Below are 69,906 nucleotides of genomic sequence, written 5' to 3'. Positions count from 1 at the left end.
ATACATGGAAGGACACTGTGGGTGCTTCCTTGCAGTTGCAATTTTCAAGTGGGATTCAATAACATACCATCAAATTCTGTATGTGCAGTTAAAAATGCTTTGGAGGACTGCCTCTTATAGTCAGAGGAAGGCAGTAGGAAGAGCTAATAAAGGGATAGGATCATTTTTCTTTGCAAGTGCTGATTTAAATTTTGGCGCCAACGGGCACCATTTTGTCCATTTACCTTTTCAACAGGGTCCAGGGCAGGGAACACAGGCAGCTCCTCCCCAGTCTCCGAGCAGTGAGATTTCCAGGGTCCCTGTGCTCATCCAGGGTTTGGTTTCCTTTGGGAATAATAATAATAATAATAAATTTTATTTGTTAGTCGCCTATCTGTCCGAATCAACGGACACTCTAGGCGACTTACAACCACATAATAAAATACAATACAATCAAAAGACACAAGGGTAATCTAAAACATCAATTAATACAATATTAAAACTCATCCACCCTGAGGATTCTGTAGGCCTGCCTGAATAGCCAGGTCTTTAAGGCTCGGCGAAAGCCCATCAGGAAGGAGGTATGTCGGAGATCGAAGGGAAGAGAATTCCAGATAGTGGGGGCCACAACAGAGAATGCCCTCTCTCTGGTCCGCACCAGCCTAGCTGTTTTGACCGAGAGAAGGTCCTGTGTGGCTGATCTTGTCAGGCGGCATAATTGGTGATGCTGGAGCCATTCCTTCAGATAAACTGGGCCGAAACCATATAGGGCTTTAAAGGTCAGGACCAACACCTTGAATTGGGCCCAGTACACAACTGGTAACCAGTGCAGATCTCTTAACACCGGGGTAATATGATCCCGGCGGCAACAGTGTGTGATCAAACATGCCACCGCATTCTGTACCAGCTGCAATTTCTGGACTGTTTTCAAGGGTAACCCCACATAGAGCGCATTACAGTAGTCTAAGCGAGAGGAGACCAGGGCATGTATCACTCGTGGGAGAAGATGTACAGGAAGGTAGGGTCGCAGCCTCCGTATCAGATGCAATTGATACCAAGCTGCCCGGCTCACTGCCGAAACCTGAGCCTCCATGGACAGCTCGGAGTCAAGAATGACCCCTAGGCTGCGGACCTGGTCCTTCAGGGGTAATCTCACCCCATTAAGCACCAAGTCGATATCTCCCAACCTTCTCTTGTCACCCACGAGCAACACCTCGGTCTTATCAGGGTTCAGCTTCAGTCTGTTCTCGCCCATCCATCCACTTATGGACTCCAGGCACTTGGACATGGTGTTCACAGCCAACTCTGGTGAGGATTTAAATGAGAGATAGAGCTGAGTGTCATCCGCATATTGGTGACACTGCAGCCCAAAACTCCTGATGATGGCACCCAGCGGCTTCACATAGATGTTAAATAGCATGGGGGAGAGGATAGAACCCTGTGGCACTCCACAATTAAGAGGCCAAGGGTCTGAAACTTCATCCCCCAATGCCACCCGTTGGTACCTGCCTGAGAGATAGGAACGGAACCACTGTAAAACAGTGCCCCCTATTCCCAAACTCTTCAGGCGATTTTACAGGATACCGTGCTCAACGGTATCGAAAGCCGCTGAGAGATCCAGGAGGACGAGGAAGGTGTGTTCTCCACTGCACAAAAGGTTTTGGATGGCCTAAAAAAACAGGTCAGAGGCGACTACCAAGAAGGGGCAATTCGAGGAGACTAGCATGATGACCTTAAAGGCAAAACCCAGTCCAGGGGCATTAAGAGAAAAGAAGGAAGGCAGGAAAAGGACAGCAGGAAAGGTAAATGGCCTACCCAGGTCCAGAGAGGAAAGAAGGAGTGGCCCATGTGAGAGACCCACGAAAGCGGTCCAACCAGTTTCAGAAGGGGAGGGACCGACACTCAGGTATCAGATGAATTAACTCTGCTCTACCCTCAGGATCTGGGACTCCAGGCTCCCGAGGACCCAATTTGCCCTGAGTTAGCCTATACTACACTATCTCGGGGAACCCAGGAGTCTGAGCCCTCTGTGATGTTCCTATATTAATGTATATATGGTAAGTGTTGGTTGTTTAGAAGATACATGGTAAGTGGAGTGAAAGAGGAGGGGGAGTGAATGGGCAGTAGAATGCTAGATGATTGGCTGAGTGTTTAAAATGGCTGAACGTATAAAAGGAAGAGAGACAGTGGAATCTGGGAGGTGGTGGTGGTGGATGAGGTGAACTTAGTGGGTTGCTTGGTGGGGTTTAGAGAGTTGTTTGCCAGGAGAGAGTGGAGAAGGAGGGGGGTGGAGTTCGGATTAGTATTGAGTAAAACCATATGCTTATGTGCCTTAAGAAGAAATCTTGTTAATCTTGTTAGCTTTGTTGTCTGTAATAAATACTTAATTTGGTTTACCAAAGGCCTGATCCTTGGCTGGGGTTTCACAGACCAGAAGGGAGGGTAAGGTAATGACCAAGGCTGAAGGGAAACTGTAACAAATGGTGGCAGCGGTGAAGAGAATAACAATACCAGTATTCAGAGTCTCTGGGAATACTAGTATTAGGACGTGACTAGTGGTTGCCTAGCAGGGGGATCTGTTGAGATCTGTGCTAGAGCGGGGACAGAAACAATAAAAAAGGACAGTCCGGACTGGTGGAGTCCCTGGTGGTGCCTAGTGACAGGCAGTAGCCACGCGCAGGTAGGAACCTGACAGGGAGAGCCAGGGAAGGGCGTCACACCCTCCCCCCTAATTTGGGAGTCCAGGATGCTCGGTTTCCCTCCTCTCTTTTCTCTCCCTATTTGGAATAATGCTCCCTACTCCCAGGTAATCCAGGGTCCTTGTATCTCCTTTTCTAGTTTACTGGAAGGCCCGCAATTCCCTTTGCGGAGAACCCAGGAGCCCTGCCTCGTCCTTTCATTTCCCCCTCTCCTTTCGCAATAAACAGAGTGAATCATAAAGAGAACCTCATCCTTTAAGAGGTTTTCCTCATGCATACTCACACACATACCTCAAGCGTGGTGTGCTCTGTTCAGTTATTTTGGCATAATAAAAACTTCCTCCTCACTTTTGTGTGGTCAGCCAACCAAAGCCCAGGAAAAAGTTGGAGGGGGAGTGACGGAGATATTCCTGTTAACAGTCCTTGATGTTCAACTAGAATGCACTTAGATTTTTTGAGCCTGCTTTTATAAATAACTCCATCAAGGCTGCAATCCTAAGCACACTTAGCAAGGGCCAAAACCCACTGAACTTAATGGGACTTACTTCTGAGTAAACATGCTTAGGATCACTGATCCTGTGTTTTATGCAATGCCAGTGCCTGCTAACAACCTGGAGAAGTCTTCATTTCCCTTATAATGTTACTGATGGTAGGAGTAATTCCTACCCCCACCCTTGAAATTATATACCATTGCCAAGATGTTAACACAAATTCATTATTAGCAGCCTGATCCTAAGCATGTTTACTCAGAGGTGAGCCCAAGTGCAATAGGAGTTACTGTACTAGTAAGTAACAGCACCAACAATAATTGCCCTAGGACCACTGCAGACCTTGTTTTGTGGGTTTATTCTGCAGCATGTAACTGGTGCAATAATAGTGCATTAGCGGCAGATTTATACTGGACTGTCAGCACATCATCCCACTTTATTAGTTGTTCTGCAAGGCTTCCCCAATGTTATTGCATTATTGCTTTTGGGAGGGGTACTCTTGCACTATATAGTGCAACCATAGTGGGGGGAAATAAACCTGGAACATTTGTGTTATGAAAAGTTACAGGATTTCTGCAGGAAGTTATGGGACATACACTGAGGTGTTATGTACATCCTGTCACTTTTGCAAGTACAAATAGTACTGAAAGTAGGACTGTGTATAACTGCCCCAATAACATGAGCACAAATAATCATGAATGCACAATGAAAAGGTTGTCTGAAGGGGATAGAATACTCCATAACCATCCTATTGTATTGAAATCAGGGAGATGAAAGTGAGCATGAAAATAGGAGACAAGGGAACCTCCATTTCTGACAAAGCTGAAGTTGATGACCTGTCACCAGTTCCAAATTTGCATGAAACTTTGAAACATAGTTGAATCAGAAAATGTTTAAAAAGAACTTAAGTTTATCTGTCTCTGACCTGAACCCCAAAATAATATTTGATCTACCCCATATCATTTATCTGAATGACCAAGGGTGCTGTCTCTTTTGAGATCCACAATAATTTTCTCCAGGCAAAACTATTGTCTTTGCACAGTGTTCATAAGTGTGTGATGATGACCCCAGATGACAAAAACAAATAAGGAACTCAGGGAGTACACATCACAATAAGCTTTGTGCTACCCCAAATTATAACATTTGCATCTCCAGGAGACTGTCCTCTATTAAAAGGCATCAAGCGATGTTTTGAACTGCCATGCAAATAACCAGTAACCATTAGTAACCAGCTTCACCTTTGTCTATTTCTGCCGTATGGCTAACCCAAGAGATGTAGGCCTATGGAGCCAGAAGCTACACAGTGCCCTTTAAATGTTTTTCATATATTGCCTGTAAATAGTGGCCAAATATACCCTCTGACCATGAGGGGGTGAAACCTACCTCCTCTGCAATTATGCAGAAATTCAAAGAAGGGCAAAAGCTACAAAAAGCTTGATTCATGTTACCCATTCAGCAGGAAAGCTGCTTTCTGGGCTCATACCATTCTGGTAGTGTTTGAACAACAAAATCATGAGAGACCCTTAGATCGTGTGCAACTCATCCACATTGACACTGCAGGTCCTCAGAGAGATGCAGCACTGATGTGGGAACTCTTCTCATGATCTGTCTCATAGGATTCTTTCATTCCTACATTACCAGAGCTCCATAGGGAAGCAGCCACAATACTATTCTGTTAATATGTGAATCAGACCCTTTGTAACATCAGATGACACAGTTAAGTGCCCCCTACCATCTACATATGGCTGAGATGTCTCCTTTTCCATGGAACGCAATGGATTTTCACTGTTTCAAGATGCTGCAGTGTCTTTTTTGAAAATATAAAAAGGGGGGGATTTTAAAGACATACACTTTGATCTTGACACCTATTTGGAAAAGCTTTGTGGTGGGGCCTCTGAAAGAAGTAAAATTAGTTGCATTTTTAACAAATTTTATTCTCTACTTCTCCCTCCAATTAAAATTAGTTCCTTTTCTATTGTGCCTGTTGAAAGTATGGCGTGTAACCTAAAAGTTTGCAAACTCTTCTCCCAGGGAAACATTTTTAAAAAATCAAAGGCCCGTTCTTTCAAAGAAAAGTGTACTGGAGTGTCTTATGCAATGGGTAATTTGGGGGTGAGATTCAAGTCCCACTTCTGCCAGAGACTTATAATCTTGGCCTCAGTATCCCCATCTTTAAAATGGAAATGCTAATATCAGATGGTTTATAGCAACACTATTTATCCCAAACAAGAAAGAACGAAAACAAAATGTTGCAATGCATCTTCACTTTTTAGCAAGAGTGGTCCTGTTCAGGGTTCCAGGAAGCTAGCCATGTTCTCCACTAGAATACTCAGACCACTCCCTCCCGCACCCCACAATTCCATTTTTCTTTTCTAAGTGACATTCAACATGCTATGTCTACTAAGCGCGATTGGTCCTTCCACTGGACTTTTGTTTGTTTTGGTGGAGGTGGTTTCTAGTTTTAATTGTTTTAATTGTATTACTGCAAAACTTGGGATTTCCCTAGCAATGCTGATACCTCCCTCTCCTTTCTGAAGATTTATGGTTTATAATTTGTTGTGTAACAAGTTCATAGTCTAATAATAGAGGGCAAGACATCCATAACCTAGTTTGTAAACAAGAAGCCTATTAGATTTTTACCTTGAATACAGTAAGTCCTAATGGACTCAATGATAAATTTGATTTGTCATTTTACAATTAGTGGTATGTTTCCAGTTCCGATTGCATACACTAAGCATTTGCAGCGAATATAAATTAAGATCAGTTAGGGGCTGTTTTTATTCATTCCTGGGACAGATAACAAAGGAGGTAAAGAGCTGTTCTGATAGCCAGGTTTGGCTAAAAATCAAATTGGTGCTTGTATAGAGTCACATATAGTAACATATGTACTGCCTTGAAATCGATTCCGACTTGTGGTGACCCTGTGAATAAGATTTTTATGAGGATGAGAGGCAGTGACTGGCCCAAGGTCACCCAGTGAGCTTCATGGCTATGTGGGGATTCGAACCCTCGTCTCCCAGGTCGTAGTCCAACACCTTAACCACTATACCACACTGTCTCTCATAGTAACATATAGTAAGGTATAATATATGTTTTCAGAGGTCTCCTTCACACAGGAAGAATTCTGTTATCTCCATACAAGTGGGAGGATTATAACTTGGCAGAATCCCTCATTGGAGTGCAACATGAAAAGAACTTTTCCTAAGGAATTAAGGCTTTCTCATATAAACTTGATAAAGACTTTTTGGTCGAAATGAACTATTGCCAGTATTCTGTTGTAATTTGTTGTTTATTGCTTGTATGGTACACTGCAACCATGAGAACTTACTATAATTTTTAATAAGTTCTAGGCTTGTTGTTGAATTATTGTGTATGGGGACCCTCACTGTATAATTTTGTATCCTTGAATGAAACAAACTACAGTCCCCAGTTTGGATGTAACACTAAAGTAGAGATTGTGGTTTATTACTCTTATTTGTTCTATTGGGGGAGGTTATCATACTTTGGACACATAATGAGAGACATTCACTAGAAAAGACAATAATGCTGGAAAAAACAGAAGGGAGTAGAAAAAGAGGAAGACCAAACAAGAGATGGATTGATTCCATAAAGGAAGCCACACACCTGAACTTACAAGATCTGAACAGGGTGGTTCATGAAAGATGCTCTTGGAGGTCACTGATTCATAGGGTCGCCATAAGTCACAATTGACTTGAAGGCACATAACACACAAACCAGCACCATCTGGAAGGCCACAGGCTAGCCCTTCCTGCTCTACTCCAATGCTTCGGGGGGGGTTACACTGGCAGAACAGCAGCCGTATCTTACACATGCTCAGCTTGGGAGGGGGAAACACCACAGAAAATCCTAAATGGCACAAAAAGAACACACACACACCAAACTTCCATGGACAATCCACCAAGGCCCACCAATCATGCAGTGCCAGTGATGATGCCCATGTGCCAACCACACATGAAGGGAGCCATTGACTCTGGTCACTGAGGATGTGTCCCAAGGCACAAAAAGCCACAGTGCCCCCACTCCAGGAGCTCTAGTAGCGTAGGCAGCAATAACCTTGTTACTGCCAGTTTCCAGGCACTGGCTTGAATTGCCTTATGATGTCATAATGTGCAGGCATACAAGCAGCTGGGGGAGGGATGCCTGTCATCTGATGGGGGCCACTTGCAGAGAAGAGAGGCCTCCATGGGCACAGAGCCCCAGAGGCACAAAGGACATGGGGGGGCCCTTCCCCATCTGGAATCATGAGCCAGTATTTTGTGACCCAAGGGATGCCTTGTGCCATGTTAATCAGCAAGGCCCTATAACTCACTCCACTGAGTCTCCACTCAGTCCCACAGCCATGAACACATACCCTGCAGGTAGGACCTAGGGTGCCCAGCTTCTTGAGATGGGAGGGGGACCCTGTCCATTGGGAATGGAACATCAGGAGGAAGATAATTGAGTTCCACGGAATTCTGCCTTGATTTCAAGGGAAAGGCTTGTGAGATGGATGGTTTTGCTCATGTTCAAGAGCTAACAGATGGCCGTGTTTGAGGACAGGAAGGAATTTCCCCTCAGATCATGTTGGCTCATTTATCTGAGAGGAGCAAGCAGGCATAGTGTTGCCTGTCACCTACACACATGGCTTGGCTCACTTGCTTGACTTGTCCAGACCCATTGCTCGCTTGGCAGGCGCTGTGGTCTGCAGCCAAATGCTTTTATGTTGCTGTACACCACCCAATATGTTTTGCAAGAGGGTGGTGTATAAATAAATAATGTAAATCTATTGGGAAGAACTGGCGGCCAGTTGATTTTGAGGTTGAATTATATAGACTTTGGGCAGAGCTTGGAAAAGTTACTTTTTTAAACTACAATTCCCATCAGCCACAGCCAGCATGGCCACTGGATTGGGCTGATGGGAGTTGTAGTTCAAAAAAATAACTTTTCCAAGCTCTGCCTTTGGGTCCCTGTCATCTCTCAACTCTATGATTTTAAGTTAGAGGCCTTTAGTGAACTTTAACATATGTGGGAGGGGGTATAATGAGGCTTTATTTTTGCACCATCACTGTGTGTGATGCTTTACTGTGGGTGTGGGGACCCTTTGGCCCTCCAAATGTTGCTGAACTACAGCTCCCATCATCCCTGGACATTGGCCATGCTTGATGGCATTGATGGGAGCTATAGTTCAGCAACATCAGGAGGGCCCAAAGTTCCCCACACTGTCTTTATGAAGAAGTTCCTGCCCCAAGAGGCTTACAACCTATAATTTGCAATGGAGGCTGATAGGTCCATGACAGTGGGGCGGTGGAATCTGTTCCGGGGTTCACTCTGAACTTTCAAGGAGCTGTCCAGGGTGCTGAATCTAAATTTGGGGTCAGGCTTCAGCACCTTGGACAGTGCTCAAAAGTTCAGACGAAAACCCAGAGCAGATTCCACTGACATGGAACCACAAGCCGCTGCTGATAATTTGACACAGGGAGTGAACTGCAAAAGGGAAGGGTCCCTGAGTCCTGCTGCAAGACAAAAGCCAGGTCCTGCAGACTGAAGGTTTTGACCCTGGACTTCCCCTGTCATTTTTCATATTAATCCTCTTTGTTAATTTTTATTTTCCGGTCTCCCAGGGACTAAGCAGAAGGGCTTGCAGAATCTCACCAAAGGTATCCATGAACAGCCTTTCCCTGGCTGGGCCCCAACAACTGGCAATCTGCAGGAGGTGCTGCGGCAGCCTGAATACCATCTATTGGGAGATGCACCAATCTTCGAGGGCACCTTTGTGCAGGTGAACTGAATGCTGCCCTTGGTTGGGCAGTGTGGCTTACAGCACAGAGATTTCTGCAGCAGTGTTCCCTGTTGGAGCCTGCCCTCCCCCCACGAACATACAAGGATGTGCACCATATTGGCCAGCATAGATTAAAGGCAGATCCACACCACACCAATACCATACATTTAAAGCACATCCAACACACATTATTATTGCTGTTGTTGGTGGTGGTGTTGTTAATTAGATTTATATCTCGCCCATCCGCCCAGCAGAAGCCCATTGAAACCATGTGACTTCTTCCCTCAAAGAATCCTGGGAACTGTGGTTTCTCCCGACCGAGCTACAAATTCCCAGAAAACTTTACAAACTGCAGTTTCCATTATGCTTTGCGGCGGCAGGCAAACCATTTCGCAATTATTGCTAAGAGCCATCCTGTTCCCATGTGCCTGCTGGCTCAGTCTGCCCGCATGCCAGTTTGGGCCATTGTGTTTCCTTGTGTTTCTCTGCATGGAAGTGCTCATAAAGAGGCATGGGAGGGGGCAGATGGTTGCATCGACAACCTACTGCAGCAAATTGCCCCAGAAGGCCCTGCTTCCGACTTCTAGTTGAAAGGCTCAGGTAGTGGGTGATGGGAAAGGCTTCTATCCAACGGTGGCTGGAGCCCATTGGGACTGTTGGGGCAGAAAGGCAGGGAGCCCCAATGGGAGGTGGAACCAGAGCCAAAGACAGTCAGAACCAACTCATTCTAGTTGTCTCTATCCTCCTCTTCCCGGCTGAGTTCAATGAGGGGCAACACTCAGGAGACTAAGGGGGAGGAAGCTCAAAGGCAGTGCCACCCCCTGGATTGCTTGCAAGTAAGAAGGCAGGGCAAGTGAGGGCTGACTGAAGGCAGACTAAGAGTCATCGATCATAGGGAGCTGCCTTAGTCTGAGTCTAAGTAAGTTGGCATATATTGCCACAAATAGCCTGATGCAAAAATAGTCTCAAAAGGCTGTTGGTTGAAAGCGTAAAGAAATGTAAGGTTTATTACCACTGGGGAATAAAATCATTCTGACAACAGACATACATGTGGCCATTGCAGAGCCAGGAGGAAGCAAAGCCTGAGGAAAAACAAACAAGGAATCAGTAAGGGGAAAATAGGTGGCCTTTCTGTCTATCGCCCCCTACTGGCTCAGGTTACTTGTTGTTGCAAGGGTTGGTGCTTTACTGCCAACAATACTGAGGAGGTTCAGTATTGCCTACTCTGACATGCAGAAGCTTTCCAGGGTTTTAGGCAGGGGCCTCTCCCAGCCCTGTCTGGAGATGCTGGGGATTGAACCTAGGCCAGTCTGCGTGCAAACCAAATGCTCTGCCACTGAGCTATGGCCATGCTGCTGTTGGTTGGGCAGTGGCCTATATGCCTTAAAGGAGCCACTTCTGTTGCTTCCACCAAAGCCCATATAGACAGCTGTTGCCAGGCAGAACAGACAGTGTTGGACTAAACCGACCTGTGGCCTATCCTGATATTAAGGCAGCTTCATGTGATTATATATGAGAGGGGGAAGAAACAAAGGCTTTGATGGTAGGCTGAAGAGACTCTAGGCCTGAAGAGGCGTAGGAGCCACAGTGCAAGGAACAGCAAGGAAGGTCTACTGTCAGCCAGACCCTAAATTGCCCAAATGATTTCAGATGCTGTAGCTTGTTTGGGGCTCCTATTGCCACAGCTTTTGTTCCATTCTTAGCAGACTCCCCTCCCCTCCCCTCTCCTCTCACGCAGGTAACCAAGAGGGGTGAATACGTTGGCATCCACGACCACCCCAATCTAATCACCATGGGTGTTTTAGCCAGCAGCCCATCTCTACTACTTCCTGACCTGATGATCATGGCCCAAGTAAAGAAAGGTGTCAAAACCACAAAGGCAACGGTGAAAGACCTGGAGATCACTCGATGAGATTGGTGCAGTCCCCCATTCTGCCATCCCTCACTTTCCCGGGAAAACCCCACCACCTGGGAGGTTCCTAGGCTGAGTCCTTCCTTCCGTCACAGGTTGATCCCTCTACACCTGGTGGAGATTTTTGTGCATAACTTGAATGAGCGACAGCTGAAAGTAAAGTTGGCAACAGGGCGAAAATATTATCTGCAACTCTGTGCCCCCAAAGGGGATGAGAACTTCCTCTTTGACCGCTGGATGCGCCTTGCTTACCTGTTGCATGTGGCCAGTGCCAGTGGCAGGATCAGTGATCCAGTCAGCTTCACCTCTAAGGAATCGGGGCTTCACACGATATGGAAGAGTGCTAGCTGGCGTGCTACATCTGAGAAGGTGAGTCTCATGAAGCAAAGCTACCCAAAAGCCTTCCTTCTTTGTCCTTTACCATATCCTCCTGCCATCATCACGCTGCTCAGTCTTACCATAGCCCCTCCCCCACCTCTGGCATCCCAGCTTGTCAACAAGCCTGCCCCAGACAAAGTGTGGAAGGATCTTCCATTTCACTTCTCCCAATTTCTCATTTTCCCAATTTTTGCCGTTTAAAAAATTCGCATGAAAATTCATCAGCAGTTTGGTGTGATTTCCCCCCTAATTTCCCCCCTCCTTCTCTTTGTATGCAGTTTTGACTTATGAACACATTTTTGCAAGCAATTTCTCCTAATATAATGCATTTTTGTATGTTATGTTCACTAATATATTCACTGTTATGCACACTTTCCCGTCAGATGCATTTTGATAAACACTGTCTGGTTGGACAACTGCATTGCCAAATTGGAATGAGTGCAAATGGCAATGGAGGGCTGTCTTTCAGTTCTTGTACTGTTTCAGAAATTGCCAATTTGATTGATTTGCCTTTCAGTGTGAACAGAATCAAACTTCTCCCCCATCCCTACCCCAGACACATCCCCCGCCCTCTCGTCCCTCCCGGCCATCCTTACTAGACCATCCTTACACATCTGCATGACGTGCTGTGTTTCTCCAGCAGCCTTGGCTCCCAGGCACCATGGGTGCACAGTCCACAGAAAAGCTGAAGGAGCAGCTACGTCAGGCCAGCTTGGCCAGGAGCATGTCAAGATCCACGAACGTACATGCTGTGCTTTGGGTTGAACAATCCTAAGTGTTGTCTTGTTTAAAAATAACGCAAAATAATTAATTTACTGTTGTTGGTTTTGGCAAAACATCATACAGATATGAAGAGAAACAGAAAAGAGCAGTAACCCCTGAGAGATTAGTCTATTGAGGTAGTACTAGCCGGGGTCTACCCTGTTATGTAGCAACAACGCATCTCTTTTCCCTTCACCTTGCATCTCAGTGCAGCTGCACTGGAATGCAGAAGCAGCTGAATTTTCATTCATTCTCTTTGCACTGGCTAGCTATATTGGCTGTTTAGGGGGAGGGGGAGGAAGAGCTTGGGGGTTGCCTAGCAACCGCTCAGGTTCCCCCCCCCATGGTTGGCCCAAAGCCAAGTGCTTTCCCCATATAGCCCAACAGTCCCTATTTACCAGGGATTGTCCTTTTTTCTTGGTTTCTTGGTCCTTGGTAAATCATTGTGCCTATTGGGGGGGCATTTTTAGTGCAAATGGCTAATCATTCTTCAGGGTTCAGCTCCTTCCTTGGGGTTAAATGTCTAGGTGTATATATGTTTACGTACTGTGTCTCTGGTACACATGAATATCTGGGCTCCTGCTGGGAGGAAGGGCAGGATATAAATCAAATAATAAAGAAATAAAATAAGCCATGGCCTCCCCCAAGACACCATGCAGGGCTCAGTCTCCCATTTCATACACTGCAGCCGCTGTATTTGGAGCTGTTGGTAATGCATTGTTAGACTACTAAGTTTGGCTCTGTAACTAAAAGAACAAACACCATTTGGCTTTCAAGTTGGTGGAGATTGGGATGGGGGGGGGGAATTCAATCCATTTTGCATTTCAAGGTGAAGCTATCAAATTTGCACTTTCCGAAACAATATGAGAACCCAAATACAGCCCTCCTTCGAACTTTACACTTATCCAAATTTTGCCATGGAGTTCTCCAACCAAATAGTGTTTACATAAATTAGGGGGAAGTACATGTAGGCGGCCAGGCTACTCCAGCATAAATTAATTCACACATACAGAGGTGGAGACTGAATCTTGAACAATGTGTAATTGGAAGGGGAGGCCTTGTCAGCGACCTTTGCGATGGAAATGGGGTGTTACAAATATATCCATGTTTCCACCTGTGAAATGAGAAATTGATTCCGCTCTGGCCAAACTGTGGCAGTTGTGTGGTCAAATTCTCATCCACGCCTTTCCATTTCAGGGGAAGTGACCTTGCTTCACAACACAGCATCCTCGAATCAGGTAAGGATGGAGGCACTGAAGGCAAGGCCATGCTCAGGTTAAACTTCAGCCCTGCTCCCTCATATGTCTGAGGTGGGCACAAGAACAGCCCTCCAGCCAAACATCTCAGCACGGTGCCCCCAGTCTTGAGATGCCAGGATGACGCATCTTGGAGCCTTTTATACAGCGGAGTGTCTGGAGTAGCTGAGTGGGACAGCAGGGGTGCATCCCCCCTAGAACCAGGTGCCTGTCTCTACAGACCACTGACAGGACCCTTTGCGGCCTCCACAGCTTTCACTCCCTTCCTCCTTTCCTCTTTATTTCAAAAGGTTTTGCTTCTCAAGGATCAGTTGGAATCTCACCCAAAAAGGTAAGGAGACTGATCTTTTCCTTCTCCAGCTCTGTAGATCTTGTTATCTCCCAGAGAACCCAGTGGCTGGACTTGGGATACCTTATGACACACAGGGCATTTTCCCAAGGTGCTAGTCCCTGTCAGCAATTTTCTTGACTTGCAATTTGGTTGACCTGTGTGGTCGGAAATGTGAGAAAGGGGGAGGGAAGGGATGCAGATTGAAGGCAGAATCGCAAGGGGGGTGGGTGGAACTGGTGATTCTAGAATGCCCATTTGTGAGGGGAGAAAGACATTTGACCCAGAAGGCAGAGAATAGGAGTGGAGGGACTTGCACAGGAAAGGTCTCAGGTACCATTCTTAAAATCAGAGATGTGGGCTTGTGAGCCTTCTTTATCTAGCATATTTCATTGCTGATAATGCGCTGATAATGTGAAGAGGAAAAACCATCTCAGCTGTGCTGCGCTCCTCCTTGTAGGCGCTTTGCTTCAATGTTTTTTAGTGGGTGGGCTCTCTTATGCCCCATCTCCTGCTTCCTCTGTCTCTCTGCCACCTGCAAAAGCTGCCCCAGCTGCTGCCTATTTTGTCTTTCACTTACTCCCCAGTCTGCCTTTCACTCAGGCTTGACAATGGAGAAGGGGAGGGGGTCTAATCAGTTTCATTTTTTCTTGTCAATTGCATACCAAGGCACTCTCCCAGCTTCAGCCTTGATTGGAGGGAGTAAACATCTAAAACTAGAGGGCAGGGCTGCAAGGAAACAGCAACACTAATCCTTCCCAGAGGAATGCCTACTTGTGTGAATGGAAAACAGCAGATTGGAAGCAACCATTGAGCAAAAATGTAGACCTTGAAAATCTATTACGACTGTAAAAGCAGCATCTTTAGTACGAAGTTAGGCTCCCGTGTGAATAAGCCCTAAATGATAAACCAAGAGATGGGGGAAGAGGTGGGGGTCCATGTTCTGTATTGCAGTAGTAAAATTCTTTGATTCCCTGTCCCCATTGTCTAGTGGAGTCTCCCACCAAAGCAGTGGGCAGAGCTCTGGGACCACCAGTCATCAGAATCCTAGCCCTTCTGTGTTCCTGTATGAGTTCAGAGCTCTAGTTCATTGAGAAGTGGGTGGGCCAAGCTTTCTTTGGAAGCAATGCTATGGTAATTGCATTTATCTTTCATTGATTTCTGGGAATCCATTCCCCATATATGCCAGGATATTTTACCCTTCTTCCTTTATAGGAATACACTTGCAGAGAACAGTCTCAGTCTTCTGCTCCCAAGTCACCAGGATCCCAGGTTGGCCTTTCCGGATTCCGCAGACCTTCCAAATCACAGAAGCAATCCATGCTTAAGCAGGTTTCTCCTCACTCCTTCCCACAGTCTCGAGCTTCAGTGGGAGCAGGACCTTCTCAGCCATTTGCCGTGTCTGAGGCAGCACGTCCCTCCACTCCTAGAACATCATTAGAATGTGAACCTGAACCTGTGAAACTACAAAGGAGCAAAACATCCAGATCTTTGGTACAAACCCTAGCCACTACACTCTCACAAGAGGACAGCTCAGAGACTCACAAGGAGAAGGAGTCTCCTGCCAAATCTCTGGACAGAAGTCCTGGCCCATCAAAGCCAGTCAAGCCTTCATCACAACAAGGAAGAAAAGGCCCAGCTTCCCAGAGCCCTTCCACAAAGCAGAGTCGGCCTGCATCCGGAGGTGTTTCAACAAAAGCACCAGCAGCCAGTCCGGCCCCCAAATCCCGTGCCTTAGAGGCGGCGGGTCCGTCAGATGCATATGATGTTTCAGAGGCTGCTGGACCTTCTGAAGTGGGTGCCAAGTCAATGGCAGCTGGCCCATCCAGACCAACCAGTCAGCCAGCTCAAATGACTTCTGAGAAACCTGCAGCCGCAGTTGCTCCTTCTGAGCCAGGGAGTTGGGGCCAGGAAAGTGCCGCACATTCACAGACAACAAATGTGAAATCCCAGGAGCCTAGCAAGGCACAGAGTAGCAGGCCCCAGACATCTTCAAGCCGCTCCCCAAAGAAGGGGCGCTCCACTTCTTGGAGCCCATCACGGAAGGAAAAGAAGTCTGGGCTACAAGTCCACAGGACAACAGCATCAGTAGCAGTGGGGCCTTCTCAACAAGGCTGGAAGACTGTGGGTGTGGGGCCCTCCATGGTGGTTGGCCTGATTACAAGCAGGCCCCAGAGTGGAGCACTGGGAACAGATAAAGAAAGTAAAGATCTAGCCAAGCAGATCCAGCCAAGCAGTGCTGCAGGGAAACAGGAACCCCCCAGGTATGCTGGCTGGGAGAACCAAGTGGCAGATGTTCAGGGTGAGAAGTACAGTCTCAGCAATCTGGGTTGGGCAAGATAAGAGAACCAACTGCCTGGTGCGCTTCCTTTGAAGCCCAGCTGAACAAAGGCAAGCAGATCTGTTAGTATCTCTGGGATAAAATGCTCAAACGAGTGAAGAAGACAAGAATGTCATATTCTGTGGGGTGTGAAGTGATCGACTATAACCTTGTCAACCAATAGCTCCAAATGAGATGGTGGGAGCCTAATTTATACATTACCACAGTTTTGTGTAAATTGTTTATCTACAGTCCAGCTCCACACCACTTTGCTTGGATAGAATGAGTGTGAGGAACCTTTGGCCCTCCAGATGTTGCTGAACTACCATGGGCATTGGCCATGCTAGGTTGAGCTGATGGGAGTTGTAGCTCAGCAACATCTGGAGGGCCAAAGATTCCCCACATCTGGGATAGAAGAACTCATGCGGGGAAATGAAGCAATTCCATCCCATGCCAGCACCACCCTTTCACGGAAGCTTGTATGGAAATGAACCACATAATTTCCCCCATCCATGTCGTTCCTCCATCCGGACACAAGGGCTGTGTGGGAGAAGCAGCTCTCATGTTGCTGGGCTGGAGAGTTAGCAGTTTCTGGGCTGAGGAACACCAACTAAAATTCTCTCACTTGGCTACTGGCTCAGGAGGAATAGGGCTCCTCCCATAGCTGTGATTTTGGACCTGTGCAACTCAGGTCCATCCCTAGGTATTATGGGAAATATACAGTTCTGCAAGTTTTAGCTGCAAAGTATGCATATTGCTCTCCTGAACTGCCTAGAGTTAGTGGGCATGTTGTGCTTAGTCCTCCTGCATGTTCTTATTTTTTAAAAATGTTGCTCCCAAAGCACTAACCCCAGAGTCAGGTTAAGAAATCTTGAGTATGAAATCTCAAAAGGTGGAAAATGTAATGCATTTGGGCTTTTTAACTGTTCACCTGAGCCCTTTTCAAATGTTATTTTGTTGTTATATGCCTTCAAGTCGATTACGACTTATGGTGACCCTATGAATCAGTGACCTCCAGTGGCATCTGCTATAAACCACCCTGTTCAGATCAAACGTTATACAATGCTAAATTAACGACAGGGGTGCGGGAGACGAGCTTTGTAACCTATGCATGTTCATTAGAATCTGTGAGAGAACCTCACATATGCAGCTGTCCATGTAGGAGGCCCTCTCTTCCTATGATCACAAATCCTGCGCATGCGAGGGTTCTCTAACAAAGACACATTGTGGCAGCCTACTGCCATAATGTCCCCCATGTTCATGCATTCCTGTTATGTATAACTGCTGACTCCATTAGTTAAGCATGCCATCATATTTTTTTCTAACTGCTGCATCCATGAGACCTAGAAACATACTTCTTCCATTTAAAACATTTGATTCCTGGGATTCCAGGCAGGGTCAGGAAGTGGTCTCGGGTACTATTATGAACCTTGGAATAACAATAAAAATCATTAGCTGTGTTTTTATTCTGAACTCCTTTAACAAATTAGACTAACTGAACTTGTATCTAAACAGGAGCCAGATGTCCAAGAACAAACTGAAAAAGGCTCTGAGTTCAGGTAGGAAGAAATGCCAATTAGATGGCCTATATGAATGCTTGATTCCCATATCCCCCACCACCATGCCCCTGGCTGGAAGCCATGTCGCTGGCTAATTGCTCCATTTGCTTTGCAGCTCGACAAAGAAGCAGCCTTACTTTTGTAACCATCTATAGTGTCCTGTCCTCATCTATGGAGAAACTGAAACTGTCAAAAAGCAGGGAAGATTCTAAGGTACTGGGGCAGAGCAAGGGTGCGGTTTGAATAAAACATTTTGTGAGTCAGAGATGCTCTTCTGGTGCATCTGATTGTCATATGCTTCCCTGTTCCTAAAATAAGATGGCAGGTGTGAGGTCAATAGGGTGATCTTCTCTACTCACTATTCACAACTACAGCTGGTTCATAATTGCATGTACATCATTATTTATTTATTTATTTATTCAATTTATTAGTCACCCATCTGGCTGGTTGTCCAGCCACTCTGGGCGACGTACAAGATAAAAAACAATACATTAAAACGTTAAAATTTAAAACCATAACAGTAAAAACCTAACTCACCCCAAAAGCCTGCCTGAAGAGCCAGGTCTTCAAGGCCCAGCGGAAGCTCATCATAGAAGGGGCATGGCGGAGATCATTTGGGAGAGAGTTCCACAGGGTGGGGGCCACTATTGAAAAAGCCCTCTCTCTAGTCCTCACCAGTCTAGCTGTTTTCACTGGTGGGATCGAGAGAAGGTCTTCTGAGGCTGATCTTGTTGAGCGGCATCCCTGACGATGCTGGAGGCGCTCCTTCAGATAGACTGGGCTAAAACCGTGTAGGGTTTTAAAGGTCAAAACCAACACCTTGAATTGGGCCCGGTAAACAACTGGTAGCCAGTGCAACTCCTTCAGCACTGGAGTGATGTGATCTTGTCGGCAGCTGCCTTTAATTAGACGAGCCGCCGCATTCTGTACCAGTTGCAGCTTCCGGACCATTTTCAAGGGTAACCCCACGTAGACCGCATTACAGTAGTCTAGGCGAGAGGTGACCAGGGCATGTACCACCGGTGGGAGCAGATGGTTGGGAAGGTAGGGGCGCAGCCTCCGTATCAGATGGAGTTGATACAGCGCCGCCCGGCTCACAGCCGAGACTTGAGCCTCCATGGACAGCTGGGAGTCAAGAATGACCCCCAGGCTGTGGCCCTGGTCTTTCAGGGGCAATCGTACCCCATTGAGCACCAGGTCCACATCCCCCAGCCTTCCCTTGTCTCCCACAAACAGTACCTCGGTTTTGTCAGGGTTCAGCTTCAGCTTATTCCTTCCCATCCAGCCACTCACCGACTCCAGGCACTTGGACAGGGTTTCTACAGCCAACCTCGGTGAAGATTTAAATGAGAGACAGAGCTGCGTGTCATCCACATACTGATGACATTGCAGCCCAAATCTCCTGATGATTGCCCCCAGCGGCTTTATATAGATGTTGAACAGCATTGGGGAGAGGATGGAACCCTGTGGCAACCCACAAGTGAGAGGCCAAGGAGCCGAGACCTCATCCTCCAATACCACTCTTTGGTACCTACCAGAGAGGAAGGAATGGAACCACTGCAATACAGTGCCCCCCATGCCTAACCTCTCCAGGCGGTCCAAGAGGATAACGTGGTCAACGGTATCGAAAGCTGCTGAGAGAACAAGGAGGACAAGGAAGGTGCATTCGCCCCTATCCCACACCCTCCTCATATCATCTACTAAGGCGACCAAGGCTGTTTCAGTCCCATGTCCAGGCCTGAAGCCCGATTGAAATGGATCCAGATAATCTGCTTCCTCCAAGTGCGCTTGCAACTGCTTTGCCACCACCCGCTCAACCGCCTTGCCTAAGAATGGCAAATTTGAGACTGGGCGAAAGTTGTTCAGATCTTGGGGATCCAAGAAGGGCTTCTTTAAGATTGGTTTTATTACTGCCTCCTTGAGCGCTGCTGGCATTACTCCCTCTTCGAGAGATGTATTTACCACCATCTTGATCCCCTCACCCAGTCTATCTTTGCAGCTCATAATGAGCTACGATGGGCAAGGATCGAGTAAGCAAGTGGTTGGCTTTAAGGTTGAAAGCACCTTGTCCACTTCATCAGATGGAAGAAGCTGGAACCGATCCCACACCACCAGAGCACCACTGGTCACCTCTGGCTCGCTCACTGTGTCCACAGCGCACGGAATAGCACTCTTAATACGATTGATTTTCTCCGCAAAGTGTTTAGCAAACTCGTCACAGGAGGCCTTAGCATGTTCCATTGGTTCCGGAGCAACTGGACCGACCAGGCTCCAGACCACTTGGAACAGTCTCCTGGGACAGCACTCTGCAGATGCAATAGAGGCACCATAAAAATCTTTTTTTGCTGCCCTTATTGCCACATGATAGGCTGCCGCAGCCACTCTAACATGTGTCCGATCATCGTCAGAGCGAGATTTCCGCCACTGGCGCTCTAGCCATCTCACCTCCCGCCTCAGAATTCGCAATCGTGGGGTGAACCACGGTGCCATCTGAGCTCTATTTAGGGGGAGAGGGCATTTCGGAGCCACCCAGTCTAATGCCCCGGCGATTGCGGCATTCCACCTCTCCACCAGGGTCTCAGCCGAGTGGCTGTGTGCGTGCTCCAGAGAGTCCCCAAGTGCATTCAGGAATCCATCAGGATCCATCAGACGCCTGGGGCGGACCATCTTAATAGGTCCTCCACACCCACGGAGGGTTTGTGGCACCGAAAAGTCCATCCTCACCAAGTAGTGGTCTGACCATGACAAGGGGGTGATGGATGTACCCCCAATTTTCAGATCACTCCCCTCCTCTCCCGAGACAAACACAAGGTCGAGTGCATGACTGGCTACATGGGTGGGCCCCATTGTAATAAGGTGCAGCTCCCAGGAAGCCATGGTTTCCATGAAGTCCCGAGGCGCCCCAGTAAGGATGGCCTCTGAATGTACATTAAAGTTCCCCAATACCAGCAGGTTTGGGGCAGAGCTTGGAAAAGTTACTTTTTTGAACTACAACTCCCATCAGCCCCAGCCAGCATGGCCACTGGATTGGGCTGATGGGAGTTGTAGTTCAAAAAAGTAACTTTTCCAAGCTCTGGTTTGGGGACTGTACACACACAGCCGAGACCACCTCCAGCACCTCGGTCAGGGAGTCCGTCATGCAGCGGGGTGGACGGTACATGAGCAGAATCCCTAGACTGCCCTAATAATTACTTGATTATTAGATCTTGAAATGTGTTGGCTTCCATCAAAGAACCCACATTTTAGCATGTGTTTTTAAATTGCTTTTTTAAAAAATCTGTTTTTAAATTTGTATTTGTTTTTAATGTTTTTAATTGTTGTAAACCGCCCAGAGAGCTTCGGCTATGGGGCAATATACAAATGAAATAAATAAATGGGAACAGTAGTTTAAGGGAACTGACCTCACAGACCTACAATTCCCATTACCCTTAAATAATTATCTATATCTACAATTGCCACCACCCATAACAAACTACAGTTCCCAGGATTCTCCATTAAAGTGTTATAAGAGTGCTTTAAATGTATTATGTTGATGTGACATCAGTGCTTGATGGATTACATCAGAATGTGTGTTTGAGATGACAGTGGGCAATGTAGACATTCTGTCATTGGTGTTCGATCTATGATAGCCCCTACACATGTGCAATCCTTTACTTGATGGTTCATATACGAACCAGCTCATAGTGCAGAATTCTTCCATGCCTCAAGGATGCCTTCTTTCTTCTAGAAGTTTCTTTCTGCATTTCTGCACCATGGTAGCTCCAATGGAGACTTGCCCTAAGGTGATGCTTTTCAGGCCCCCTCCCAAAACCACATTCCAATTCCTTACTCAGTCTATTACTCCGTTTATAGACACATATCTGTTCATGCAAATGTACACCTATTCTTACACCTAACAACATGCAAATACAGAAACCCCAGCAAGGTTTGAGAATTAATTCAGTTCCAAGCCTCAGCTAGGGTATATGTGAAGAAATAAGATAAGAGAGCCTCTGAGCATATGTGGAATCCTTTTTGCCACTAACCTCACCAGTTTGGGATTCATTAGCCAGCATGATTTGTGGGTCAAAGGGCAGGTTTGAGTCCTAGGATTTCTTTACCCTTTCTTTCCAAATTTAAACCCTGCCCAGTGGTGTCAAGGATTGTCACTGCATAATACAAATTAAGACCTTGTGCTTGAATTTTGGACAGCCCTATCAGAAGGGAGAGGCAGTCTCATAGGGGTGCTCAAAAGGGAGGGAAGGACTAATTTATGTTGTGAAGATTGCCCAATCCATTCTTACCAATGCTCTTTCTCAGGGGCAAAGGGTCTTTCTGTGTCTTATTCTCGTACACCCTTGAACACAACACCCTCAAGAATATACTTTCAAACATTTAGCAAGTGTACTAGAATAAGACACATTAAAACCCTTTGCTCCTGAAGAAGAACTTTGGTCAAAAAGGATTGGGCAGTCATCACCACAAAACAAATTACTACTTTTAAAGCACCAAGTTGAGGCTTACCTCATCTTATGCTCTAGTGCAGTATTTCTCAAATAGTGGGCCTCGACCCACCAGTGGGCCTAGGGCCACTTTCAGGTGGGCTTCAGTGCCACAGCCTGACTAGTGCCTCTTCACTTGCCTGCCCTGCACCCTAGACATGCCACATAGCCTTTTGGTTGGACCAATGCCAGAAATGTAAAGGTAGCTGGGAGACAGAGAAGTTGTGGGGAACAGAAGGGAAGGAAGGCCTCTCTCCGCAGAAGGAAAAAGACATGAGTGGAACATGAACAGGCAGGAGGGATGAAAGAAACTGGCAGTTGGGTGTGTGTGGATAAGGTACATGTTAAGTGGAAGAAGAAATTACAGGAGATGGGTAAAAATACTTTGAGAGGCATGGGGGGATGGGATGGCATGGAGAAAATATTAAAAATATAAAAGAAAAAGCCCTTTAAAGCCACTGAACTGCAAATTCTGAGTGAAACAGGGAGGCTGTCACAGTAGCTTGAGCAAATACCTGTATTTAGGAAAGCATTGCTATGGAACTCCCTGCCACAAGGAAAACACTGTGGCAAAGAATTTAGCCATTTTTCAAGATGGTTTAGAGATCAATAGAAAATGATATCAGTAATTGCCAGCTGATTATACCAAACTTCATCTGCCACAAGTCTCTGACTGGTTCTGCCCCTGCACCACCATTTTGTGACTGGTGGGCTTCAGTAATTTTCAGTCACCTCAAGTGGGCCCTGGGGGTGGAATGTTTGAGAACCTCTGCTCCATTTTTTTAATGCTGTCCCCCCCACCAAGTTTTCTCCTGCCTCTCCTATAGCCGCCCATCTCTTTTTCCCCACTCTCTTCTCTCTCTTTGCTCTTCCACAGCAGGTGGCTGTGAAGCCTTCCAAACGTGTAACAATCTCAGGCGTGATTGGCCCATCAGGGAAAAGTGTCCCGGAGGAGAAGAAGGAGGAAGAAGAGGCAGGGAATCCTGAGCTCCACACAGTTGACAATCTGAGGATGGATGCAGGCTCCAGTGCAGCAGCTATGATGGGGACAGATACAGACCGCCCACCCCCACAGTCCCACGCTTCAATGGGAGAAGGAGCCCCTGAGGCAAAGAGTCCTGCAGTTGGGGTGGCAACTCAGAAGCAGCTGAATTCTCAAGGCCAGGCAGCCAGATCATTGCCAGGGAGCCTGGTGTGGCAAGCGTGACTTCCCAGAAGTCTGACCAGATCAAGGATGTGGGACAGCCCAGCACTCCCCGCCTGGAGGATCAGGGTTGCCAGGTCTCCGGTTTCCTGCCGGAGTCTCAGGGAAAAAGGGGCCGTCTCCGGCCTCCGGCTATACGTTTAAAAAGGTGGATCTCCGGCTTTTCAGTGGCCCCCTCAGCCACGCATGCGTGATTAACACACACATACGTTGGGCTGTGGCTGGCCGCCTTCCCGCCCTTTCTCAGTCAGCCGGGGACTGCAGACACAGGAGGACAAAGCGGCTGCCAGCAGGTGCCTCAAGAAGACTCGAGCTGCCGCCATCATTGCATGGAAGCTGCCTTGGCACTGGGTCGACAAGCCGAAAGGAGTTCAACGAGGCTAAGTGCGGGAGAAGGAGAAGGGCACGCACATATACACAAGAGCCTTCCCCATCCCGAAAGCAGGCAGGGGCTCCCGGCCACTTCCCTCCCGGAAAACGGCTGACAGGTCCAAGGCGGTCCTTCTCCTCCTCCTCTCACCTGCGACCGGCTTCAAGCGCCGGCTGCCTTTCGCGCAGAGTTCCGGGTTGCCGAGCGCCAACCTCGGCCTCGCCAGCCCACGCGGCAGAAGGCACATGCCCGCCCACCCTGCCTTCTTTGGGCTGAGGAGAAGGCGGAGGCCCGGTGTGCCCGGGAGGGGAAGAGCGGGCGGTGGGGTGGAGGCTTAGGTTTGGGAGAGGCGCCTCGGCCGTCGCCAGCCTCGGGGGGGAGGACGGAGCCTGCCCCTCACCGTTTCCTGAAGGGACCCCCCCAGCAGCAGCCCCTGCCTGCTGCCGAGCGGCCTGCCAGCCTCAGCAGGAGTGGAGGCCGGCCAGCCGGCTCCTTCTTAGCCCCAGAGCCGGTTCCCCACAGCATGAGGGGTGAAGCAGCCGGCCGTCCTTTCCGGAGCTGGCAGGCCGCTCGGCAGTGGGCAGGGGCTGCTGCTGGGGGGGGTCCCTTCAGGAAACGGTGAGGGGCAGGCTCCGTCCTCCCCCCCCGAGGCTGGCGACGGCTGAAGTGCCTCTCCCAAACCTAAGCCTCCACCCCGCCGCCCGCTCTTCCTCTCCCGGGCGCGCCGGGCCTCCGCCTTCTCCTCGGCCCAAAGAAGGCAGGGCGGGCGGGCATGTGCCTTCTGCCACATGGGCTGGCGAGGCTGAGGTTGGCGTTCGGCGACCTGGAACTCTGCGTGAAAGGCAGCCGGCGCTTGAAGCCGGTCGCAGGTGAGAGGAGGAGGAGAAGGACCGCCTTGGGCCTGTCAGCCGTTTTCCAGGAGGGAAGTGGCTGGGAGCCCCTGCCTGCTTTCGGGATGGGGAAGGCTCTTGTGTATATGTGCGTGCCCTTCTCCTTCTCCCGCACTTAGCCTCGTTGAACTCCTTTCGGCTTGTCGACCCAGTGCCAAGGCAGCTTCCATGCAACTCCCGGGGCCGTTTTCACACGAGAGGTTTCAAATGCCCCCTTTGCATTTCCCGCGTCTGCAGAGCCTGCTTAAAACTATTCCTCGTTCTGGCCTGCAGAAACACTTGTTCCCGCTCCAGGCTAGCATAGCATCCTTTTTCGTGAAAAGCCTTTTCATGGGTAATGGATGGTTTCCGGGGCACTTTTGAGTTGCCCTGTCCCGTTACTTTCGCCTAGTGTATCACATTCCCAAGATCACACATCTCTTTTTTTGTTTGTGTTAATGACTTTGTAGCTGCCGTCACTATGACAGTCTCTTGTCGTTGCCCATATATACTTGTGCTTGAAATGGAGAGTGTTTACTTTCAGCGACCCACCACATCAAGAAAACCAGACTCTTGTGCCCCCCCCAATAAGCAGTATCAAGTTGGTTGAAATGAACTGCACTTTCAATTTTTCATTATCTGAGTCTGATGACTCTGGTTGCAGGGTTAGCATGTGTTAACTAATTTGAGTATTGCTTCCTCAAATTGCACTGTCATTTATTTACTGGTTTTTATTTCTTCTTCTCTGCCTAATATGGAGTAGAAAATATTCTACAGCAGTCAACCTTAATCTGGTGATCGCCAGATGTTTTGGACTACAGCGCAGTTATTTATGTTCTCAGGCATGGGATTTAAGGTTTCATAATGATTAGATCATAAATAGGTGAAAGGCTTTGCATTAGTTCAGACAGCCTGTTATATAGCCTTGTTAATAAAAGAGATTTCCAGAAATAGGCTTTTGAGTGTGGTGTATCTTAACAGTCGTGCAAACTGAAATTAGTAATTTAGGCAAACTAAAGTTAGTAATTTATTACAGATTTATCGCAATGTGTTGGGTACTGTGCAGAAAGAGAAGTGATACATTATTAAAACCATTGCCCAGTTTTCTTGATCTAAGTCTCTTGAGCATACACTATGGGTCAGTTTACCTTCTACACCAAAGGACTTCTGTGGGATTTAAAATTAAGTTAAGCAAAATTCCCTGGACTATCAGCAGTAGTTTGAAACTAATCACAAAAGCCCGATTTCTACATCTAAAAGACATTGATTTCAAATAGCTTCTCGTACATCATTTTACTTTATTGCTTAACATATTTTAGATTAGGGAGTCTCAAGATTTGAGCCTCCGTAAATCAAATTAATGACTGTTCAAGTCTTTCAGAATGTAAGGTTAGAAAATAATTCAGTTGGAGCAATAAAATGATAATGTAATTGGGTCTCTGAAATAAGCTTCCTTCCCTAGCAGCTGCCTCCTTAAGGAGGCCCAAATTAACTTTTAAGGATTAGACAAACTTCTCTTACTCTGCTTGCTTGAACATTTAGCAGTGTGTCTGGTTTCTGACTGTTTCCTCTGGGTGTAATGACAAGACAGGTAAACATATAGTAAAGGGAGTGACTGTGTGTGTGTGTGTTTCCCTGTTGGCTACTGTACAGCAAGTGGAGCAGCATATTAAATAGTATGGTTTGCTTGCTTTAGAAAGCCTAATGGACACTTGGTTTTTCTCAGATAAATGGGGTCACGTTCAAAATACATTTAAGGGCAAAGAGCATAGAACCACTTAATTCTAATAGGGCTGGCAAAAGCTATGTTAGGGACTCATCACATTGTCTTTTAAGGCGAAGAACTACGGGGTGACCTTGGGCCAGTCACTGCCTCTCAGGCTCAGAGGAAGGCAATAGTAAACCACCTCTGTCTGAATACTGCTTACCATGAAGACCCTATCTGGGATCAACTTGAAGGCAGTCCATTTCCATTTTGCATCACCCTAAGCTTGTGAGAAAGAATGACCTTGTCACTTCAGATGGACCTAGGAACACCCTGTTAGGTAAGATTTCTATTTTAATCTCCAGAGAATTTTTTTTTGAATGGTATGCTCCAAGCAACTGGTTGATACAATGTATCATGTTTAATGACGTCACTAGGGCCCGCCCCGTGACGTCACTAGGGCCCGCCCCGTGACGTCACTAGGGCCCGCCCCGTGACGTCACTAGGGCCCGCCCCATTTTCTCAGGTTTTTGGATGGTTCCGACCTGGCAACCCTAGTTCTCCCCTATCTAACGCCCTCCTCATATCATCCACCAGAGCGACCAAGGCTGTTTCAGTTCCATGCCCAGTCCTGAAGCCCGATTGGAATGGATCTAGATAGAAGAAGGTCAGCGGAGACTGTGGTGTCTTTATGAAATATGGTTTATTTACACACATTCCAACCTGAGCTTAGGATGGAGGGGTTCAATGCATCAGCAGTCCAATATTCAATTTTTCAATAAGTGTTACAGGAGGCACCCAAAAAGCCATGGTGCGGAGGGCCAGTCTCTCTGCCTGCCTCCTGTCCGCAGCCTTTCTCTAGACACACACTCAAACAACCTTCTCCTAGCCACCAGAAAGGGGGGGGGAGGCTCTCCTTAAGTGTTTCAATGACAAAAGGATCTTCCGGGCCCATTTCACCAGTTGCTGGGCAACTAAATAGGCCCATTAACAACCTGGCCACTCTATTTGGTTAACAAATGAAATTCATCTGGCCAGCAGAGAGAGTTTCTTTGCCCCCAGGTGCAAGTCTCCAAATCAGAGGCTGGAAAGGGGGCCAACAGGAATCATCCTACCCAACCCCCATGCTCATAACACTACACCCTTCTCTGAAAAAGGCCTTTCCCAGACCTGCAAACAAACAATAGAATAACAGCGTCTCCTACAAAGAAATAACAGGTACAGGTTAGTCAGACATTGAAATATACATCATTAAAACCTGAACTGCTCTAATTCTGACACTTGACTGGATTGGGTCACATGGCTATCACAAAAGCAGACATCCCTGGAAGACAATCACCATGCAAGGGGAGTGTGTTTACCACTGAGAAGAGTCCTCTCAATGGCTGACTGACCTCATTTCACTACAATGAGATGCAATCAGCAAGAAACCCCCCCCCCAAAAAAAGTTGCAGAGGGACCCCCAAGCATGCCCGGGCCACCACCACTTTGCAGGAACTGGTCAAACTCCATCACTTTTGACGATTTTCCGTTCCCCTGACAGCATTTTCTTCTTCCATGGCACTGCAAACCCCAACCCCCCCAAAGTCACAGAGGGACCCCCAAACATGCCCAGGCAACCAGCATGGAGGGGTGCAGCTAAAAAACCCCTCTTGTTGTTTGCGGTTGGGTTTTTTTTCCTGAATTCCCCTTTTTCTACTTGATGAGCTTTCCCCCTGACAGCATGTTTCTTCTTCCATGGCACTGAAACCAACCCCCATAAGTTGCAGAGGGACCCCCAAGCATGCCCAGGCGACCAGCAGGGAGGGGTGCAGCTAAAGGCCCCCTCTTCTTCTTTGCGGTTGGTTTTTTTTCCTGTTTGCTGTTTGGTTTTTTCAAAGTAGGACACCTGAGCAGCCACGGAATGAGGGTGGAGGGAGAAGCCTGCAATGCTGCAATGGGTTTTTTGCCTGGATGAAACTAAGAGCAGAAAAGAGGAGAATAGCAACCCCCAGTGTCCGCAGACTTTACCTGCAGGAGACAGGGAAACACCACCCCTTCAGTTAACATTTTAATATGGGGGCGCAGCAAGAAAAAAACTGAATGCAGTTAACGCTAGCACATGTGAACACCAAAAAAAAAAAACTGCAGTGAGGACGGACGTATATGAACCGTCCAACTCAATCACGCTGCAAAAAGAAGCATTTATAATGTGGATCCTGGGCCCCATATAAACAGGGCCTCTGTTGCAATAACAATTGTAGCTCTGATTGGACCCTGAGTGCAGGCAGAAAATTGCTTCTCTGGCAAAGCTAATTATAGCCCCCTCTGAAAAGCTCTCTCTGCATGTAAAATCACAGCTATCAACCTGAGCCATATAGAGAACTGACTGCATTTACTGCCTGCTTGCATTGCAATGGTTAACTGAGCTGGTGAGATTGTGCTTGCCTCAACAAAATCACTGCAGTGAGAAAGGGAAAACAATGAATGGGTGGAGATGAACAGCCCATCAGAGAAGAGCTAGTGCAGTCCAGGCTGCTGCAATGACAGTCTGAAGGTTGCAGCAGCCTCTGGAATCTGCATTTAAACTGAACACCAATATTGTGTCTGTCGTTGCAAGAGGAGTCCTTTTTGCACAAAAGGTTTCGCTCATCGGTACTTTTGAGAGATGGCCAATAACCAGGCCAGCTTACAAGATGATCAGAGCAGGCACTGCAAGTTCTTATCCTATATGTTCTACCAAGCTGTCAGAGATCACAAGCCTGTGTGGATGCTAGAAGACATGAGGACTATGGAGTATTTATACTGGGAGGAAAACACCAGCCTGAGGACGTATTCACCTTCAGAAGCCCTGCTGTATGCTGTGGTGCACAATCACCTGCCTTATGCCCAGTATCTGCTGTCTCATTTTCCAGAGGAGGTTCTCAAAGTCCCTGGAGAGCATTTCTGCTATTGCCCTTCCTCTGCTCCTCACTTGGCCATGGCTGTAACCTACGACAGAAGAGACATTTTGGGACTGATCATCAGCATCTCACATAAACTGCCCAGCCTGAACTCCTACATCAACAGGACTGGCTGCTTTCATCTAGAAGATGGCAAGACCCCTCTGCATCTTGCCTGTGAGCTCCTGAGGTCAGAGACAGTCCTCATCCTCTTAGGGAACGGGGCCTCTCCCAGGATAGAGGACAGCAAAGGACTTACACCACTGGATGTCATCCTGGAGCAGATGTGGGACTCCAAAGTCAATGCGGCATCCAAAAAGCTCTGCCTTGATTACCTCTTGCTCTTCATGCCTAGCCCCCAGTTCAAGATGCAGAACATTCTGCGGGAGCATCCGGAGCACTGGACAGTTCTACTAGGGGAGGACAAGTTCAACAGCCTGGTGGGGAACACACCTGCATCTTTATATCTTCAAGCTATGCAAACCATCCTTCAGACTCTCCCACCCTCCCATTTCCCTAAAAGCATCCAGGAACTACCTATACCTCAGGCACTAAAGCCCCTGCCTTGCTTGGGCAAACAGCATCCAACAAAAAATATGGTAAATGTTTTTCCATGATTTTTTATTTGTCATATTCAAATCATGTAAAATGTTCAGGTGGGATTTTCAAAGGTGCTTCAGGCTGCAAACCAAACCCCAGCGTACTTTTGCTCGGGATAAATAGGACTACTGTTAAGTCAGTTATATAAAGGTTGCTGCCTTATGGGAACTTGCTACCCAGTTACCATTGAATTTGTGCCAGAATCTGGGCAGATGTTTGCATCTGATGCCACTGAAAATCTCAACCTTAATATACGTTATTAAATGCAATCACTGTAATTATATAGAATTGCCATCACAACACTTTCAAATGAAAAAAACCTATTCCATTTTGGTTTGTGCATTTGAAAGATTAAATTGAACCAAACTATTTCAAACGTACATTTTGCTTCCTGAAATCAGTGTAGCAGAATCCCTGATTTATTATTTGTACTTTATATAAACTATCCAGGTGTCTTTTTTTTTAAAAGGGCACTGTATCCCCAGGGCATTATATGGACCAGGATTCCATTCCTGCACATTGTTTGGCTCCTTAACTCCTGTTAACATAATTGAGGTTTAAACCTCATAACTGTATGCAGGAGTGCAACCTACCAGATCACTGTGCTGTTGTGGGAGCATAGGGTGGATGAAGCAGGGACTCTAAGTTTCCTCAAGTGCTGCATAATGAATCAGCAACTATGATCATAAATGCCATGGTGTTCAGTCCTATTGCAGTGGTGAGGAGTCCCTCAGGCTGCAGGATTCTTTTGTGTCATCTTAATAAAAAGGCTGAGCCTTTTTTTAGAAAACCTGGCTAGATAGGTAGTAGGACTGAAGGGATTCAAGGACACCCACACTTTTTTTCTTTTTCAAGCTGTGTGGCAGGGGGAAGACCCATTACCCTTCCATCAGGAGGTGAAATGGCACATCACAATGTGCCAGAGATACTCTCTTTCCCCCCCTTCCAATTCCTCCCCGCTCAAGGTGTCCCTCTAGTGTCAGGAATGATCATGTCTTCTAAGAAAGATGCTGCTTGGTTTGCATCCTTGTGCTAGAGACCTACACAGTCCGGCAGCTACTTGCATTTTGCCACTGCAAGAAGGGATGCAATATTAGACAACAAACCCCTGCTCCCTCCAGCAGGCTGCAAGACATGATCTGAAGTCCTTGCAGTTGCTGAGAAAAAAACTACTTCATTCACACTGAGACAGTCTTCACCAACCTGTTGGCTGGGGCTGATGGGAGTTGTAGTCCAAAACATCTGGAGGGCATTAGGTTAGAAAAACAGAATCAACAAGCTGTTGGTGAGAAAGGGTGGCGAAAGCTGGCTTAGGAGAAAGAGACCCTGCCTACTGTAGAGGATGAGGCGTTGCGAGTGAACACATGAGAGCTGCCTTCTCAACGAAAGAGTTTAACAAACTGGCTTATTTGCCTGTGGAGAAGCTACTGCTCCCTCTGTGTGCCCATCCCAACTTACTCCCAAGGCCAGAGATGTAGCCCACCTAAACAATGCCCCACCAGCATCTCTAAATGCACAGTTATCTCTGCAGCCAGAAACTACAGATCCATGTTGCATGGTTTTTACCTCTGCTACAAAAGACCTCATTCCCTCCGTGCCCATGTTATATATCAGGTGCACTTGCTTCCTCCTCTGATTTTGACCACACGCAGTTTTCTAGCCAGCACACTGGTAGCCAGGGCCAGCTCAAGATGTTCTGCTTCCTGAGGTGAAGGACAAGATAGGATATAGGAAGCTTCAAACGTATATAATTCACCAGCTTCATTTCTTCATACATTTCTCCTTTCTTTTCCTGTCCTGGTCTGTCTAGCTCAGTTTTGTCTATTCCCAGGGATTGAACCTGGGACCTGCTGCATGGAAAGCAGAAGCTCTATCACTGAACTACAGCCTTGTCTTATGGTGCCCCCCCCATTCCATATAGAAAAGCCAAATAAAGTGGCAGGTGAATTTTACCTCAACACTGGTGATGCTACAGCATCTTCTGCTGCACTTGAAGGCAGCAAGCTACCTTGGAGGGGGGGGCATGCTGTGTGGCAAACACACCTGGTTCCTGCTCCCCACTGCTGCCTGAGGCATCAGTCTCATTCTGCTTTATGATGGGGCCAGTCCTGTGTGATAGCCCAGCCTCACCATGTTTACTGGGAAGCAACTCCCACTGAAATTGAGGGGAGCTACTTCCCAATGAACTTGGGACCCATTGTTACTGTACATTTAAAGCAGTATCATACCACTTTAAAAGGTTATGGCTTTCTGGCAGCTGTAGTTTGTTAAGGGTGCTCAGTGTTGTTAAGAAGCCCCTATTCACATCAGAGCTACAGTTACAGAGTGGTTTAACAATCAATCCCTCTTAACAGGGAACTCTGAGAATTGTAGCTCTGTGAGGGGAATAGGGGTCTCTTAACAACGCTGAGCACCCTCAACAAACTACAATTCCCAGGGTTCTTTGGGAGAAGGTACATCTGTGTAAAGTGGCATGATACCATTTTAAACAGTTAGAAACACATTCTGAAACGGTGGAGAGCTGCTGCCAGAGTAGCCAATTCTCAGCTAGACAAACCAAGTGGTGTGACTCAGTATAAGACAGTTTCCTTGGATCATATGTTCTTCAAAAATAGGGCCAAAATATATTTCTTAAGACAACTTGGCTTAATGATAACTGTTGCTCTGTTTCAAGCTGTCTCACTGTCTTCATGACCCTCCCTTTAGCATCCTGAGGTTCACAGGATTTCCTTCCCCCCCCCAATCTATGAAAGGAAGAGTTGAGGAAAAGCCTCCCTATCAACCCAGAGCAACATCTCTATGCCGTAGCAGCACAGGGACATAAGCATAGGCACCTACTTGTTAATCAGCTACTAAATGTTAATTAGTAGATACAATCAGGGCCTATGCATAACATGCCAAAATTATGACCTATGCATCAACCCTAACTGGAGCCTTCAATCCCTGTTCTGTTTGCTCAGTAGCAACCCAATGGAACAGGGAGGAAAACACAATGACTCAAAACCACAAACTCAGAATTATAACTGAAATGAATACATCAGTTTATTGATGTAAAACATTTAATGGTATTATGGGATTCATAGAAAATAAAACGAAGATAATACTTTAACAATGTTGTTATGTGCCTTCAAGTCGATTACAACTTATGGGGACCCTATGAATCAGTGACCTCAAATAGCATCTGTCATGAACCACCCTGTTCAGATCTTGTAAATTCAGGTCTGTGGCTTCCTTTATGGAATCAGTCCATCGCTTGTTTGGCCTTCCTCTTTTTCTACTCCCTTCTGTTTTCCCCAGCATTATTGTCTTTTCTAGTGAATCATGTCTTCTCATGATGTGTCCAAAGTATGATAACCTCAGTTTCATCATTTTAGCTTCTAGTGATAGTTCTGGTTTAATTTGTTGTAACACCCGGTTATTTGTCTTTTTTGCAGTCTATGGGATGCGCAAAGCTCTCCTCCAACACCACATTTCTAAGGAGTTGATTTTTCTCTTACATGCCTTTTTCACTGTCCAACTTTCACATCCATACATAGAGATTGGGAATGCCATGGTCTGAATGATCCTGACTTTGGTGTTCAGTGATACATCTTTACATTTGAGGACCTTTTCTGTTCTCTCATAGCTGCCCTCCCCAGTCCTAGCCTTCTTCTGATTTCTTGACTATTGTCTCCCATGGTGATTCAAAAGCTCTATTGTTTGATACAATGTCTTACAAACTCGAACCAACAAACGTGCTCCACTGGGGATATGTCTTCTTCCTTCACCTCTGAAACGACCTCCATTTCATCCATGGCACCCCAGGCCCAGGTTACAACTTTGAAAGCAGGTCCATCCTCAGGAACAGTCTTTAATGACAGCCGGGGTATACTCAACCATATTGAAGAGATACATTGACCTCACCATCTAGGTTACCCCAGTCAGATGAGGTAACTCAGCCTACCTGTAAGCGCTCTACCTCATTGAAGACGGATTCTCCATTACATATACTATCCTGGAATATAGCAGGGTGGTCATCCAAACAAAATATTCCAGACTTTATTAACTTTTTAAATCGTCAAGATGTAATTTGCTTACAGGAAACCTGGAATACCACAGAGTTGAACATAGATGGCTTCAACGCTATAACCTTACCAGCTGTCCACCAAATAGAAAAAACTAAGGGACGCCCTAAAGGAGGCCTGGCTATCCTTATTTCTACAGCATTAAATGTCCGTTGTAACAAAATTCCAGCATGTAATAACTTTGCCATGGCTGTTCACCTGACTTTTGTTAAAATGTCTCTTCTATTAATCAATGTATATATCCCCCCTGCTACTTCTAGGTCACTTACTGATCAATTGTGGGAAGATTTTGATTATTATACCACGGAGTTGGAGTCCCGATTCCCTGGAGCCTTGGTAATTATCCTGGGAGATTTTAATGCTAGGATAGGCCAGAACAATGAGACCCTTCTAGCTTCTAAGTTGTGGAGGGGGGAAATTAACACACATCTAGTTCCTGAGCTAGTGAGAACCTCCAAGGATTATAGCGTCAATTATCAAGGAATTTGTTTATCCCGTATGGTTGGCAGCCATAATCTTACCATTTTAAATGGATTAAAGCCCCTTGACGCTTGTGCGGAGTACACATACATATCAAATAGAGGAAGTAGCGTGATCGACTACGCGATCACGCCCCCCCATCTTTTGAATTCGATTATGAATTTTTCGGTCGGCATGAGATTGGACAGCGATCACCTACCCATTTCTTTTTCATTGCATTTAAAGGTGAACTGTAGGTTAGCGGCAGAATATAATCCGGCCATCAATCAAATGTATTTTAAATACAAACAACCCATGTGGACCTCATTAGTTGCCTCTAAAGTAGCGGAATTTATAGCATCTCCCTTGGCTAAGAACATACAGGAGTCTTTTGGAAATTCTCCCGACCTCACTCAATCTCTAATTGCATTGGACTCTTTGGTTGAGTCATTTCAACCTTTGTTAATACCGAATAATGTGCCCACTCGATCAAACGTGTGGGATGACTCGCATAAATGGTTCGACCAAGAATGCCTTAACACAAAGAGACAATTGAGAAACATATATCTATGTTATCGCCATCAAAATGCTAGAGTCTTGCCTGAGATATAGTATATAACCAAAAGGAAGTACAAAGCTCTTATAGTGTCCAAAAAATGACAAGCAATACAATTGGGATGGGAGTCCCTAAGACAGGCAGCCAAAGATAGCAACTCCAAAAGGTTTTGGTCTCTAATGAATGGCTCCATTAGACCTTCCAATTTTGCCCCTTGTAACATCCTTCCAAACGTCTGGGAACAATATTTCATGAATTGCCAAAAGGATTCTTATCGCTCGTCTCCAAAGATTCCGTTTGTTGTTGACTATGAATCCTCTCCCCTTTGGCCGCCAGTTACACAATCAGAAATACTTGATTTAATTAAAAACCTAAAACCAGCCAAAGCTCCAGGTGGTGATAATCTTCCCCCTGAGCTTCTAAAAACACACTCAGAATGGTGGGCGCCTATTTTGGCCAATCTTTTCACTCTGATTAATAATAAGGGACATTTTCCTCAGGCATGGAAGGAAGCCATTGTTGTGCCTATTTATAAGAAAGGTCCCAGGATGGAGCCGGCTAGTTATAGACCAATTAGCTTACTATCGGTGATTGGGAAATTATATGCTAACTATCTAAAGAACAAGCTATCCAACTGGATGGAGGAGGAAAATGTACTGGGAGAGGAACAGGCAGGCTTTAGGAGTGGTAGATCGGTCATGGACCACTGCCTGTTATTAAGCCATCTTGCCGAAAAATATAGAAATCAGGTAGGGAGTGGTCTTTACGTTGCTTTTATTGACCTGAAGGCGGCGTTTGACTCTATCCCACGGGATATACTGTGAGCCAAATTGGCTAAAACAACTATCGATAAGAGATTGTTGTTCTTGATTTATAAGCTGCACCTGAACACTTCCCTTCGTGTTCGCTGTAGCCAAAAAGGAGATCTCTCCAACTCAATTATCACGTCAAGAGGGGTGAGACAAGGCTGTGTGCTGGCCCCACTCCTTTTTAATCTCTTTCTAAATGATTTGGCCCCTAAATGTTTTTCACCTGACCTCCACTCGCCTAAAATTAAAGGAACCAGTTGTCCTATTTTGCTTTACGCTGACGACGCGGCCTTGCTCGCTTTTTCTAAAGTTGGCCTCAAACGCTTGATTAGAATTTTTATGGAGTATTGCTCAGAGAACGCATTAACAATTAATTTTTCAAAAACTAAAATTCTAGCGTTTACAAAATCTTCCTTAACTCCCATGTGGAAAATTAACGGCCACTCCACTGAGCAAGTTAGTGCTTACAAATATCTAGGTATGTTATTCTATTCCTCCCTTTCTTGGATGCCTCACATCCGCGCGGCAGTTGCGACGGCCCGAACATCGATGAAGTGCTTAGTACGCTTTTTTTATAACAAAGGGGGGCAATATATCCCGGCAGCTATAAAGGTATTCAGAGCCAAAATTCTAGCCCAACTATTGTATGGTGTCCAGATCTGGATACATGCGTTCAATCCCATGGTGGAGACAGTGCTGTCCATCTTCTTACGAAGAATCTTTGGAGTTCAAAGATGCGTTCCAAATGCTGTGTTAAGATTGGAAGTGGGATCGTGCTCGGTAGAATGCCAAGCATGGTCCCTAGCTTTTAATTTTTGGACTAAAATTGCTTATATATGCCCGTCAGGTTATCTGTCATGTCTTGGAGAAGACGGGCTCCTATCCAGCTGGATGAAATGCTTTTTAGACAAGCTGCCCTACTTAGGCCTTTCATTAGAATTTCTTTCCTCCCAAGACCTTGGTAGGGCTAGGCAGATTATTAAGGATAGACTCCATGACATTGATAGACAATCAACAATCCAGGCCGCATCTAAAGTATGTTCCCCCCTTCATCATAAACTGGACTTCAACTTTCTAAAGTACGCGCCATATCTAGATGTCTTAACGAATCCCAAATACCGATTAGCATTCTCTAAGGCCCGCTTCAACTGTCTGGAGTCTGCGCTCCTGGAGGATAGATTTAAGGGCATGCCTCTGTCTGTGTAAGGAAGGCTTAATAGAATCTCTGCCCCATATGCTCTTTGCTTGTCCTCTATATGCTGAGGAAAGGGATCTATATATCGTACCTTATATGCAAAATCATCCCAATAGATCTCCTGAACATTGGATGTCATGGCTTCTATCTGGCAATAATAGCTCTCATTTGATTTCAGTTGCTAAGTACTTTTATGCAGCCCAACGTAAAAGACAGTTATTGACTATTAACCCTTCTATGTAATTGCTTAATATTACTAGTACTAGTTTAGTGATAATTTTAACAATATGTTTGCAACTGGTTGTAATTTTTATTTTTCTTGACGGGTCGTTGACCGTAATAAAGTATCGTATCGACTATTGTCTCCATTTTGGTTAATGACTGTGCCGAGGTATTGATAATCCTTGACAAGTTCAATGTCCTCGTTGTCAACTTTAAAGTTACATAAATCTTTTGTTGTCATTACTTTAGTCTTCTTGATGTTCAGTGGCAGTCTTGCTTTTGTGCTTTCCTCTTTAACTTTCATCAGCATTCGTTTCAAATCATTACTGGTTTCTGCTAGTAGTATGGTATTGTCTGCATATCTTAAATTATTAATATTTCTCCCTCCAATTTTCACACCTCCATCTTGGTCCAATCCCACTTTCCATATGATATGTTCTGCGTATAGATTAAACAAATAGGGTGATAAAATACACCCCTGTCTCATGCTATTTCCGATGGGGAACCAGTTGGTTTCTCCATATTCTGTCCTTACAGTAGCCTCTTGTCCAGAGTATAGGTTGTGCATCAGGACAATCAGATGCTGTGACAACCCCATTTCTTTTAAAGCATTCCATAGTTTTTCATGATCTACACAATCAAAGGCTTTGCTGTAATCTATAAAGCACAGGGTGATTTTCTTCTGAAATTCCTTGGTCCTTTCCATTATCCAATGTATGTTTGCGATATGATCTCTGCTGCCTCTTCCCTTTCTAAATCCAGCTTGGACGTCTGGCATTTCTCGCTCCATATATGGTAAGAGCCTTTGTTATAGAATCTTGAGCATTACTTTACTTGCATGGGATATTAAGGCAGTAGTTCGATAATTACTGCAATCCCTGGGATCCCCTTTTTTTTGGAAATGGGATGTATATTGAATGCTGCCAGTCTGTGGGCCATTGTTTAGTTTTCCGTATTTCTTGACAAATTTTTGTCACATTTGGACAGATTCAGTCTCGGTAACGTATAGCAACTCTATTGGTATGCCATCTGTTCCTGGTGATTCGTTTCTTCCAAGTATTTTACAGCAACAAAGTAATTTGGTAAATTTGCTTTGGTAAAGCAATGTGATATATATTTGCATAAGCTAATTTATTAAAACAATAAAAATGTGAACTAACAGAATAAATCATAAATTATTTGATATAATATACACGCATACACAAACTCTTACACTTGAATCGGGCAATGCTAAGACATTGATCAAATTACAAATAAATAAAATCCACATGTTGTTTTGAAACAATTGATTTCCTAAACATGTTGCAGTAATGTAACAAATTACATTTCAGTGAAGTGTGACAGAATAAAATGTACTGGAGGACATTTTAGCATGAGATACTGGCAGTTCTCTTGCTTTACATTATATGCATCATATCCTTGCTAATATTTCTAAGAGTGCAAGATTCTCTTTATTCTTTTATTTCCTATTGGAGAATAAGATGTCATGTTAACTGGGATTTTTACAGTTTGTAGAAACCACAGCAGAAAAGACTTGCAAGGAATTTCCTGAGGCAGCTCACTTTGCATTGTCGGTCCCTTTCTTCCTGCAGATGAAGAGCTAAGCAGAAGGGAGATTGATTAGGATAACAAATGATGCTTGCTAAACCAATCTTGTAGAAATATCAGCCATAGCTTCGCATCAGCCTCCAAAGTCAAAGGGAAGGAACTGCTCCCCTATCCATGTGACTGATTTATAGAAGAATGGAGGGGGGAGTTGCTGGAATTAGACCTCACCTTGTGACAGTGAGACATCAGCTGTTGGAATCTGTAGGGAAAGGGCTGGCCTTGGTGTTCACTTCATTCCTATTGCAGCTGCAACTTCTAATTTGGATGTCAGCAGGGAAAAGATAGGAACAAAGATGGCACTAGTTAACAGCCACTATTTAGTAATAATTCCACAAGGGAGATATTTGCATACAGTTTTACATCTTATAAGATCTCCCGAAATGAACCAAACTTTACACAATCGAATCCAAATTCAGAAGGATTTATAGAGATGTTAAATTGAATTGAATTGAATCGAAACTTTATTTTTACCCCGCCCTTTTTCCAAACTGGAACTCAGGGCGGCTTACAAATAAAACTACATGTAGTTAAAAACATAGAAAAACATACAATTAAAATACAGTTAAACTATGCACAACCTTAAAACCGCAAAAGGCACTTAAAAATCTAAAAACAATTTAAAATAATACAGATAATAATATAAAACAATAAAACAAGCCTTGTAAAGCCCAATCCTAAACACCTTCTATCCCAAAAGCCTATCAGAATAAAAAAGTATTTACTTGCTGATGGAAGGACGGCAAGGAGGGGGCCATTCGTGCCTCCCTAGGAAGGGAGTTCCAGAACCTAGGAGCAGCCACCGAGAAGGCCCTATCTCGCGTCCCCAACAATCGCACTTGCGAGGGTGTTGGGACTGAGAGAAGGGCCTCTCCTGAAGATCTCAGGGCCTGGGCAGGCTCGTATAGGGAGATACGGTCTGACAGATAGCCTGGACCTGGGCAGTATAGGGCTTTATAGGTCAAAACCAGCACTTTGAATTGTGACCGGAAACAAACTGGCAGCCAGTTGAGCTGTTGTAACAAGGGAGTTGTATGGTCCCTGTAACCAGCCCCTGTTAATACTCTGGCTGCAGCTCTTGGAACCAGTTTAAGTTTCTGAACAGTCTTCAAAGGCAGCCCAACTTAGAGTGTGTTACAGTAGTCTAAACGGAATGTATCTAAGGCATGCATCACCATAGTCAAATCAGGCATTTCCAGGAACGGGTGCAGGATGTCCAGGATGAAGAAGGGTAGGGCATAATTTGTGGTGAGCAGGCCACTGATGGCCAGGGATGAAAGGAGAAGGTATATGCTTTTGAGGCCAAGAAGAGACCTGATGAGGAGTGGTTACAATGCAGAGTACAGACAATTGTTTGCCATCCGGCACTAATAAGCAGCCTCTGAAGTCTGTGATCAAAACTGGACAAGGGAATAATTTCTGGCAACATTTGCAGGGATTTGCTTCCTAGAGTTGCCAGAGCAAAACATCAAATCTTTAGGGTTGAGATATGCAGAAAAGGAAGCATTCATTATTAGTGGCAAGATGGTGATGATATAAAATGAGAGACAATCCATTCAAGAGTCTCCACTGCCCCCCCCAGTCTATATGGGGCATCTGTTGATCCTGTATAGTTCCTGAAATCCCCAAAGAAATTCTGACTAGCCCATAGCTGAGAAAATCTCCCAGCTTCCTATTTTAATGGTATTCAGAATTTGTGCAGTTCCCCATGCATAGTGGAGGCAATAATTTACTTTAAGGGCTACCTGCTTGGCCAATTTCCCTGGGGAATTGCCAAGTGATGGGGGGGTGTTTTGTGCATTTAATAGCAGCTTGTTAGGTTGTTGTAGTAACAGCTGCATTCTGCATCCTCCACAATGCCCTGGACCTAGTATCATTCTGTGGAGGGGTGGGGGTGGTCGGCCACCATGAAAACATGGTGCAGAATGTTGGGACAAAATTCTGCAAAATAGCCTCCTTTTTCTAGAGAGTGAGCAGAAAAAGAAAACTCTTAGGAATTTTTTGCAGGAAAAAAGTTTTCTGAGAAATTTTGGCTCAGCATAGCATTGTATTTCAGATTTTGCCAAGTTGATGGTGGCGGCATAGCACTGAAATATTTGTGCAAGGCTTTTCCAAGTAGCTATTAGCCACGATGACTAAGTTCTACCCCCACTGTCAGAGGCAGTATGCTGCTGAATTCCAGTTGCTGGAAATGGCAGGATGCGAGAGCGCCATTGCACTCAGGTCCTGCATGTGGGTTTCCCATAGGTATCTGATTAGCTACTGTGAGAACAGGATGCTGGAAAAGATGGGCCATTGGCCTGATCCAGCAGAGCTCTTCTTACATTCTTATGTCAGACCACTGGACTGTCCTGAGCTGGCTCAATATTTTGGCATCTTTGCTGTATATCATGTTTAATGAGTGGCTTGCTCATTAGCATTACATCTGCTTCATTAGCAATCATAGGCCTGATTCCTGTGAACGTGACATAATGTATGACACAGTTATATATATAGCTGCTGGCATAGCTTTCCACCTAAAAACAAGGTGGGGAATAGGTTGCCTGCTCAGATGTCTACATTGCACTTGAAGTGGAAAGAATATAATGATGTTTGGGCATCACTGGCACACCAGACTATGTATAAACTGAGCCATGGAGTCACAGTGGAGGATTCTTTCCTGCCCTGGGAATGATGTATTTCTTTAACTAATGCCTTGCTCATCTTCTTTGCCAGAAATTAGTAATTCTACAGCCAAGTCTACCTCAGGTCTACTGGCATTTAATTGTGCTTATGTTTCACTTAAAGCAGGAATGAAGAACCTGTGATTGTCCATATGTTATTGGACTTCAATCATCCCCAGCCAGCACAGCCAATATTATTGGGAGTTGTCATCCAGCAACATCTGGAGGGCCACAGGTTAGCCACCCTTGGCGAAAAGCTTGCTCATCATTGACAACTTTCAATAATATGCCTTCCATCCTCCTTTCCCAATATGATGTTCTCCAGATATTTTGGGCTACAACTTCCAGCATCTGTGACAATTAGCCAAACTGCCTGAGGCTGTTGTAATCCAAAACATCTGGAGGGCACCACATTGAAGAAGGCAACCCTCCAGTCTTTTAGTCCATTTATTTGGGCTTGCCCAGTAGGGGGAGAAATCCTTGTATTTGCATGATGACATATATATTTTTGTAACCAAATGGAATGTATGTAGAAACCAGCTGTCCTGTGGCAAATTGGCCTCTTGAAATACTGCCATATTATTTAAGGGGGGGGGGGAGAGAGAGAACAAGAATTCATATGTGAATGTGAAATTAGCTCAGCAGAATTTTAATTTTTTATGTCATGTCCATCAAACAACATTGCAAAAGACTGGACTGCTGAAACACATATCCTAGAGTCCTCCAGGAAGAATTTGGGAATAACGCACATATGTTTTTCATTTGAGGCACAGAGTTCTCAGATTTTCTGCCAGTGCTACACTATTGTTGCAGTGACATCACATTTTCACTCAAAATCCAGTATTTTGTACCTAGGAAAATAGGATTGTTCTCTCAGAGAGCTTGTTCATCATAGCTTTTGTATAAATATTGTTGGACCATCCATGATTGTGTATTACTCACAAGCACTTACTGAAGAATTTTGTGACATCATTTGTGCCTGCACTGGTATAATGTAGTAGCTGAGAGAATGAACAGTAATGTAAGAGGTTGCTGATTCAAATCTTATCTCAGCCATTAACTGACCATGTGGTTTTTAGGCAAACCACTATTTTCCAGGCCTCAGTCCCCCCGCCCCATCTGTAGTACAGGGATAATGAACTACCTTACAAGGCTGTTGTAATGATTAATTTTTACTGGCATTGAAATGTTCAGAACATGCACAGAAGAATCCATTGCTCCAAGGAAGCCTGAGAAATAGAGTTCCCAACCTTAGCTCAATGGATTAAATTGTTTTTAAATTCTGAGCTAAATCACATTAAAAGTGAAAATTCAAATTTTGCTTTGAAATTGCTAATTCAGACAAGACTAGGGAAACTGGATACCCCCCCAAATATTTGCAATTCTTTGTTTCAGCTATACATTCTACCCCTCCATATTCAGTATTTGTTTAAAATGGCACATGCTGACATTTACTGAGTAAAATGAAAACTTGATAAACCTATTTTACCACTTTACAGAGTAAAGCCATATTTTGTGCTGTAATTTAGATTCTCTCTCTTCCCCACACCCTTTCTGTTTTCCAATGAAAGAACCTTTTATCCATGTGATTGTACTTTCTCCTCTGCATGCTATAAAATGAAGATTGTAGTATATGTTACAAATAAAAAAATGGAATATGCTGATTATGCCGATTACAAAATTATTTTATCAGATTGTATTGAACCATAATAAACCTCCAGCACAAATTGGATTAGTGGTTTTAATTGTCTATTGAATGGCTTGTGGGTTTTATTAATGGTTGGATTTAAAGTGTTGTGTTAATTGCTTTCCCCATTGTTTTTGTCAGCACATGTTCAGTCCTTGTTCTTTACTGGAAAAATATATTTGAGTTCCACAATTGAACTCCCCTCCCCCATACCACAGATATGAGTGTTCCTTTCGAACATTTTGAGAGCTCTGGGAAAACATGCTGTACTTCTCTGGAAGGAGCTGTAGCTCAGTAGTGATGTGCTCTGCTTGCAGAAAGGCCAGGGTCAATTCCCAGAACCTCCAGATTGGCAGAGAGAAGGGGGGAACCCATGCTGGAATCCTGGAGGGCTGCTGCCTGTCATTGTGGAATAAACTGAGCCAGATTGACCAATGGCAAAAGATTCTTCCTATGTTAAGATTAAATACCAGAGCAAGAAGAGGTCTCCTCAAAAATGGGATATTTGCCTGTCAAAACAAAACAAGAAATTTGGGTCCATAGCCCAAGAATCTTTGCCCTGGGAATTATTGTCCTCAATTTTCAATTGATCCCCAATGTTCCATTTTTTTGGCTTTATCTCTAACATAATCTGCTACTTGAGCTGTTTCCTCTAGCTGCTTTCCAGGGGGATGTGAAAAGAATGCATGAAGTCTGCTAGAACGCTGGAGAAAAACTAACAGGAGAAAGGCTAAAAGTGCCAGTTTATACCTGACGTGGGCCCAGAGCTTGGAAAAGTTACTTTTTTGAACTACAACTCCCATCAGCCCAATCCAGTGGCCATGCTGGCTGGGGCTGATGGGAGTCGTAGTTCAAAAAAGTAACTTTTCCAAGCTCTGCGTGGGCCACAGGTAAGGCCTTTATCCACGACATAACTATTAATCATAATTAAATAAGGAGTGATTATGGAACCTGCCTCTGTTGGATTCCACCACAGATTTTCAGGTTCTGCTTTACTATAAATATTTTCTGGAGTGGAACTCAAGTCACTTCAAAGGCAGTAAATTGAGGACAACAGCAATTGAAGCCACAGTTCCCAGTATGTGAATTCTCTTTTACCACTGTTGGAAAGAAACAAATCATCAGTTGACCACATAGAACCACTGTTGTTGCTTCTATGGATGTAAGGGAGTAAAGTCAGAGGTAAATGAAATGCAAATAGAAAAACAAACGACAATGATTTCCTAAATGCAATACCATACCAACCACAAGATTCCTATGAGTAAGACAGAAAACTCAGCATCCCACAACCAGTCAGGGTTCCTAACCAAAACTAAAAAGATCCTGGCAGCCAGTCAGCCAAGGTCACAGAAATCCCCATGCAGCACAACCTGACCTTGGGGTTGCAGTTAATGCAGAAAGCTGTGGCATGATTGCTGACATGAGTGAGACCCTATCAGCACACAATACCTCTGCTCTGAAATCTGCACTGGTCACTGATTTGCTGCCAGGCCAAGGTGTGCTTTCCATGTTACAAGTGCCATATAATACTTGCTCTGCTCTTTAAGAAATAGATCCTTTAGTGTGGCAGCACCTACACTTTGGAACTCCCTGCCTATTTACATGAAGCAGGTGCCTTCATTGTACTCATCTTGGCACCTGCTAAAAACATTTTTGTTTAGGCAAGCCTACCTAGGCATATATAAGCTATTATGTTTTTTATGTTTTTAACTTATTGTTGGTTTTATTATTTTGAATGTTTTAAGTACCTGCTTTAACTGTTTTTGGCAATAATTTTATTTTTTTAATTCCTTCTATAAATTGCTTTATTTTTGACAATAAAGTGGTATATAAATGTGCCAAATAAATAAATTTTGGAGTCACTGTGGCCCTTGAGTCTCTTTCCTCTTTTAGGCACAAAGGAATCTGCCTTATACTGAGTCAGGCCATTTGGTACCATCTAGCTCAGTACTGATGCCATGGATTAGCATTGGCTTTCCAGGATTCCAGGCAACAGCCTCTTCCAGAGACTGAATTTTGGACCTTTACATGCAAAGCATGTGCCCTGCCATTGACCTACAGGCCTGTTTAAAAAATATCTTTTAAAATTGTTCTTTTCAATCCCCTAATGAATGCACAGCATACTAGGGCAGATCCACACCATCCATTTAAAACACATTCAACATATATTTGAAGCACATGAATCCCACCACAGAATCATGGGAATTGTAGTTTGTTGAGGGTGGTGGGAACTATAACTGTGAGGAGGAAAACTATACTTCCCAGGATTCTTTAAATGCGAGTTGGATGTGCTTTAAATGTATTATGTGGATCTGCATTACTTCATAAACTTTGCCTGCATATAAATCATTTTAATTAAATTTTAAAATGGAAATAAGCTGCAAAGTTTACTGGGTGACCATGGGCTATGCACCATCTCTCAGCCTAATCAGTCCCTCAGGGTGAAAACAACAGAGGGGGACCTTGACCACCCCAAGGAAGGAAGGGCACACTTAAAATGTAGAGGAAATAATTTACAACCAAAGTGGTAAATCAGATACATATCAAGACATAGTATGAAGAAATATTTATATAAGCATGAATGTCAAATTTGTTTATTATTTACACAACCTGTAAATATATTTAGAGTGCAATCGTATGCATGTTTACTCAGAAACAAGTCCCAATATATTAAATGGGACTAACTCTGACAGGGAAGCATGCACGGAGCTGCAATTCAGTGATAAGGAACTTCATTCACCCAATCCAAAATTCAGAATTGTGCCACTTTAAGATGTTTTGCAAAAGTTTTATACTTGTTTTATGGTTACCGGATTTTAAATGGTTTTATTCTTGTTGTGAGCTGCCTTGGTTTCCAACCCTACCTCACAAGGTTGTTGGAAATATTCTATATATGCACACATTGGAGATGTAAAAATACATACATCCCATATAATAGTTTATTGTCAAAACCAATTGGCCATTGCAGAATGTTTTTCTTTTTTAAAAAAGTATCCGTTTCCTGCCAAATAAAAGCAGTGACACCAAAGTAAGCACTGTCTAACTGCTTTAAAAAAAGGGATTGGAGGGGGAGAGAAAGATTTACAACACAATCTTTTTCTATGTTCACTCAAAAGTCCCACTGATTTTCAGCACAACCCTAACCATGTTTACTCAAAAGTAAGTCCTACTGAATTCAATGGGGTTAACTCCCAGGTATGTGGAATTAGCATTGCAGTTTTACTCCCAGAAAAGCTACAGATTGGGAAGGTTTTCAAAACAGGTTGTCAATAAGACAAATAAATTGCACTCCACAACTGTCCAGTAAAATGTAAACTTGTTTGACTCCTTAATTAGAAAAGTATAACACTGCAGAATGTACATTTTTAAAAACTTTTGTTCAAAAATTATTTGAAATATAAAATGTATATGCCATTTTTTGCAAGTAATTAAAAAAAACCTGCATGTACACTTTTATTATAACTAAAATTGTTTACTGTGTAAAATTGTTTACAAGATCCTGCTGTGACCTTCTGTTGTAGTGCAATCCTATGCATGTTTACTCAGAAGCAAGTCCCAATCCTGTACAGAGAAAGTACTCTTTCTGCTGCTGAAAGCTATATATTTACTGAATTCCTAATGTGAGACAAGCAGAAAAAGGAGCGTATTCTCAGAACTTGAAATGGGGTTTAGGTATTGCCGGGTGTGTGTGTGTCAACAAATCTTGTCAGTCACAACCCTGACTTCACTTATTGGCTAAAAACCTGAAAGGGCGGGGATTAGAGCAGCTGGTACCAACAGAAGTTGGGGGTGGTGGCTGACATTTTGGTTTATATCTTTTGAACCAGACCCTGGGCTCCTGCTGGGAGAAAGGGCGGAATATAAATCAAGTAAGAAATAAAGAAATAAATCTTTTGAACCAGACCACCTAGAAACTTAATTAAAAAAAAAAATTAAAGCTAAGAGTCTGGAGATTAAGGTGACTCACCAGGAGACCCGAAGAGTCTCCAGACCTACCAACCCTACTGCACTGCATTCAGCACTGGCTGAAAGAAGGGAATAGTCAGGTGACTGTTTAATGCTCTATATTTGTTTTGTTCTTACCAAATTGCACAATTGTGCGTGTGCATATTTTTAAGTTAAAAAAACCTCTTTTTTTAAAAACCACCGACGACACAGGAGCAACGTTAATTCTACCACCATACTAAAATCTTGATCTCAACTGAAATTCAACTGGAGGGGAAATAAAACGAAATTCACAACACTTACAGAATGGAACTGAGGAAATCCTCTTATTCCTAGTTTTAAATCCATTTGCCACATACTCTGGGAATTAATTCTTAGGCATCATGCTTAGGATCACATTACACATCCCCATCTTAAAAAAAAAAAGTAAATGGAAAAAAGATCCATGGAATTAGGTAAAGTGTTTGCTTTACTCTCGTATTTGGAAGCAAATAAAATAAAATAATAGCCCAATGCTATAGTATGTACAAAAATGCCATTTAAACCAAGCCCTATTGAATGTTGGTGCCATGTAGTGATTAAAGTGTGATTCATGCCCAAAACCGTCAGACTCTTGAGGAGTATGGATCTACAGTCACTCATGTCAGGATTCTTGACATGTTCTTCTTGTTTCAAGAAGTTAACTGTGTCTCTTGACAAGACAATAATTTAGTCACCTCCTTCCCTCTTCTTCATTTGACTAAACATTTTGCTGATTGACTGCCCCCTGTAGCAATCACAAAGCTGTTCTCCCTCTGCCCCCAAAATACAAATGCCTTTTAAAAAAAGTGACAAATACATGTTTAAATGTCCAAGCAAGGGGAGTTTAAAAAAAGACTTCCAAAGCAGAGGGGAAAGGGCTACAGTAAATTGTATAAAAAACAATAACAATAATAGCTGGAATCACAGGTGGTACTAGGGTTGCCAGGTTCATGGCCTGAGATGAATCCTGTATCTTTAGGAGAAGAGAAAGTCAGCCAAGTGCAGGTGTTCTTGCAACGCTGTAATGAGAAAAACCACAAGATGAAATCCTCCCTTCCCCTGCACAACTTTTAAAGATACAGAAGACCTCTTGGTTGCCAGCCCCAGCCTCCAAGAGGTGTTCTGTATCTTTAAAAGTAGTGCAGGGGGAAGAAAGCATTCCACCTTGTGGTTTTTCCCGTTACAGAGTTGCAAGAACACCTGCACTTGGCTGACTTTCTCTTCTCCTAAAGATACAGGATCAGTCTCAGGCCATGGACCTGGCAACCCTAGGTGGTACATGTGTAAATAAATGAATAGAGGCAGAGAATAGCTACAGAAGGAAAACAACAACAACCAGATTCAATTTTGAAAGGACAAACAATTGTTTCAGGACTTATAAGCAGAAGTCCTTGCAACATTACTAGGTTGCCTTAGTCAAGCTGCTTCCTCTCAAACTAGGGCCACCATCTGATGTATAAGATTGAAAAGGCTGACTTTCTTACAGGGTTATCATATAGATGCTGAGGTAATGAAGTACTTGATTCTCCAAACCACAGAGAAGCTAAAAATAAGGGACAGCAAAAATTGTACTGCAAACTGCCTCCCCCCCATATCTTCTTCTCTGGACAGCACATGTGACAGGGCTTTATAGACATACTGTGATGGCTCCATTGTTCCATTCTACCTCACTCAAGGCTGGATTAAGGTGGCTGGAGGCCCTGATGCAGTTTCCCGAAAGCCCTCCCCTCTCGAGGAAAGGAATGTTTCCAAATGAAACATTGCGACTGGTGCCAAGCAGTTGGGGCATATCCCATACAGAGAGAGACATTTGATTTGATTTCCACATCTGTCCTAACTGCTACCCAAATGGCAGCTCTCAAATGAGAACAGGAAGTGAAGGCAGTGTGTCTTTCTAATCTCTTCTATGTGTAGCAAAGAGGAAATTAAGGCTATAACCGTATGCCCACTATGGGAATAAGTCCCATTGAACGTAAATGCACTGTTTATAGCTCAAGACAAAAGAAATTAGTTTACACTTTTTGGTGGTCGTTACAGGGACAGGTCTTCATCACATGTTGTAGGACACTGGCTTACCTATCTTTTTAAATGTGATTATACAAAGTAAGGTGTGAGACCAAGCGCTCTTTCCTATTGTTAGCCTCCATAACCAGCTTATTTAGAGGTAGACTGGCTCTGAGTGTGGAAGTTCCATACAGCAATCTGGTCTAAATATCCATTGATTACATCTTTCCTTCTCCATGTTCAGAGGTAGTCTACATCTGATTAAGCTCAGGGAGGACAGGCAACAGAAAAAAGTTAATGGCCTCAAACCCTGCTTGTGGACTTCCTGATACATCTGGCTGCCCTTGTGGGAAGAAGGATGCTAGACTAGGTGGACCTTTGGTTTCATCCAGTCTGGTTGCTCTTACATTCAGAGGGACTACCCCAGCCACACATTTTTTAAATAAACATATTGTTTCTGGTTTGTTTAGGGTTTTTTTTACTAACCTGTGAACACATCTGATTGCTTCAAGAACCCAAGTGAGTGCCACTGTTCCGAAGCAGCAATATTTTTATTTTGTAAACCATACTACTGACGGGGGGGGAAAGCATTTTTACCCTATTTTCAGCCAAACAAGGTTTCCAGAGTGGCTTACAAAGGTCAGTAAGAAGAGAAATCATAATCAATAATAAAACTTTAAATGTTTTAAAAATCAGCCATCTCTTTCCCACACACTTTTCACCATTGTCACTTTACACAGAAGTAAAACATAATCCTCAACATGCAAAGTGTAACCCTATTTAGTTTAAACTTAACCAATCTCTTAACTTTGTTCACACAGAACACTAGTGCTATAGGATTGGGGGGATGGTACTGTTGATGTCTTTGGATCTTCTTGAAGCCTGTAATTCTGTGTCTCTTAGAGTTTGTAGGAAAGAAATATGCTGTATTGGTCAAAACAGTTCCTTGTTAGGGTGATGGGTTCTGGCCAGTACCCAATCTACATGTCTGAAGACTTTGTCAGGAACAGATGTGTTGCCATAGGAACAACTGCAGTAGACCTCTCCCCACATCCTGGGGCCAGAAGCTAGCTTGTGTGTGTTTTAGTCTGATGTAGAGCTGAGTCTGGAAAGACACAGAAAGGCTGCTCTCTGCTGAACCCAAAGCTATGGCTTTGGGAAACTGTATTGTAAAAGGACATTGCTTTGTCTGTTAATATGTGGAATTCAGCAATTGCTTCTTTAATCCCCTCCTTTATAGCCTATTTTGGGGTCTGAAATTGCTTCTTGATATGCTTGCATGCCATAGCAAAGAGTGGGGCATTGAGCTATGTAAGAATGTATGCCATAGCAGAGAGTGGAGGCTTGGTGCTGTGTAAGAATGAAAGGCAGTCAGAATGGACTGTGAGATGCAGGCTCAGTTCACTGCCTGGGCAAGAGGTAACTCATGAAAGAAGCATGAGCCTCTTTTGAAGTAGATGAGCTAAGGGACAGCAGGTGGTTTATCAGTATGTTATGACTACACAGGGTGAGATCATAGGTAAATCTGGAAACAGAAAAAAAAATCCAGCGAGTATGTCCCTTGATGTTGTAGCATCACCTATTCTCCACTTACAATACTAGAAATGTCTTATTACAGTCATTTCTCTGCCTATAAAGAGAGCTCAGAACACTGTGCATAACACATCGATAGCAGACCTCAACCACTGAACATCAATAGCACAGGCAGAAGAGTGCCATCATGAGGGATTGCCTGTAAGAGCTGTGCAGGAGGAGGAGTGTGTAACTCAGCACCTCGTACTGTTAACATCTAGAGAAGGAAGTCCCAAGTAGGTGAGTATTATCTGTTCTGAAGAATCATGCCTATTTTTAGTGCAACTGTGAGCTAAGTAAAAGTAACCTAATTAGCACAGCTGGTGTCAGCTGTTTTTGCTTCTTTGAACTCACCTAAAAGAACATCTGTCCCCCTCCTGGTAAACGCAGTGGGGAGACAGTACAGAAGCCTCCCTGGAAGCCTAATGGGGAAGCAACATCTGTTGGAGTGTTAATGCTGTGAGCCCCTTCCATCTTATGCTCAGGTTGCATATAAATAAAACCATATAGCATAAAGATATCACAGTCTCAGCTGACCTTCATTCCACGGAAATCTTGATAAGCACTGGAATCCCTGGAAGTCTCTCACCTCTTGGGGTGCACACAACACTATAAATTGCTTCCTATCCCCAAACCTCCAAACTTTCTCCTCATTTATTAGATTGCCTGTGCAGGGGGTGGGGGTGGCAGAGGGGAATGACCAAACATTTAGGATAAATAAGGCTGTACTATATTAATTACAAATGTACAGAGTGTTCTCTGACTTGACTGACTGCTGCTGCTGGGTCTGGGCAAACAACAGTGCTAGACTAGGAAACAGAAACTAAAGGGAAAATAGCTGCTCTTTAGTAGGATTCTGTATTCTGATGTTTAAACAATTGACCTGTCCATCACAGCTCTGACTTCACTCATTGACTAAAAACACTGAAAAAGTGGGAAAGCAAGGCTGGCTCATATGTCTGCACATTTTGCTTCCTAATTTCCTTAATATAAGGCCAATTTACTTTTTTTAAAAAAAGAAAGCTGAGAGTCCGGGCCCTCTTGCAGGCAGGGTCTTGCTCCAATTGTACCATGGATAATCTGGTCTTGAGCCCTCACAGCTCCCCAATTAGATCCTTCCCTTAGCCTCCTATTTGCCCTTTGCTCCTTTGCTCCTCAGCAATGCCACCAAGTGCACACATTTATTTTTCCTGGCTGCCTCCACTACAACTATTCTCTGTGACTTTCTGACCGGCACAGGCAACTTGTTATATTTGGTAGAGTGGTAAGGCAATTAGATATGGGGTAAAAATCTATTTTTTTATATACAGTATTTTTACACCAATTAACAATAGATATTCTTAATGGTGTACACAGGGCTGGCACCAGACTGCAGCGGGCCCTCAAAGGTGGTTGTGGCAGCTGCTGCAGCAGCAACATCACAGTGGCACTACTGCCGCCACTGCAGGGAGCTGAAATAGACCTGGCTGCATCAGCATGTTAGTGCTCTGTGTGCACATGCCTGCCATCACCAAAGATGGCAGAAGGAGCATGTTTATGCCCCTGCCACCATCTTGGGTGCTTTGTAAACATGAGTGTACAGTGTGCTGATGTGGTTGGGCCTATTTAAGCCCGTGGTGGTGGTAGTGCAACATGGGACAGTGTGCTGATGTGGTCAGGCCTATCTAAGCCCGTGGTGGTGGTAGTGCAACATTGAAGTGACGTGGCCAGCCTCTGCTGGCAGTAAGGTGGCTTACCTGGGAAGGTGGCTCCCACTCTGCAATCCGTGCCCACATCAGGTCATGAGGTGCATGTTCTGTGACCTGATGCTAGTCTGCATCGCAGAATGGGAGCTACACCCACCCAGCCCCAGCAGCAGGGAGCCCTCTTAGGCACAGGGGCTCTTAGCCAGTGCCCACCTGGTTGCTCACTGGCCCTTGGCCTGGGTGTACACATTTTTTTAAAAAAGCATAAAATGTAAAAATACAATGTGATTATAACATGAAATACAAGATATAAAAACTGAAAAGCAATAGCAAAATCAAGACATCAGACCACACTTAAACCAACAATAATATTAGTTTTAACTAATAGTTTCTGAAAAAGCAGTAGACAGGCATTATAATGAGGTATCTTATTGGGGTGGGCGAGAACAGATTTCAAAACAATTTTAGTAGTTAACCATAAGCACAATTAGGATATTAAAATATGGGGAAAATCCATCTAAACCTTGCCAAGACTGTTTCCAAGATCTAGCAATAATACAATCTTGCAGCTCAAACAAAAATTTATTTCATCTCAATAAAGCAATTTCTTTCACCTCCGAACAGATATTGTAGAGATGGAATACGTTCAGAACAGGCAACCAAAATGACCAGGGGGTTGGAGCAACTCCCCTATGAGAAGTTTTTAGTGTAGAAAAAAGGAAAGTAAGGAAGGACATTATCTGATAGAGGTGTATAAAATTATGCCTGGTATGGAGAAAGTGGACAGAGATACCATTTCCCCCTCTCTTTGTACTAGAACTCAGGGCAATCCAATAAAGCTGCCTGCTGAAAAATTCAGGACAGACAAAACAAACGGCTTCATAGTTAAACTATGGAATTTGCTAACAAGAGGTATTGATGGCCACCAATCTTGATGGCTTTAAAAGCGAATTAGAAAAATTCAAGAAGGATAAAGCTATCAGTGGCTGCTAGCCAGACTGTCTATGTCCTCCCTCCACTGTTGGAGGCAGTATGCCTGTGAATACCAGTTGCTGAGGATCACAAGTGTTGAGAGCACTGTTGCACTCAGGTCCTGCCTGTGCGTTTTCCACAAGCATCTGATTGGGCACTGTAAGAACAGAATGATGGACCCTAATCCAGCAGGGCTCTTCTTATGTTCTTGCATTCATTGGCAGTGCAGCTTCCAGCCTTTTTGCTTTCAGCTCAGCTTCATTGGTCCCTGAAGACTTGGTCATGTACAACCCTCTCCATTCTGGTTTCTTGTTTTCTAGCTCTTGTTCTCTCTTGAATGTTTCCCAGCAACCCCTCTTACACACTGTCATTGCTCTTACCTGCTTTTCTTACTGACTCTATTTCATCTCCCCCTCCCAATCTCTTGGCCAATCAGAAGGGCAATAGCGCTTTGCTAACTCTCTAGTTTCCATGTTACCTAGGTTACCTGGGCTAGCTTTTTGTACCTCCTGTGACCTTTCAAACAACTTGGCAAGAACAGCTTCTAAACAGAAAGCTGCAATTATACAACGAAACAGAAAGCTAAAAATGCATGAACAATTTTGTTTCATCACACTTAGCTAGCAAGGTAGTTGCTACTGATATCACCCAAGGTGTGAGGTACTTTGGCCACTGCACGGAGCACCTGCATGCGGCGTTTCCAAGACAATAGCATGCAAGACATGATGGTCAGAGGGATGGAAAAAGATTTGCTGTGAACCTGTGAGAGACACTAGCCATCAGATTATTTGAACCCTTCTCCTTTCATGCATATTTTACACAACTGGTATGTGTACTGTAGTTGCAGTACAGGAGCCATATAGTGGAGAAGTACAAAATGTCCAAAGAATTTCAATAAACTTTTGTTAAAAAAATAAAACTCCATTGAATCAGAGGTTGGGGAATTTGTGGCCCTCCAATGTCAATGGACTACAACTCCCCCCTCCCCTTTTGTTTGACCAGGATGTTTCTGGGTTTAAAGAATTTGTCAGCATTTCAAGGTTCGTATATGCTGAATGGCTGCCATGAATGAATGTTAAAGTACATAATTAATGGGAAATGATATAGATGATGACTGTTGTCATTTTTCTGAAGAATGTCTGGTTTGCTTTGTAGGCTTACATATATATTTTGCATTGGTATTGAAGAAATATGGTTTTATAAGATTCAGAAAAACTGAAATTTAAAGATTGTTTATTTATTTATTTATTTATTTATTTGCAGATTTATATCCCGCTCTAGTTCGGAAAAATCCAAATTCAGAGCGGTAAACAATAGATATAACCAATACAACCATACAAAAAATATAACAAATTAAAACAAAATTATGTTTATAGTGTCAGACCTGAATAAGCTTTGTCGGTTGCTGAACACTTTATACATTTTTAATGTTCATTACAATCTATAACTATTTAAGTCTTTGGTTTTTATGTTAGATTTCCTGTATTTATGTATATTAAAAGGCAAATGTGAAAACTTTGCAAAGCAGCTTAGGCATGTCTCCTGCTCTGTAGGAGCTAAAGACCAGGGACTACAGTACAATGATACATGTCTCTACTCAGAAGTCAGTCTCTTTGTGTTTAATGGAGCTTACTTCCAGGTAAATGGATACAGGATAGCACCCTCGGCTTTGGTTTAGGGTTGGCATTGGGGAAAAACAGGGTTCTTTTGCCTTTGACAGCTATATGGCAGGCAGAAATTCAACAGGTCAAGCATGTGTCCTCTGGTATCTGGTCCAAAAAGATTGGTGACTCCTGGGTTAGCCAAACCCTTCTTCTCCCCGTAGCGTTGCCTCAGATTTCTCCAGAGAACTCCATCTGCTTCCTCCAACTGTTTTTAGCTGCACAGGACAACTCCCTTCTCTTTCCCTTCACCACCTTTACATTCCCAGGCATTGCCAAAGTCTGCTTGGTTCTCCCCTCCTCCTTTAGAACCTCTCCAGGCATGCTTTTTTTATTGTGCATTCATGATGATCTGTGCTTGTCATGGGATCAGGGTGGATTATATGTGATCCTGCTGTCAGAACTGTTTGAACCTCCAAAGGGTGGACACACTACTTCATTTCCAGTTACAGCATGTTCCGTAATGTCCTGCTGAAACCCTATACGTTTTTTATACCACAAGTGTTCTGGGATTGAGGGGTTTTTTTTGGGGGGGTCCCTCTTTTGTTGCGCTGTAAGACAAGAGTGCCCCTGCAGATGGCAATCATGTGATAACCTTAGAGAAGCACTGCAGAACAACTAATAAAGCAGAATGATGTATAAATCCAACATTAATGTGCTATTATTACAACAGTGACATATTGGAGAACACACTAGGAAAAATTCCACCAGTCTGGAGGGGGCCCAAGTCTATAGCCAGCTCTACCACCATCCCTCCCTCTTTCTCTTTCTTTTCCTCATCTTCTGCTTTTGAGTTCATTTTTCTTGGTGTGATCTTCTGCCTCTCCCCACCCCCAGTGTGCCCTTTTCTCCTTTCTTGACTGTTGCACCCCAAAATCTCACATTCCACTTTCCTCCCTCCTCCCAGCCCATCTTCTAGTATTGCTCCAAAATCTCCCACCTGTTCTCTTTTGATCCTTGCCCTAAAACCCTCCCCAAAGTCCCACAAAATCACTAGCCAGTTTCCATTCTTCTTCTGGCAACTTCCCACATCCGAAAGCAAGTAGCTCTAGGGCATTTCCAGAAGGTTGCTATTTTCAGGTGGGATTCAATTGGAAACCGGTTGTGCAGTTATCGTTGATTGGGAGGTCTTGTGCAACAAACCCACTTCTCCAAAAGATCAGACTTTTTGAGATAAGTAAAGTGATGGAGCAAAGTGGAACAATACTTGCTTGGATATCACATCATTCAACTTCCCTGCAAACACATCAGAATGAATGCTCAATAAACAGACTGTCTGGAAGCATCCATAGTCAGTATCCCATCTCCCCTCTGATCCCATCTTATCTTCTTTAGCTGAAATCCTTACCTGTTCTTCTCCCCCTTTCTCCTAATCTCAGTCAACACCCCTCTCCATACCCTTTCCAGGATTGATTTTATGTGTATTAGTGCATGTTTCTAGAACCGATAGCTTATATGATTAGTATTAACTCCATGTGAAATATTTCCAAAAAAGCCTATTGTTTTTAAATACATATGCTAATTCCCCTTTATTACAATAACTTGCTTGAAATCAGTGATATTCTGTGATCCCTAAATCCTTAAAGGGCCAGTTTCAGGATGCAAGGACAAAGGATCCTAAAATGGGTATCAGGGTTGTATGTGAGGTTGTATGTGAGAACTGGAGGCTTCCAAAAAAGAAATAAATAAAACTACAGGTTTGCATGGAAACCGCACATTTTATAGCAACTGATGTCCAGTATCCAATTCCTGTGACAATGACTCATCCATGTTCCACCCAGAGATCACATCAACAATGAATGCTCTGCATTGGAGGGAGCCCACAAAGGCCTAGAGACAGGATGGAAGAAAATGGTGCCCTTTTGTGCTTGAAGCAGCTGCTTTCTTCATGTTTCATGAAAAAGTGAGGAAACAAAGGAACAATGAGAGATTGATTTATACTTTGGCCACTAGATGTCATACTTGTTCTAAGCATAGGTAGTTTTCAAACATTTGCTTTCTCAATATCATCACACACAGCTATTCACAATATGAGCATGCTGCTGTTAATCGAATCTGATACTTGGGGCAGTTTGTTTGTATATTTCCAGTACGGTAATCCACAGCAATATAATACCTAGAAAAAAACGCACTTATAGTTTATTTGGGGGGGGGGTTGTTAGACTAGAATAAAATAAAAGATTATTGTTTTGATGAACCAGGGTCAGCCCTAACTATTAGGCAGGGATGAGGTGGCACAACTCAGAAGTCAGATTCTGATGCACCATTCAGGGGAAACAAATTTACCGGTTCCCCCCACACCTTAATTATAAGCTGGTTTTGTTGGGTGGTGGTAAATTGGAAAATGGACATTATCTGAGATAGCCAAGGTATTTCAGTGCCTAAGGTTGAAAATCTAAATAGTGGCCCATATATACTCGGAACTTTGCTTCCTATTTTCCCATTACCATTCGCACTTTCTAACCCAGGCACTCATATTTCTTGACTATTTCAGGTAACACCCATTTCCCAACTTACTTCTGCCCAATAAACCAGCTTAAAAATAAGGTGTAAAAAGCTTTGTTGAGACCCCAGGAAAAGAGAGCTTTTTAATTGGGCCAGGAATGCCTCCAACAATACCTCTCTGATGACTGTTTTATATTTAGTTTTCTATCTGGTGTTCAACATGGTTCCCATGTGGTCTCTTAGCCAAGCACTCACCAGGCATGCCTGATTTAGCTTCAGCAAGACTCTTGCATTATGTCCCTCCAGATACTCTAGGCCTGAGCACACAGATTCAAGAGGGCAGTCTCAGTTAGCCTTATAACGGGAAGGAGCAACAGTCAGGCAACAATATCACAGGACTTGGCTTTTATGTAGGGCATTTCAGGGTTCAACACACTTCGAAGTGCTCTCGGTAATCTTTATGTGAAAGCTCCACCCTCCCCACCCGTAGCAATGTCTTAACTGACTGTCTTAAGCCCTGTTCAGGCATTTTTCCTGAACAGGGTATATCCCAAATTGTGTACAGCGCATGTCAGCTCCACCACAACTTCTGCACATGCATTGCCCCTGCCTGCCTCAGCCTTTCCTCATTGAGTGAGAAAGTCTGAAGGGGGTTGTAATCATGTTGGTCTGAATATGCTTATGAGCCCCCCCCCCATGACTGGGAACCCCAGTCATACAGAGTTTTCCCATCACAGGTAGGCTCTTGAGCACGCATTCAGCAGCCCTCTTCACACATTTGCAGCAAACCCTTGAAGAGGATTTTAGTTTACAAAGGAAGCAGCAATATCCCAAACTAAAAAACCCAAATCATCTACTGGTACCTGGGAATGAACTTGTCTATGATATTGCATACAATTCCATTTTTTTTAGTACTCTCCTAACAGACCTCATGAAGGTAAAGTGTGGAAATAATCAATGCACAGAGAGGAGAGCATAATGCAGCTGCTCATCCTACTCTCAACCTCCACATTGATCAGGTCTTTTGCACAGACCTTATATGCATCCAAACCATATATCTAATAGACTCTCTCCATGTTATCTGTGTTCTGCATTTTACCTGCATACCTGAAGGAATGTCTGTTTCCACATTAAACTACCTATGCACTAAGGTCAGCAAATGAAGCTCTGCTCTGGATTCCTCCCTCCATTATCTAAAGTGAAGCAGGTGGCAACTGGAAAGAGGGTCTTTTCAGTGGTGGCACCCCTTTTATGGGATTCCCTCCCCAGAAAAGATCCCGTCACCTATTTGGCTACAGCTTGGTCAGCAGACATAGATTTCTGTGCTCTCCCAGGCTTTTTAAGTTTTTAAGCTCCGAGCTTTAATTGTTGGTGTAACTTGCTGACCTCATTGAATGTGTATGTGTGCGCACATCCATGTGTTTGTGCTTTTAACTTTATTATTTTCTTAATATTATATTAATTTTCTTGTTTCTTGTTATAGCTGCACTGGGAACCAATTGGTAGAAGGGTAAATAAAACAAAACAGAACAAATACAGCTTGATTCACAGAGGCTCTGTGCAAAAGACCTGATTGATATGTGGTGGGTCCATGGAAGTCATTTCTCCTTCCTCTCCATGCATTCATTCATCTTCCTCATTTATTGTCCACACAGGGCTAGTATTATGTCAGAGAGATGCTGAGATGCATTTCTTTCTCTGCAATATTTAGTCATGCAATATAGACCCTTCCTCGATGGCACACATCATCCATCATGGGCATCTGACTCTTATGATATAAAAAGAACAGGTAATTTCTCTCTGTGTATATATGTGAGTAAGTGAGAGAAAAGGTCAAGGATAATGAAAACTGCTAATTAGAAAGCATCTGGCCATTCAGACCAGCCTCTTCCCTAATGCATACAATACTTTTAATGATGTTCTTGTTCAACAGTACTTAGCCAATTTTCTATAATGCAATAATAAGTCTGAAGTTCCTTTGCCAAGTCACAGCAGATGTTTGGAGCTTTGCTGATTGGATTCCCTGAAGAAGAAACAGTCACCTTGATTCAGAGTTCATTCAAAGTGCAATTGATTTGCATCACTCATAGCTACACAATGTCCTCTTTCCTCAAATGTAGCACCGCAGTCAAAAGGTATGGTGCTCAATAAGGCCTTCTTGTTCTGAATATAGCCTTGCCATTGCCTAGTGTGTCTTGGAGATGATGCGTTTGCACAGGGCCGGTTCTAAAGGGCGGCCAGGTTGGGCACTGGCCGAGGGCCCCGGAGCTACAGGAGCTTCTGTGGGGCCCTCTGGTCCCCTTCCATGTCCCCTTGCATGACATCATCACTCAGGGAACACTTGGTATTTCTAAGCTGGCTGATTTCCATGAGATTTGTTCATTAGTAATATCTTTGCCTCTTTAGAAAAAAACAGTTGTTCAACACAGAACAGAATCGAGGGAGTAAACATGTTCTTCATGGTGTCGAACTTTTTTTGTAACAGAGTTACTAAAGCACTCAAATCTATATTCATATCTGGAACAAATCTCTAAACCGCATCAGATTTTTAAGTATGTCTCCCAGCTGGCTCTTATGGATTCCTGTTTTTTCACTGTGCATAAAACATATTTTCCTTGCAGTACAGTTTTCTATCAGCAACATTCAAATAATCCTCATAGGATGGCTGTTTGCAGTTCCAATTAAATAAATTAGGACTAACAATAAAGGACTGTTTACTTGTAAGCTGAGTGTTTCTTAATTACCCCCACATGAAATCTTTTTATTGTTGCTGCTGTTTATTTTCTACAAATGCTTTATTTGAAAACTCTCAGTATCCAATCCATGCACAAATGAAATCATGAATCGTGCCAGTTTGGGAGATTTGTTACTTTGCAACACATTGGAGAGGAGGCAGTGGAATAAAGTGTTGAGTCACTGCGTAATGGGGAATACAGCGTTTGTTCTGTCATTTTTAAGAAAGGTGAAATACAGACAACAATCAGCACGTATTTTCAAACTACTGCCTTGCCACAACCAGCCCACGCAACTGTTGAGTACTTCTGCAGTCTGATTGTTCATGAATCAGTTATAGTCATCCTCCATAACAAATATGAGAAGAAAATGTGCATCACACAATATCCAGCTATAAAACCTAAGTTCCAAATTGTGTTTCCAAAATTGAAGGCCTTAAATTAAATGAATCCTGGGTAATTAAGTATGGAAGAGCCAATTAAAGGACAGTGACGTTTGTAAGCCAGCCCCTCCTTCTTGGGTGCTCTCCACTGTCACCACGTATGGTATTGTTGTGCACATCCCCAATCTCCGAGCAGTGAGATTTCAGGGGTCCCTGCGCTCCTCCAGGGTTTGGTTTCCTTTGGGAGGAAGGTCAGCGGAGACTGCGGTGTCTTTATGAAATATAGCTTATTTATTTACACATTCCAACCTGAGCTTAGGATGGAGGGGTTCAAGGCATCAGCAGTCCAATATCCAGCTTTTCCATCTGGGTTGCAGGAGGCATCCTAAAGCCATGGTGCAGAGGGATAGCCTCTCTGCCTGCCTCCAGCCTCAGCCATTCTTTAGACCACTCTCTACACACACTCCAAGCACAAACCTCTGCTAGCCACCAGGAAAGGGGGGGAGGCTCTCCTGAAGAGTTTCAATGAGAAAAGGGACTTCCTGGCCCATTTACCAGTTGTTGGGCAACTGATAGACCCATTCTCCTACCTGGCCACTCAACAAAAGAAACTCCAGCAGAGCCAGTCCCTCACTCCAAGGCATAGGATTCAAAATCAGAGGCTGGAAGGGGACCCACAGGAATCATCCATTCCAACCCCCATACTCATAACAGTATATTCATTCTCAGGTTGCCCTCTGGAACTTATTTACCAGTCTAGCTAAGTCTGTACTGGGTAGTGTGGTAAATAAATAATAAGGCCTCAGGCAAAGTTAAAAAAAACTTTAGCTTTTATTAAAGGTTTTTGTAAGGAAAAAAATAGTAATCAAGAAGAGAGGCAAAAACCTAATTTTAAAACAGTTTGAACAGTTCACCATAAGTTAACCAAATGCAAATAAGGGTAGAAATACACTCACTTACCAGTTCCAGTGCATCTCCACCTTTCTTTTCTGAAAATGGGGGCATACAACACTTGCCAAATCCTGCCCCTTTTTACTCTAAAACCTGGTGGGAGCAGTTTGAGTGCATTTTTTAAAAAATCAGCTTCAAAGAGATTTCACAACTGATTGACAGATCAACCCGTTACCCCTCCAGGTGTGGCTAATGGAAATGCTTTGTTCTGGCAATTAGTGTGTTCACAGCCTAAGTTAGGAAAATGCATCCAGCCTGACCTAGTCTAGACTGTTTCCTTGCCCAAGCCAATATTTTTCAATAAAGCAGCTTCCAGACCTCTCAGTTTAGCTTCTGTATTCTGGGCCCACTGCAGCCCTTTCTATCCTGTCTTCTTTCCAATTTCATCTCTTTCTTCTTTTTTCAATAGCACTTTAACTTCAGCTCTAGCTAACTCTATTTACCACAAGGATGGGGAACTTTTTTCTGTAAAGGGCTACATTCTCTTAGGGATAATCTGTTGGGGGTAGGGTTGCCAGGTCAGAAGCATCCCAAAACCTGAGATTTTAGGGGTGGGCCCAAGTGATGTCATTAAGCATGATACAGTAAGCATCAATCACAGTTGCTTCGAACATACAATTAAAAAAAATATCTGAATGGAAATTAAGCTAGAAATCTTAGCTAAAAGATGGAGCCTGAGTAGGGAACATTTAATCTAGCCTACTTGCTTTTGGCAAGAAGGGTTTAAGTGCCGCCAGGCCAGTCACCAGAAGGCCACTGTAGGAAGAAAGGAGGCTAGTGTTGTGGAGATGTTAGATGGGAGCATTCAGGAGTACAGATGGATGCCCCTGAAGGCTGCAATTCTAAACACACTTACTAAGGGACTAAGATAAAACTCAACAGGACTTACTTCTGAGTAGATATAGTTTGGATTGTGCTGTTGGTAAACCTTGACTAGGGATCCTCTGCAAAGACATCCATATCCACGCAGGGTTGGCAACCCCCTGCCTGGAATGCCCTGCCCTTATCTTTTAATGTGGCTGCTCCAATCTTCTTTACAGATTTGACCCTTCACTTCAGAAAGAGGTCTGAGAAATTAGTAAGAGTAAGAAGATTCTCTACCCTTTCTGTCTACCCTGTGGGCTGCTATAAACTCACTTTGACAGCCAAACCAATTCCAGTGAGTAATAATTGACAGAGAGAAAACACACATGGTTTGGTCTACCTTCACAGGCAGCAGCTTGGGAACAACAACTGCAGCCACACTTTCAAATATGTGAATTCTCTTTTACCACTATTGGGCAAGAAACAAACTGCCACGAAACCAACAAAGTGCATCATCAGTGGGTTTTAGGGGGTTGAGCTGAGCACATCCAACCACTGCTGTTGCTTCTATGGATGTAAGGGAGTGAGGTTAAAGGTAAATGAAATGCAAACAAAAAATGAAAAATAAAATACAGTGATGCTTTCCTAAATGCAATACCATACCACACACAACAAGATTCCTATGAGTAAGGCAGACAACTTAGCATCCCACAACCAGTCAGGATTCATAACCAAAAACCAAAACTAAAAAAATCCTGGAAGCCAGTCAGTTAATGCAGAATGCTGCGGTATGATTGCTGACATGAGTGAGATCGTATCAGCACATAATACCTCTGCTCTGAAATCTGCATTGGTTGCTGATTTGCTACCAAGCGAAGTTCAAGCTGAGCTCTCCATGTTATGGGTGCCACATGGTACTTGTTCTGCTCTTGTAAGAAATCAGTCCTGTAAAGTGGCAGCATTTTGGATACTCTGTTCATAGGGTTTTCGTGGTAAGAGGTATTCAGAGGTGGTTTACCACTGCCTTCCTCTGACTTTGGACACATACCACCATATTTTGGACACATAATGAGAAGACATGATTCACTAGAAAAGACAATACAGAAAAACAGAAGGGAGTAGAAAAAGAGGAAGACGAAACAAGAGATGGATTGATTCCATAAAGGAAACCACAGACCTGAACTTACAAGATCTGAGCAGGGTGGTTCATGACAGATGCTATTGGAAGTCACTGATTCGTAGGGTCGCCGTAAGTCAAAATTGACTTGAAGGCACATAACAACAACAACGAAGTGGCAGCACCTAAGCTTTGGAACTCCTTGCCTATTGACATTAGGCAGACGCGTCTTTTCAGCACCTGCTAAAATCATTTTTGTTTAGGCAAGCCTATCCGCTCATGTAGAAGTTATTGTATTTTTAAATCTGTTTTTAACTCATTGTTGGTTTTATTAATTTGAATGTTTTTCAATACATGTCTGTAACTATTTTTGCCAATAATTTTATTGTTTTAATTCTTTCTGTAAACTGCTTTGAGATTTTTTTTTACAATAAAGCAGTATATAACTGTTGTAAATAAAATACATAAATAAATTTTGGAGTCACAGCTTTTAAAAATGTTTTTAAAGATGTTTTGTTTTAATATATTTTAAAGTCTGTTTTTATGATTTTTAAAGTGTTTTTAGTGCTTTTGTTTGCTGCCCTGGGCTCCTACTGAGAGGAAGGGCAGGTTATAAATCAAATAATAAATATAAATAAATAAACTTCATTCACCCAACCCAAAATTCAGAATCGTGCCACTTTAAGCTGTTTTGCAACTGTTTATACTTGTTTTATGGTTATTGGTTTTTAAAGGGATTTATTTCTTATTGTGAGCTGCCTTGGTTTCCAATCACCAACCCTACCTCACAGGGTTGTTGGAAAGACCCCATACACACAAACACACTTGTAAATATACACCCCATATAATAGTTTATTGTCAAACCAGTTGGTCATTGCAGAACATTTTTTTTAAAATCAGTATTCGTTTCCTACATAATCAAAAATGTGATACCTAGGTAAACCCTGCCTAATTGCTTTAAAAATAGGATTGGAGGGGGAGGGAAAGATTTACAACACAAACACAATTCTTTGTTATGTTTACTCAAAAGTCCCATTAATTTACAGCACAATCCTAACCATGTCTACTCAAAAGCAGTGGTGTCACTAGGGTTGGTGTCACCCAGTGCGGTAACTCATGGTGTCACCCCCATGGACCTCCTCCCGTACCAGACCACACAGACTCCTTAGTAATGTTTTTTGTACTAATGTTACTTGTAAATCATAATTCCCGTATATCACTGAATATAATGGCAATAGTAGTGACATAAACAACTAGCAAAATTAAAATTACACCTTTAAATTACAATATCATACGCGCAGCCTAAATGTATTTACATTTACATAGTTTCATGTGGTTAAAGTGAAAATTCGGTAAGAAAACAATAGAATTCGAAGTAAAAACGTTTAAGAACTACATCAAAATTAATAATATTGCAAGATTGGAAAGCCTTGACTGTCCCATGGTAGACCGCAAATAGTTCTTTATAAGTTCTTTATAAGTTTCAGCTTTGAAAAGCTCCTCTCACATGACGTTGGAAAGACTCACAGGGTTGTTGGAAATACACACACACACACACACACATTTGTAAAAATACACCCCACATAATAGTTTATTGTCAAACCAGTTGGTCATTGCAGAACTGCCTAATTGTTTTAAAAATAGGATTGGAGAAGAAGGGAAAGATTTACAACACAAACACAATTCTTTGTTATATTTACTCAGAAGTCCCATTAATTTACAACACAATCCTAACCATGTCTACTCAAAAGTAAGTCCTAATGAATTCAATGGGGTTTACGCCAGGTACATGGGATCAGCATTCCTTTACTCCCAGAAAAGCAAGTATTGGATTAAAGCTTTCATATTGGAAAGGTTTTCAAAGCACTGCCCTCTCCAACAGCCCAGGGTCTGACTGCTACACACAAGAGAGAAAAAACTTTAACCCATATTCTTATTTACTCAAACTGAAGACCTCAAAACCACCATTTTGACATTGTAATGAAGCCTAAGCACTGCCTGGGTCAACAGATCACAAGCCTGGCTCCCCTTATTGGCTACAATCCTGAAAGAGCAGGATTAGAGGCCAGAGCTTGGAAAAGTTATTTTTTGGAACTATAACTCCCATCAGCCCAATCCAGTGGCCATGCTGGCTGAGGCTGATGGGAGCTGTAGTTTAGAAAAGTAACTTTTCCAAGCTGTGGCTAAAAGCTGCTATACAGATCGGTTAAAAAACAGATTAAACAGTCGCAGGGGGGCTGACGTTTTGGTGTATATCTTGGGAACCAGATGACCTAGAAACTTAGTTGTTGTTTTTAATTGATGCTGAGAGTCCAGAGATTAAGGTAAGTTAGCTGGGGACCCGGAGGGGACCCCCCAAAACCAGAAACTCCAGCTGAAAATCAGACACCTGGTAACCCTACTCCTGGGAAGCCACTCAGGCACGCAGCCCAAGAGCAGGCAGGGGATTCAAACCTCCCACCTAAAATTCACAGCTGATGAGCGGGCAGGCCAGGCAGGATGGGGGAAAAAACCACTCTGCAGCCGAAGAGCGGGAGATTCCCTAAGAGGGAAGTGGTTGGCAAGATGGCCACCACAAGGCTTCCCGGTGCCTGGGGTGGCTCTGAGTGTCACCCCCTCTGATGGTGTCACCCGGTGCGGTCTGCACCCCCCCACACCCCCTAGTGACGCTACTGCTCAAAAGTCAGTCCTAATGAATTCAATGGGGTTTACTCCAGGTACATGGGATTAGCATTGCTTTACTCCCAGAAAAGCAAGTATTGGATTAAATACTTTCATATTGCCAAGGTTTTCAAAGCACTGCCCTCTCCAACAGCCCAGGGTCTGACTCCTGCACACAAGAGAAAAAAAAACTTTAAGCCATATTGTTACTTACTCAAACAAACTGAAAATCTCAAAACCACCATTTTCTGACCTTGCAATGAAGTCTAGGCACTGCCTGGGTCAAGAAATCACAACCCTGGCTTCACTTATTGGCTACAATCCTGAAAGGGCAGGGTTAGAGCCAGAGCTTGGGAAAGTCATTTTTTTTTAACTACAACTTCCATCAGCCCAATCCAGTGGCCATGCTGGCTGGGGCTGATGGGAGTTGTAGTTTTAAAAAAGTAACTTTTCCAAGCTCTGTTAGGAGCTGCTATAACAGATCCGTTAAACAGATTTAACAATCAGATTTAAACAATCACGGGGGGGGGTTGGCGGCTGATGTTTTGGTGTATATCTCAGGAACCAGACAACCTAGAAACTTAATTAAAAAAAAACTGATTCTGAGAGTCCAGAGATTAAGGTGGGTCAGCCGGAGAGCCGGAGGGGACCCCCAAAAGCCAAAGTCTCAGGCCAAAAAATGGAGATCTGGCAACCCTAGTTGGGGGGGGGACATGCTGGCAGTAGATGAGGGTCAGAGCTGGGGGACCAGAGCCAAATGTGGGCAGGATGCCTCCTTTTTCTCTTTGTCACCCTTTTCTCTCCCTTTCTGCCACCCCATCACCCTGTGCTTTCTCTCCTTGCCACTCACATATAATCAGGCTAAAGGCCACATGAAACTAGGTCTAGGGCTACAGGTTATTCAGCTCCGATATACAGCTTTATCTATACACATTATTTCTACTCCTCCTCCCAGTCTTGTAACTAATCAAAACAGCAGTCAAGTTCTCTTTCCCAAAATTTCTTTGGTTTCTCTCTCACCTCCAACACACACACTTTTTATATTTAATTTCCCCCTTAAGTATCAGATTCTTGGGCTGAACATTTGACTCTCCTATGAATGACAGTCTCTAACTGAAGTTCAAGGTTCTAGTGTTGGTGTACAAAGCCCTATACAGCTTGGGACCAGGATACCTGAAAGACCAGTCAATCACTGCTCTCTGCAAGTGAGGGCCTCCAGCTGATACCATCTTATTTTTATTTATTTATTATTTAATTTGTATCCCGCCCTTCCTCCCAGCAGGAGCCCAGGGTGGCAAACAAAGGGCTAAGAACACTTTAAAACATCATAGAAACAGATCTTAAAATACATTAAAACAAAACAGTGTTAAAAACATTTAAAAAACCAACTTTAAAAAAGGGTTAAGAGCATTATTAAAAAACATTAAGCAATTCTAACACAGTCACAGACTGGGATAGGTCTCAACCTAAAAGGCTTGTTGAAAGAGGAAAGTCTTCAAAAGGCACCGAAAAGATAGCAGAGATGGCACCTGCCTAATATTCAAAGGGAGGGAATTCCACAGGGTAGGTCCTGCTACACTTGAGGTCCGTTTTCTATATTGTGCAGAACAAACCTCCTGATAAGATGGTATCTGCAGGAGGCCCTCACCTGCAGAGCACAGTGACCGACTGGGTACATAAGGGATAAAACGGGCTTTCAGGTATTCTGGTCCCGAGCTGTATAGGGCTTTGTACACCAAAACTAGAACCTTGAACTTGGCCCGGTAGCAAATGGGCAGCCAGTGCAATTCTTTCAGCAGTAGGGTGACATGTTGCCGATACCCTGCTCCAGTGAGCAATCTCGCCACTGCATTTTGCACCAGCTGCAGCTTCCGGATCAACCTCAAGGGCAACCCCACATAGAGCGCATTACAGTAATCCATCCTAGAGGATACCAGTGCGTGGACAACAGTGGTCAGGCTATCCCGGTCCAGAAACAGCCACAGCTGTCTTATCAGCCGAAGCTGATAAAAGGCACTCCTAGACACTGAGGTCACCTGGGCCTCTAGCAACAAAGATGGATCCAGGACCGCCCCCAGGCTACGGACCTGCTCTTTCAGAGGGAGTACAACCCCATCCAAAGCAGGCAACTGACCAATTATCCCAACTTGGGAACCACCAACCAACAGTGTCTCTGTCTTGCTAGGATTCAGACTCAGTTTATTAATCCTCATCTAACCCACCACCGAGTCCAGGCAGCGGTCCAGGGCTTGCACGGCCTCTCCCGATTCAGATGTTACAGAGAAATAGAGCTGGGTATCATCAGCATACTGCTGACACCTCGCCCCAAAGCTCCAGATGACTGCTCTCAAGGGCTTCATATAGATGTTAAACAGCATGGGGCACAAGATGGTACCCTGCAGCACCCCACAGCACAACTGCCAGGGGGCCGAAAGGCAGTCACCCAATGCTATTCTCTGAGAACGACCCGGGAGATAGGATCAGAACCGCTCTAAAACAGTTCCTCCAATATCCATCTCACCAAGTCGGCCCAGAAGGATACCATGGTCAATGGTATCAAAAGCCACTGAGAGATCAAGTAAGAATAACAGGGTCGCACTCACCCTGTCCTTCTTCCGATAAAGGTCATCCATCAGGATGACCATGGCCGATTCAGTCCTATAACCAGGCCTGAACCCAGACTGGAATGGGTCAAGATAATCTGTTTCATCCAAGAGTGCTTGCAGTTGCTGCGCCACAACCCTCTCAATCACCTTCCCTCTAAGAAGGGGGTATTTGTGACTTGGTGGTAGTTGTTGCAAGCCAATGAGTCCAGGGTGGGCTTTTTCAGGAACAGTTAGATCACTGCCTCTTTCAGGGTGGCTGGAACCACTCCCTCCTGCAATGGTATGTTGACCACACCCTGGATCCATTCTGTAAAAACCCCATGGCAAGCTTTAACAAGCCAAGAACGGCAAGGGTCGAGAGGACATGTTGATGGTTGTATCTCTGCAAGCATCTTATCAGGAGGTCTGTTCTGCACAACATAGGAAATGGACCTTTAGTGTGTTAGCACCTACCCTGTGGAACTCCCTACCTTTAAATATTAGACGGGCGCCATCTCTGTTATCTTTTTGGCACATATTGAAGACCTTCCTCTTTCAACAAGCCTTTTAGGTTGAGACCTTATCTTAGTCTGCCTGTGCTGGAATTGCTTTTTAATATGTTTTTAAACCTTTTTTTAAAAAACAGTATGTTTTAAATATTTTTTAAGATGCCTTGAAAGCTTTTTAAAAATGTTTTTAAAGATGTTTTGTTTTAATGTATTTTAAAGTCTGTTTTTATGATGTTTTAAAGTGTTTTTAGTGTTTGTGTTTGCTGCCCTGGGCTCCTGCTGGGAGGAAGGGCAGGATATAAATCAAATAATAAATAAATAACTGAAAGCAATAATTTTACAATCCAAAAACAAAACACAAAATAGCTGACACAACCTCCTCATCACCTTGCTCCTCCACCTCTCCCTCCTGCTAGGCAACAGTGATCCATCTGGCAGGAAGCTAGCAAAGTGGTTCCGTGCCACCTGGTGAATCACTTTTGCTAACTCATGCCTGGTTTGTTCAACACAGCAAGCCAAACTATGGCTTAGTAAGAGTGCAGAAGTATGCAGGCTCCCAGAGAGGAGCTCACACCTGCTTTGCTCCTCCAGTTCTTTTTACTGCTGTGATGCACTGAACTAAGCCAAGGTTTGGCTTAACATAGGAGTGGGGAACCTCCAGTTTATGGAGGTTTAAGGAGAAGCACAGGGCTGCTTGCAGAGGGCTTCCCAACAGCCCCACCCTGCCTTTAAAGCTCAAATTCCAGTAGTTTAAAGAGCAGCACAGGGCTGCTTGCAAAAGGCCTTTAAACAGCTCCACACTGTGCCTTGAAGTCCTGACAATCAGGGCTTCAAAGTGAAGCATCACCTGATATCACTATGACATCAGGTGACTGACAGGTGTGCAGCCCCACCAACCTGTCAAATTTGGCCCATGAGGCCAGTGGAGGATAAGGATCTGGGCCATGGAGCCAAAACTTTTCCCCACTGCTGGCTTAGTGTGTTGTCCA

At 44.1% G+C, this 69,906-nt stretch overlaps 2 protein-coding genes across 2 annotated transcripts; both read left to right on the top strand.

The window, feature by feature from the left end:
- The first annotated feature begins 11,116 nt into the window (after nucleotides 1-11,116).
- Nucleotides 11,117-23,413, top strand: LOC133384202 (muscle M-line assembly protein unc-89-like). The gene is made up of 7 exons (XM_061626116.1): nucleotides 11,117-11,226; nucleotides 13,195-13,235; nucleotides 13,544-13,584; nucleotides 14,797-15,845; nucleotides 17,417-17,460; nucleotides 17,576-17,673; nucleotides 22,819-23,413. The coding sequence occupies exons 1-7, from the start codon at nucleotides 11,117-11,119 to the stop codon at nucleotides 23,146-23,148; spliced, it is 1,713 nt and encodes a 570-aa protein (XP_061482100.1). The 3' UTR covers nucleotides 23,149-23,413.
- A 5,323-nt stretch (nucleotides 23,414-28,736) lies between these two features.
- On the top strand, nucleotides 28,737-29,627 carry LOC133384485 (ankyrin repeat domain-containing protein 9-like). The gene has a single exon (XM_061626425.1). The coding sequence runs from the start codon at nucleotides 28,737-28,739 to the stop codon at nucleotides 29,625-29,627; it is 891 nt and encodes a 296-aa protein (XP_061482409.1).
- Nucleotides 29,628-69,906: the final 40,279 nt, after the last annotated feature.

Source organism: Rhineura floridana, chromosome 4, assembly GCF_030035675.1.
Source record: "Rhineura floridana isolate rRhiFlo1 chromosome 4, rRhiFlo1.hap2, whole genome shotgun sequence".
In the NCBI taxonomy this organism is placed as follows: domain Eukaryota; kingdom Metazoa; phylum Chordata; class Lepidosauria; order Squamata; family Rhineuridae; genus Rhineura; species Rhineura floridana.
The sequence above is the reverse complement of the archived record's forward strand: the minus strand, read 5'-3'. Positions and strand labels throughout refer to the sequence as shown.

Excerpts from the sequence above, each read along its gene's own strand:
- LOC133384202 (XM_061626116.1), top strand. The coding sequence starts at position 11,117 with ATGTGGCCAGTGCCAGTGGCAGGATCAGTGATCCAGTCAGCTTCACCT. Across the intron at positions 13,236-13,543 it reads ACACAGCATCCTCGAATCAG|GTTTTGCTTCTCAAGGATCA; the intron begins GTAAGGATGGAG and ends TTATTTCAAAAG. Across the intron at positions 13,585-14,796 it reads TTGGAATCTCACCCAAAAAG|GAATACACTTGCAGAGAACA; the intron begins GTAAGGAGACTG and ends CTTCCTTTATAG.
- LOC133384485 (XM_061626425.1), top strand. The coding sequence starts at position 28,737 with ATGGCCAATAACCAGGCCAGCTTACAAGATGATCAGAGCAGGCACTGC.